The sequence below is a fragment of the Loxodonta africana genome, chromosome 9 (genome assembly GCF_030014295.1).
Source record: "Loxodonta africana isolate mLoxAfr1 chromosome 9, mLoxAfr1.hap2, whole genome shotgun sequence".
NCBI classification, from domain to species: domain Eukaryota; kingdom Metazoa; phylum Chordata; class Mammalia; order Proboscidea; family Elephantidae; genus Loxodonta; species Loxodonta africana.
Genome location: NC_087350.1, coordinates 59,224,257 through 59,296,345, shown reverse-complemented (window position 1 = coordinate 59,296,345; position 72,089 = coordinate 59,224,257). Strand labels below are relative to the sequence as shown.

The 72,089-nt window shown below is 42.0% G+C and overlaps 1 long non-coding RNA gene across 2 annotated transcripts; it reads left to right on the top strand.

The window, feature by feature from the left end:
• Window positions 1–24,159: 24,159 nt before the first annotated feature.
• LOC111749871 (uncharacterized) lies at window positions 24,160–37,141 on the top strand. 2 transcript variants are annotated; one of them, XR_010323045.1, is made up of 3 exons: window positions 24,160–25,026; window positions 26,215–26,340; window positions 33,196–37,141. It is a non-coding gene; the product is annotated as an uncharacterized LOC111749871 (long non-coding RNA). The 2 variants fall into 2 exon arrangements; XR_002785062.2 differs by lacking the exon at window positions 33,196–37,141 and having other exon boundaries at window positions 26,215–31,600.
• The last annotated feature ends 34,948 nt before the right edge of the window (window positions 37,142–72,089 follow it).

The window sequence follows — 72,089 nt, the reverse complement described above, 5'->3', positions numbered from 1 at the left end:
TGTTGAGTTGATCATGGTCTGTTTCTTTATGTGACTTGATATTGACTGTTGTCTCTGAGCCATCTATAAGTTATCGGATTAGTTTATGCTTGCTTACTGTGTCATAGCTGCTTGCTTTGTTTTGTTTTGGTATACTCCTATGGGTTGCTTGAGTGAGATAGCTTGATTATTTTTGCCTTTGGAGCTCTGGTATCCTGTCCCCAGCTGACTAGAGCTGTTATCAGGTATATCAGTCTAGGAGTCCATTCAGTTTTCTTGTATGAATTCAGCTCAGGTTTCCAGGTAGCTGATATCAAGTGTGTGGTACAGGCTCTGTCCTACAGTCTTAGAGGGACAGAGGTGATTGGCGTATATACTGGTATCTAATTGCTGCGGGGGGTCACACTCTGAACAAGGGAGAGGGCTGAGAACCAACCCCCAATTGTCTCTGAGGAAAATGCGTCTCTGTTCCCTAGAGTGTGCTGGTGGGTGGGTTCTGCAAAAGGACCATGGGCACCTAAAGTTTTTGGTCATAAGGACTGGGAGGTACCAGTTATCTTTGAAGCCCTGTCGTGGGTGGCTTGGTGACCTGAGTGGAGCTACCAAAAGTCCTTAGGTCCCTGATGTGGGTAGGTGAGGGCCTTGTTTAATAGGGAAAACAATGTCAAACGTCAAACACCCACCTCTCCACCGCACAGCTGAAATGGTTGTAGTTTGCCAGCAAGGGCCTATTCTCCCAAAATAGGCCCACACAGGTCCAGGCAGAAGGAAAAGGTGCTCAAGGTCTATGGACGATTTATGCCTGGACAGGAGCTGCTTCTGTCCTGAGCTCCCCTGGTTAATGGAGCTAGCAAATTATCTTTTCCCCCCAACTGCAAATTTTTTCCTTCCCCGAGGCCAGAAGCGTGGCTCTAGGTGCTCATCAGGGTCTATCTCAGGCCCACGGATTCAGCTGCTGAAGCTGGCTTGGGAGTGGGGGGGGGGGGGGGCGTGGGAAAATATATGCAAGTATTCCAACTTCTTTATTCTTTGATGTACTTTTTTTTCTCTTTCACTTCCTTTCTTATCTTTTAATGCTATTAACTGCACCTGCATGTGACATCTATTGCATTCCCCAAAGTTAAATGCTGTTCCTACTTTTAGTGTATTTGAAAGGCCCTGATGGCCCAGTGGTTAAGAGCTTGGCTGCTAACCAAAAGGTCGGCAGTTCAAATTCACCAGCCACTCCTTGGAAACTCTTTGGGGGCATTTCTACTCTGTCCTATAGAGTTTCTATAAGTCTTAATCAACTTGACGGCAATAGGTTAACGTATTTGTAAAATACAAACTTGGGGATTTGACTAATCTATGTTCTGATTCTAGATATAATAGTATCTTTTTTTCCTTCTCTCAGCTGTAAAATGGGGATAATAATACCTACCTTTCAGATTTGTTGGAAAGTTAATGAAAATTCTCACCTTCACTTTTTTCCTTGAAAGTTTTCTTCATTTCGCTCATTCTTTCATCTAACATTTATTGAGCAGCTGCTATGTTGTAAGGAGTCCCTGGCTGCTGCAAACAGTTAACATGCTCAGCTGCTAACCAAAAGGTTGGAAGTTTGAGTTGACCCAGAATTGCCTCAGAAGAAAGGGCCAGTGATCTACCTCAGAAAAACCAGTCATTGAACACCCTATGGAGCATAATTTTACTCTAATACGCATGAGGTCTCCATGAGTTGAAATCAAGTCTATGGCAACTAATAAACTCTGTTACAAGCACACTGCAAGGCACATGGGAATCCTGAGATAAATAACAAAGACAGATTCCTGAAGCTGTGAAGTTCAGGTTAAATTTGGCCCATAGGCATCAAGTCAATTCTGACTCATAGTGACCCTATAGGACAGAGTAGAACTGCCCCATATAGGTTCCAAGGCTGTTACCCTTAGGGAAGCAGCCTGTCACATGTTTTCCCACAGAGTGGCTGGCAGGTTTGAATTGCGGACCTTTTGATTAGCAGCTGAGTACTTAACCACTGTGCCACCAGGGCTCCTTTTGACCAAGAAGACATAATAAACATACATACAAACTGTTATACCTACATAGGGTTCTTTCTAGAGGCAATCAGGGAAGTCTTCACAGAGACGGTGCCTTTTGAGGAGGAAATTTTAAAAGAATAGCTCTGTAGGTGAACCATGGCAAAGGATGAAGGGTGAATTGTTAGCTGAGGGGGTAGCATGAGAGTAAAGGGCAAGTCTGGAAAACAGCAAGTAGAAAAGCATGACTACAGCACAGAATGGACAGAGACAATACAGCAGAAATAATTGGCATCAGGTGACCTTGGTTAAATCATTTATCAGAACTGTGCTTCCATTTTCTCATTCGTCGGATAGATAAGGATAATACATTAAATGAGTGAATACAAACAAAGTGCTTAACACACTTCAAGGCACTTAGTATTTACTCAAAAATATTAATATTTCACGTGCTTTTGTTGAGCGGTGGGAAGGATGCAATCAGAAGGGAGGCCCAGAAATTTCTTAGGATTAAGCCCATTGTTTCCTGGTGCTGGGATTTAGCAAGCCAGGGATTGAGACGTTCTCATCATGGTGTTGCTTTAAATCTGCTGTGTGAGGCTAGAGAAATTATAACTCAAACTTAAGGTGCTGTGGCTTGTTCGTTTTTTAGGAGCTTTCCGGGAATTGAGGTGACCCACCCTCCCTTTCAAGAAATAGGCAGACATCCTGGAATATTACAACACCAAGGACAGAGAATCGCTCTTGTCATGTGTTTTACTGGCTATAAAAATGCTGTCAGTTTCATAAAAGGGTTATGTAATTTCCCCTTCCCCTATTTTTATGCCAGAGAGTCAAAGAATCATGACATGGCATTTTGCTTCTCAGAGCTGACACTGTAGTTGAATAGACTCCATCACCTAGAAATTAGCAGTGATAGAATCAGCACCAAGGGAGTATTCACTGAAAGCAGAGACTTACAACCAGATGGTAAAAAGGCACAAAGGGAAGAGAGAACTGCTTCCTGCTCTCATGGAGCTGCCCCTTGATCAGTGAAAATGTGAAACACCAGAAAGTGAAACCTTCCAAAGAGCTCTGCCTGGTGAGGCATATCAACACAGCCTGCTCAGACCCTGTCTCCCCTTCCCCTCAGCTGGCCTTCCGTACATGACCTGTCTGTGCCATCCCCATGATCGGTTACAGATCGGACCTTTGTGATCCATACGGTTTTCATTGGCTGATTTTCAGAAGTAGGTCACCAGGCCTTTTTTCCTGGTCTGTCTTAGTCTGGAAGCTCTGCTGAAACCTATTCAGCATCGTAGCTCCTTGGAAGCCTCCACCGACAGATGGGTGGTGGCTACCCATGAGGTTCATTGGCCAAGAAGCAACCCCGATCTCCCGCACGGGAAGTGAGATTTCTACTACTGAACCTACTCTGCCCCTCAGGTAAATGTATAGAAATAAATACAAATATTTAAATTGAACTCAAATCAGCTTCCCTATGCATGAGAGCTAGTCCATCATTTTCACCTGGGATATGAAATAAGTGCTGAGAGCTGTGGCTTTACATGTATTTGGATGTGAAATAAAGGCTTGTCTGGAAGGGCTATTGGATTGGCATCCTGCCCTTTGCTCACCAGGAACTCCTGGCTGGCCTGGAGCAGAAATCCTTTTTTCCTGGGGTAGAAACACCATCAGTCTGTCTGGGAGAAGCCTCCCGCAGAGACCTTCCCTTTTGGTAGCCTGGCTGTTCAACCCTCAGCGAGGACCTGCTCAGGCAATCTGGGAGGTAGGAACTGCTAAATGAGTGCACACAGAGGTTCCTTCCTCTGTGAGCTCCAGGAGGGATGTGGCCTCATCTGTGTTTTTCACCAGTATCTCCCCAGTACACTGGAATACTGTGATGTAAGGCATTTACATGAAACAGGGCAATGCGTGTGAGACACTCAGCAGAACACCTGGCACATGCTACTTGTGTGGTCCTGACACGTGGCTGGCTTCAGTAACTAGCTGCGGAACCAAATGTTACATGAAGCATCAGGAAGCAGTAGGCAAGTGTTCAGGAGACAAGAGGCCTGGAATCCAATCCTGGATCTGCCATTTTCTAACTGTGTGGTCTTGTACAGATTGCTTAACACATCTATGTTCTTTTTGCCCATCTGTCAAATGGAGAAAAAAATATTACTGACCTCAAAAGTTTCTTGCAGGATTTAATGAACTTAATGCCTATCATGCCATCAGTCTTAGAGGAAGTACAGCCAGAATGCTCCTTAGAACCAAGGATGGTGAGACTTCATCTTGCCTACTTTGGGCATGTTATCAGGAGGAACCAATTGCTGGAGAAGGACATCATGCTTGGTAAAGTCAGTGGAAAAGACAGAGACCCTCAATGAGATGATTGACACAGTGGCTGCAACAATGGACTCAAACAGAGCAATGATCGTGAGGCTGGCATGGGACCAAACAACATTTTGTCCTGTTATGCATTCTGTCATTGTGACTCAGAAACAACTCCATGGCACCTAACTACAGCAATGCCTGCAAAGCATTTGCTTACAATTGTTGGCAGTTACTGTCATTCTTTTTATTGCCATAGTATCATTACTATTTCCCCTGAGCACCAGTATTAATGAAAGCTGAAGACATTTTGAATTTCTTGGAGATGGTGTCCTTCTTCAAATTCATAGGAATGCTACAGCTGGATGGAACCTTGGAATTTGTGAAGTCTAAAAAGTTAATTTTATAGTTAGTTAAGAAAGGGGAAATAACTTGCCCAAAGTCATCCAGCTAATACATGTATACCTCGTCCAGCCCCCACCCCTCATCAAGTTTATACTATTCCTCTCCACAGTTGTAATATTTTCTCATTGTTTCTATTGTATGTGTTTTATCTCCACAAGAAACTTGGTGTTCTTTCAGGGCAGCAATTAGGGGGTCAACTTATTTTTCTTACATCATCTATAACTGCTTGAAGTTTCTTGGTGTGATAGGATAAGGGACAAAGCTTTTGAGTCAGACTGGTATGGCCTTGAATATCTGCACTGAGTAGCTGTGTGACCTTGGATGTTCTCTGTCTTCCTCATCTGTGGGGTGGGGGTATTAATACTTCTTCCTTGGAGTTGGTAAGACCTGGAATTCATTAATAGATGCAATATGTAATTAAGCTCAGAGGAGCCCTGGTGGAGCAGTGGTTAAGCCTTCAGCTGGTAATGGAAGGTCAATGATTTGAACCTACTGGCTGATCCACAAGGGGAAGAAGTGGCAACCTGCTTCTGTAAACATTTACTGTCTTGGAAGCCCGATGGGGCATTTCTACTCTGTCCTGTAGGGTCGCTGTGAATCGACTCATCCACAGTGGGTATGGTTAAGCTTTCAGCAAAAACCCCTCTTCTATGTTCCCAGGAAGAAGTGTTTGATAAATAATTGGTGATTGATAAATTTTCCAGAGTAGACTGGCACAATTATCTTGTATGGATTTTCTCCTTTAAGTTCTTTGCTGCCATATTTTCTGGGACAGCTTGAGTCACAGTCACACACCCATACCACACTGATTCTGGAAACTGGAGGAGGCAACCAAGAATCCCTGTCTGATAGTCTCCTTGTCCCCCACAACCTGGATCATAGAATGAGCTTAATTGTGAGCAATGTGCCTACTCAATCAACAATCTTGACTGAGTTCATGCTACCTGCTGGACCTTGAAGGTAGATGGTGCCAAAACCCAAATAAATCATGGCCCCCATGCGCAGGAAGGTCCACGTCTAGCTGAGCAGACTGACAGGGAAGAGTAGTGTGATGGTATCTTTTCTAAAAGTGTGTGCCAAATGCTATGAGTTGTCAGGGAGCCAACTGATCATCATGGCTGCTGTTTGTGGAGTGCTTCCTCCATGTCTGGCACTCTTCCAAGTGCTTAATGTGAATTAACTTATTTACTCCTCATACCAGACTCCACTATACAGATAGGAAGCCAAGGCACAGAGCAGCACAGAACCTAGCCCAAGAACGTCACAAATCCAGAAAGTGACAGAAGCATGACTTGAACTCAGGTAGTCTGGTGCTACTCAGCCTCTTTGCTGCCTTTTGCCTACCTTTAGGAAATATAATGAATATTACACAATTTGGAAAACATTTACTGAGTGTCTGTTCTAGCTAAAGATGAACACAATGACAGACAAAGCATTATTCTTAGTTTCTAAAAGTTGACGATTTAGTTGACAGTGACGGAGGCATGTGAACTTGTTGCACTGCAGGGTGATATACACAAGGCAAAGACTGAGTAATTGAGAGCGTTTGATTTTGTGACAGACAGATCTAAATCCCTGATCTACCATACACAAACTGTGTGACCTGGGGCAGGTTACTTAACCCCTCTGTTCCTAAGTTTCACCATCTTTCCTGGTAAATGGGGAAAATGCAAATACTTGTTTCAGAGAATTATAATGGGGTAAAAATAAATAAATATAACAAATACAAAATGGTTATCGAACCATCACGTAGTAAACCCTCAATAAGTGATTCCTGTTATTATAATTGGAGTCCCTGCATGGTGCAAATTGTTAAGTGCCTGGCTACTAACCAAAAGGCTGACAGTTCAAATCTACCCTGAGGCACTGTGGAAGAAAAGCCTGGTGGTCCATTTCCACAAAATTAGACATTGAGTTGGAATTGACTTGACAGCAACTATTTTTTTTTTAATCATTATTATAATTCTTTTCAGTAATGAAAGTGTGGGCAAGTTAAAGGGAAGAGGCTGAAAAGACAATAGCGAACCAGATCCTGAAGGGCCTTCAATGTCTTGTAAGGGTGTTGGGAGGTGGAGAAGCTCTTTATAATTCCAGGAAGGGACAAGATCAGAAATGAGCTTTACATCTGTCACTCAGGGGATGGCGTGTGGAAGATCCAAGGGGAAAAGGCTGGAGGGAAGAGGCCAGTTACTTGAAGATGGAGGCTGAACTTTTAACTGTTTTGATGAATGTCAAAGAAATTCCTGAACTTACTGCAGAAGTAACTAAAAGTTCAGGAGATCTAGAAACTTTGACCTCTTTAGAATGTTCCAAAAAGTGTGGAGCGAGACCTTCAGGGGCAGAAGCACAGCCGGTTCTTACTGGGAGAAGGAAGTAACTGCGAAGTCTCCTGTGGCCTGACCCAAGAACGTGGGCCTGCTCGTTTATCTCAATAGCTCAAGCATTAGGTATATATAGAACCATGATGACAACAGGCAGAAAGTAATTTAATTTGAGCAAAGTCCCCAAGTGGAAGAGACAGGCAGCCCTTCTGAATGGAAATACCTCAGGTGCATGACTTTGTTTTTTGTTATTTTTGTATCCTCTAGCAAAGGCTCAGTCTTTTCACGACTCCAGTTGTATTTGGCCAAACACCAGGAGGAAAAGAGACATAATCTAGGCCAGCAGGTATCAAAGGGAAAAGTCTTTTCTGGAAAAAAAAGGCCTCTTAGCCCCTTAGAGGGTTTCAATGAGGAGAGTAGGATTATTGGTAATTCTCTTCCTAAGAACTGACGAATCATTCTCTCCTAGACCCCATAAACTATCCCAGAATATATTAGCCAGAGGACAGTTGGGCAGGCCTGCTTAGATTGTAATAAATGCTGGTGAGTGCTCATGTGTGTGTATGTGTGTGTGTGTCTCGCCCCTACCTCTGCCTGCATGTGACTGTTTTTTCCCCTCTTCTCTATGTAGATATGCTTCTTGCTTCCTCTGCAAGCAGCTGTTCTGTCATTGTTTTCTTTGTCTGGGGTTGAATCACATGCTTCAAGGCCTCTGAGATTTACAGACAGGACAACCTGGGTAAAATCCTGATTTTCTGCATGAATGGCTTTGAGCAAGTCATGTAACCTTGCTGACCCTCAGTGTGTTCCCAAGCAAAATGAGAATGAAGATGCTTACCTTCTCAGATTAGGCCGGGGATGGCGTTAGCTAACGGAGGTAGAGTGCCTGGCATGCAGTGTTGCTGTTAGCTGTCGTTGAGTTGGCCCTCGACCCCTGGTGATTCCATCTACAACGGAACACAAAGCTGCCTGGTCTCTGCTATCCTCATCATTGGTTGCAGATAGGACCATCGTGATCCATAGAGCTTTCACTGGCTGATTTTTGGAAGGAGATTGCCAGGCCTTTCTTCTTAGTCTGTCTTAGTCTGGAAGTTTTGCCGAATCCTGTTCAACATCTTAGCAATATGCAAGCCTCCACTGAAAGATGGGTGGTGGCTGCCCATGAGGTGACTGGGAATCGAATCTGGATCTCCTGCGTGAAGGGGAGAATGCTACCACTGAACCAGCGCTGCCCTCGGCAGATAGTAGGGGCTCTATAAAACCTAGATCCCCACTTCGTGACAGTATGGCCCCCGGCTGCCCTCCTGGCCTTAAAATCTTTCCACCATGCCATGTCTATGGGCTCCTCCCTGTAGGCAAACCCCATAACCCCAATTTCTTCTCCTATAAATCCTCTTTATCATTCAAGGCCCAGCTAAAACTCGGTCTCTTCTAGGAAGCCCACTATGACAAGGCAGTTCCCAGTGCTTACTGGCATATTAGAACCCAGTGGGATTTCCAGGCTATGAGGCCCCCTTGGATGTTCACTAAGCAATCCCAGGATGCCAGGCTGTGTGCCGATATATGGCCATCTAGACTCTGCCTGACCCTGAGAGATAAAGCTAACAGTGATGGATGGGCCTTATAGGGGAGACAGACAGGTATGGATTCAGTGCAAGTCAAAGTTCTTGTGGGAACCAGACCTGACCAAAGCTGGAATGAATGTCTCTGGAAGACAGTGACTTCCCAGGCAGTGCTCAAACTCAATTCTTAGCTGCCCCAAATGCTGGTGCAGGGGATGATGCAAGAGAAACGTCCAGAAGCGGGGTTGGGCTGGCAGTGGATATGAAATAACCTTAGCTTTGGCTTACAGCTAGAGTTGAGATTCAGTTCAGTGGTCACCAAACCTGGCTGGTCACCAAATCTCCTGGGGGAGGCAGCCTGTTAATAAATGACAAAGTTGTGGAGCCCAACCCCTAAAGACTTAACAAGACTTTTCAGAGTTAGAGTCAGGATGTGCATGTTTTTTAAAGCTCCCTGGGTGATTCTGGTAATCAACCAGATGTGAGAAGCACTAGCGAAACCCATCCAGTGTAATACACAGAAAGACAACAGTATTTTCAGTCCTCTCTCGCTCTAACAGGAGTTTGTTATTGTTGCTAGCTGGCTGCCGTGAAGTCGGCTCCTGACTCATGGCGACCCCATGCACGATGGAATCGGACCATTGTGATCCATAGCATTTCCACTAGCGGAGTTTTCCGAAGTCGATCATCAGGCCTCTCTTCTCATAATAGAAGTTGAGGCATCCCTACATGTTGCTGTCAAATTATTTCAGTGTTTGAAAGATTAATTTCAGCTATTAACCTAGAAGAGTCGGAACATATTTTCCTCTCTTAGCATCTCTAGCCTTGCTTGCACATATGTCATATAATTTTTCCAGGCCCAGTTTCTGGCTTAGTTGTGCAGGCCCCCGTTTAGTGATTGATTTCTGTGTCCCAGACACTGTATCTATCCCTTGACTGTGTTGCTTCTTTGAATCCAATCGACTTCCTTTGAGCAGCACTGTTATTTTCCTCATTTTACAGGTGAAATCATAACTCAGAGAAGTTAATTAACTGGACACATCCCACAGCTAGTGATTGGAAAAGCCAGAGGGATTTATTCCAGAACCTACTTTCATAAATATCACTGATACTCATCGGAATTTTAACATAGGTGTCTGAATATCTGTTGTCTAATCCTATGTTTAAACAGGTAGCTTCAAAGGTCATAGGTCATACTTAGCTCCTTCCCAAAGTTTGCTTTTCCCTAAGACAGTTAAAATCTTCTTTCAAAATATCCCTTGTTATTGCTTCAAGAAATCTTCTCTTTTCTACAAGTATATTTTTCTTTTGTGTTTTGGAGGGAAAGGAAAATTCATTAAAAAACATGCTGGGTTCCCTTTACTATGATACAACCTATAATATATGGGGTATAGTCACAGCTGTGTTGGTGAATGGTTAACAACCAGTTCTCCAGGATGTGGGGCAGGGGGAGTAGGTAACTTTGATTGATAGTGTTTGCTGATCCCTCTGGTGTAAATACAGGTTTCCCTGCTATCCAAAAGTAGAGTGTTCCTGTGAAACCTTTCATAAGCCAAAAACGGCAAACAGCAAGGAAACAATTACCATTAATTTACACAGGAAAAATATTTTGAGCATTCTTGGACCCAAAAAATAACCTGCCAAATCATATCAAATAACACATATAGCCTAAAATAATACTAACACGTGAAATCTAAAATAACACTGACATAGAGTAAGAGCAGGAATGGTATGATAAATACACCATCTGCATGTAAATAGTACGAATGGTGATGCAGGCAAGTTCAATGCATACACAACGTATCCATTTTGTTCACCACGATAAAATGCTGAATTACATCCAGTTTTACACCAAGCCTAACACCTTACGAGCTCTTTTAGGCTTTTCTGATACCTTAGGACAAATCTTGCTAAAGGATGCACAAAATAAATCGAGATAATTACAGGTGCTCACAGACAGTTGAGAGCTGTGGCGTCTTGATAGTGAGATGCTGAGTGTAGCTCCCGGGGAAGGAGCTTGGTAACAACACTCAATGCTCAGGGTGCCTGCTGCCTTTTTAACAGCTCCCTGAAAGACAAACACTGAACATTATTTCTGCTTTTCGTTGTTTTTCTTAAAAGCAGAAGTCCTCTTCAAGTTTCTTTCGGTTACCAAAAGCAGGTATTAATGTAGGTCTTTTCATGGCATAAAGCAAACTTTCAAAAGCGGGGGGATACCTGTACTTCTAAATGTCTAATGTCAGGCTACCAACATGATGTCACTAAACATAGAATTGAGAAGGGATGCTTACAGTCAGCTTTCAGTAGCTGGGTAATCAGATATTGTGGCATCTTTTCCTCTACCATGTACAATCTCTATTCTTGTTCATGCATAAATCATACCAATTTTCCACATTTACTTTCAGCTAAGTAGTCATGGAAGCCAACATTTATGGAGTGATCTGTGTCCCAGGCACTGGCAAACCACCTGTTTTATTCTAATATTACCACTTGTATTTGTACATCAAATAGTATGTTAGATAGAATTTCCAAGTTTATTTTGCTCTAATGACCAGTATACAGTCCACCAACTTTGATGGAGGCAGGCTGAAACATTGGGAAAGGATTAACTCCAGACTTTGGACATAGGCGCACCTCAATTCTAGTCTTGCCTTTACCACTGTTAGAGTTGTGCCTTTAGTCAAGACACTTAATCTTGCCTGGATCTGGAAAATAGCGATAAACATGCTGACAACATAGGGATGTTAGGAGGGTTATGAGAGACCATATGTAACATGCTAGACACATTACAGATGATCAATAAACGTTGGCTACTAACCCCTGATCCCTTCAGGAACTGTTTACATTGTCTCAATCCACGTTGCCTACTTTCTTGTGCTCAAGTTATCTCCACTTATTCTTTGCTCACAGCTGACATGCTTGCTTTCCTCTTTGTGTTACACGTCCCCTATTCTGAGTTGTGATTTCTCTGTATTTGCCTGGCTCTATCCTGCAATTTCATCCTTCAAGTCTTCCCATCTAAGCTTCTTGGCTTTTCCCCTTTGTGTTACTACTTTTTTTTCTCAGACTGTAACTTCCTCAGTACTGAATTCCTCCTACTGTGATGTGTGCCCCATCACTAGTGGGACTCTTAGTCTCAACTCTTTGCTTTTTCCTCCATTAATTTCCCACAATACCCCTCCCTTCTTCCCCTCTGTGGACTTCAGACAAAGCCATCTTTACTGACATGTGTTCTGTTTGCTTTTCTACACAAGAGCAGTCTTCACTCTGCTCTTTATTTGTTGCATCTTGTATATCCTGGCTTCTGCCGACCCTCCCCACAACTCCCAAGAGCTTCCACTGCCTCAACCTGAAATCCGCAGCCCTTATTTTCCCATTTTCCCCCAAAGGATGCTGTATCCCTTCTCTATCGGCCTATTATTTTTATTTCCCTTTCATTTTTCCCTGAAAATGCTCTGAGCATTTTTTCCTTTCATGATGCAAAGGGCTCAGGGGCAATTTGCATTGATTTATCTGTCTGCATCATAAGGGTAACTCTCCTTTTTGGGAGTGTGTAGCTGAGTTCTTGTCATTCACTTGTGAAAAAATGCTTCTGTCTCTGTATTGAACTTTCTTTCATGAGTCCTTACACAGAATTACAGTGTGGGAGAGTGGAAAGAACATGGACCAGGACCTTGATTCATATCCAGCTTGTCAATGCTGTGTTATCCTGAATAAGGGAATTAAGCTCCCTAGGCCACAGTCTCCCTGTCAGTAAGATGGAGGCAGCACAGTGTAGGATCTAAGACCTGACTTTGGAGACAAACAAATCAGGATCCAATCATTGGCTCATCTTAACAATCACTCACTTTCTCTCGATGGCAAGTGCTTCTTCATCTATGAAATAGTCATTGACTCTCAGAATCAGTGGGAGGATTCAGTAAGATCATACATGTCAAATACTTACTGACGACCTTGCCCATCACAAGCACTCAGTATTGGGACACTGTTCTCAAATGTGACATGGCCTCTTGTGCATATCTGATTTTGATCATGCTATTCCCTCTACCTAGATGTCCTTTGACTTGATCTCCGAAGTGTCTTTCATGACTCTTTTTATTCATCTTTTGCAAAACCTTCTCCAAACACACCATTACCCTAAACAGAATCAGTCAATCCCCATTGTGTGTTCTCAGAGGGCTTTGTCCACGATATGTTTATAGTTCTAAACATCTTATCCTGTAGCTGTCAGTTTATTTACAGGTTTCCTTCTCACACATTAGTCTAGACTATGAATTTGTAGAGAACTGTTTTTTTTTTCCTTGACTTCTCAGCACCAGACACAATATATGACAGATAGTATGTGCTCAGTACATGTTTGTTAATGAATGGACTGATGCATGAGGACAAATGGTAGGTGCTCACTATACAATTTGTGAGGAATGAATAAATGAGGGAAGAGATTCTGATTCTATAAGTTCACATTAAACCAAAAAATCCAAACCAGTTGCCATCAAGTCAATTCTGAATCATGGTGACCCAATGTGTTTCACAGTAGAACTGAGTTTTGTAGGATTTTCAATGGCTGTAGTCTCAGAAGTAGATCACCAAACCTTTCTTCCAAGATGCCACTGGGGTGGATTCGAACCACTGACCTTTCAATTAGTAGCTGAGCACTTAACCATTTGTGCCACCCAGGGTATTCCATTAGGCCATAAGGCAGGGGCATAAGAACAAGCCAGTTTGTGGGACCATGGTAGATCTGGCCAACAGGCTAGCTGACTTGTTTTTGAGGTCCTGAGTTGCTGGTCAAGGACCTTTAATATTTATGTAGATGAGGCACAGGGCTGGTTCCAAAGTGTGGACTAGGTTGGAGCATAGGTATATATATAGTGCACCTCTCCATGTATAAAAAAAATATTAAACACTTCCAGATACACTAAAACATCCTTAACACTTTACAGGGGTTGGTTTGTAGCTATGAGTTTTGCATAAGTTGGACCTTTGAACCCAGGGACAGTCTGTAGTATATTAAAGTGCTTTGAAGACTAAAAAGTGTTACACGACTACAAAGAATGAAATTAAGTTTTTTTTTTTTTTCCCAATCAAATATCATGAGCTTGATTTTGAGGAAACTGATATAAGCCAAATATGAGAATCAAAAATAAAATCTGGCAAAACGAGACACACAACCATCCCCCAAGTTATGACTCTGGCAAACGTTAGTTGTTTGTTTTTAGTCAGTCTCTTGTCTGGGCCTCAATTTCCTTATCTTATAAAATGTAATTGCCAGATCAGATGAACACTAAAGACTCTTCCAGCTCTGACAACATTCTTCTGTCTTTCCATGGAAATGACTGTCATTAGCCCCAACTTAGTAGTATCTTATGATTATAACTCTACTCACTGACAAGGTAAAGGTGGCAGGACCAGACTGGTATCTTTCGACCTAGGAGCACAGCTGGTATGTGGAGGATTCAGGAAACAGAGGGGTTCCAAGTCTAAGACCTGAGAAGATCAACATGAGATGAACTTTCTCCATCCTCACTTCTAAGGAGCATTCTGGCTGTATTTCATCCAAGACAGATTTATTCATTCTTCTGTCAGTCCATGATATATTCAATATTCTTCTCTAATACCATAATTCAAAAGCACCAATTCTTTTTTGGTTTTCCTTAATCATTGTTCAGGTTTTGCATGCATATGAGGGGACTGAAAACACTATGGATAGGGCTAGATGCACCTTAGTCTTCAAGGTGACATCTTTGCTTTTCAACACTTTAAAGAAGTCTTTTGCAGATTTACCCAGTGCAATACGTCTTTTGATTTACTAACCATTGTTCCCATGGACATTGACTATTGATCCAAGTAAAATGAAATCCTTGACAACTTCAATCTTTTCTCTGTTTATCATGATGTTGCTTATTGATCCAGTTGTGAAGGTTTTTTTTTTTTTTTCTTTATGTTGAGATGCAATTCCTACTGAAGGCTGCAGTCTTTGATCTTCATCAATAAGTGTTTCAAGTCCTCTTCATTTTCTGCAAGCAAGGTTGTGTCATCTGCATATCGCAGGTTGTTAATGTGCCTTCCTCCAATCCTGATGCCCTGTTCTTCTTCATATAGCCCAGCTTCTCAGATTATTTCCTCAGTATACAGATTGAATAAGTGTGGTGAAAGGTTGCAACCCTGACGTATACCTTTCCTGACTTTAAACCATGCAATATACCTTGTTTCCTGTTAGAACAACTGCCTTTTGGTCTATGTACAGGTTCTTCATGAGCATAACTATGTACTCAGGAGTTCCCATTCTTCACAACTCTATCCATAATTTGTCATGATACAGAGTCAAATGCCTTTGCATAGTCAATAAAACACAGGTAAAGATTTTTCTGGTATTCTCTACTTTCAGCCAAGATCCATCTGACATCAGCAGTGATATCCCTCTTTCCACAACCTCTTCTGAATCTGGCTTGAACTGGCAGTTCCCAGTTGATGTTTTGATGCAACTGCTTTTGAATGATCTTTAGGAAATTTTTACTTTTGTGTGATATTGTTCAATAATTTCCACATTCAGTTGGATCACCTTTCTTTGGAACAGGCACAAATATGGATCTCTTCTAGCTGTTGTCCAAAAAGCTGTCTTCCAAATTTCTTGACATAGAGGAGTGAGCACCTCCAGTATGGCATCTGTTTGTTGAAACATCTCAGTTGGTATTCAGTCAATTCCTGGAGCCTTGTTTTTCACCATCCCCTTCAGGGCACCTTGGACTTCTTCCTTCAATACCATCAGTCCTTGATCATATGCTACCTCCTGAAATGATTGAACACTGATCATTTCTTTTTGGTACAGTGACTCTGTGTATTCCTTCCATCTCCTTTTGATGCTTCCTGTTTTGTTCAGTATTTTCCCCGTAGAGCTCTTCAGTATTGCAACTTGAGGCTTGAACTTTTTCTTCAGTTCTTTCTACTTGAGAAATGGTTAGTGTTTTCTTCCCTTTTGGTTTTCTAATTCCAGTTCTTTTCATGTCTTTATTATACTTTACTTTGTCTTCTCGAGCTGCCCTTTGAAGTCTTCACTTCAGTTGTTTTACTTCATCATTTCTTCTGTTTGCTTTAACTACTCAATGTTCAAGAGCAAGTTTCAGAGTTTCTTCTGACATCCATTTTGGCCTTTTCTTTCTTTCCTGTCTTTTTAATGACCTTTTGCTTTTTTCAAGTATGATGTCCTTGATGTCATACAACAACTCATTAGTCTTTGGTCATTAGTATTCAATGTGTCAAATCTATTCTTGAGATGGTCTCTAAATTCAGGTGGGATATAGCTTGTATTGTGGCTTTTGTGGACTTGTTATAATTTTCTTCAGCTTCGACTTGAACTTGCGTATGAACAACTGATGGGCTGTTCTGCAGTCAGCCTTGGCCTTGTTGTGACTAATGGTATTGAGCTTTTCCATAGTCTCTTTCCACAGATGTAGTCAGTTAGATTCCTGTGTATTCCATCCTGGGAAATCCATGTGTATAATCACCATTTATGTTATTGAAAAAAAGGATTTGCAACGAATAAGTCATTAGTCTAGTAAAATTCTATCATGTGATCTTCAGAGTCATTTCTATCACCAAGGCCATATTTTCCAACTACTAATACTTCTACTTTGTTTCCAACTTTTGTATTCCAATCACCAGTAATTATCAATGCATCTTGATTGCATGTTCAATCAATCTCAGACTGTAGAAATTGGTAAAAAAATTTCAGTTTCCTCATCTTTGGCATTAGTGGTTGGTGGGTAAATTTGAATAGCAGTTGTATTAGCTGGTCTTCCTTGTAAGCATATGGATATTATCCTATCACTGATACCACTGTACTTCAGAATAGACCTTTCTGGCAATGTTCTTTTTGACAATAAATGTGACACCATTCCTCTTTAATTTGTCATTCCTGGTAGACTACATGATTGTCTGATTCAAAATGGCCAATACCAGTCCATTTCCACTCGCTAATGCCTAGGATATCGATCTTTATGCATTCCATTTCATTTTTGACAACCTCCAATTTTCCTTGATTCATACTTTATACACTCCACGTTCTGATTATTAATGGATGTTTGCAGCTATTTCTTTTCATTTTGAGTCCTGCCACATCAGCATATGAAGGTCCCAAAAGCTTGACTACATTCGTGTAACTAAGGTCGACTCTACTTTGAGGAGGTAGCTCTTTCCTAGTCATATTTTGAGTGCCTTCCAACCTGAAAGATTCATCTTCCAGCACTGCATCAATGTTCTGCTGCTATTCATAAGTTTTTCACTGGCCATTTTTTTTTCAAAAGTAGACTGCTAGGTCCTTTTTCCTAGTCTGTCTTAGTCTGGAAGCTTTGTTAAAACCTGTCCGTCATGGATAACCCTGTTGGTATTTGAAATAGTGGTGGCATAGCTTCTGGCATCAGAGCAACACCCAAGCCATCATAGTACAACGAACTGACAGACCCATGGGGATATAAATATACATATCTCTATATATACATATATACACATATACATATATATGTGTGTATATATTCATATATAGGTATAGAATCACAGTTTATGATTGCATCGATATAAAGATTAATATAATCCCAGCTGGATTACTTTTTTTTTTTTCAGATTTTAAAAGCAATTAAAATTTTTGTGGCCCTCTAACTTGTGGGCCATAAGCACTGTACCTACTATGCCTAATTCAAAAAAAAAAAAAAAAAAATTCATAATTAGCCCAGGTAAATTCTAAAAGTGGTAGTACATTTTACTCAAAGGGCATATAGATTACCAGCCGACTGAAACTTGACTCCTGTTTACAAAAGAGTTTCTCAGCCTTGGCACTATTGGCATTTTGAGCTGGATAACTTTTTGTTGAGGGGGGCTGTCCTGTGCATTGTAGGATTTTTGGCAGCATTCCTAGCCTATATATGTGTGTGCGTGTGTGTATGTTGTTGTTAGATGCCGTTGAGTTGTTTCCTACTCCTATTGACTATATGCACTACAGAACAAAACACTGCCCAGTCCTGTGCCATGCTCACAATCATTGTTATGCTTGAGAGCATTGTTGTAGCCATTGTGTCAATCCATCTCGTCAAGTCTTCCTCTTCTTCACTGACCCTATACTTTACCAAGCGTGATGTCCCTCTCCAGAGATTGATCTCTGCTGATAACATGTCCAAAGTATATAAGATGTGGTCTCGCTATCCTTGCTTCTACGAGCATTCTGGCTGTACTTTTTCCAAGATATATTTGTTGTTCTTTTGGCAGTCCATGGTATATCCAATATTCTTCACCAACACTACAATTCAAAGGTGTCAATTCTTCAGTCTTCCTTATTCATTGCCCAGCTTTCACATGAATGTGATGTGATTGAAAATACCATGGGTTGAGTCAAGTGCACCTTAGTCTTCAAGGTTACATCCTTGTTTTTCAACACTTTAAAGAGATATTTTGCAGCAGATTTGCCCAAACCAATGCATCTTTTGATTTCTTGACTGCTGCTCCAATGGATGCTGACGGTGGATCCAAGTAAAAATGAAATCCTTGACAACTTCAGTCTTTTCTCTTTTTATCGTGATGTTGCTTATTGGTCCAGTTGTGAGGATTTTTGTTTTCTTTATGTTGAAGTGTAATCCATATTGAAGGCTGTGGCATTTGATCTTCATCATTAAGCACTTCAAGTGCTCTTCACTTTCAGCAAGCAAGGTTGTGTCATCTGCAAAATGCAGGTTGTTAATGAGTCTTCCTCCGATTCTGATGTCCTGTTCTTCTTCATATAGTCCAGCTTCTCAGATTATCGTCTCAGCATACAGATTGAAATTCAAGCCTCGAGTTGCAGTAGTGAAGGATTCCATGGGGAAAATATTAAATGACAAAGGAAGCATCAAAAGAAGGTGTAAGGGATACACAGGGTCATTATACCAAAAAAAAAAAAAAAATATTGGTTGATGTCCAACCCTCTTAAGAGGAAGCATATGATCAGGAACCAATGGTACTGAAGGAAGAAGTCCAAGCTGCACTGAAGACATTGGTGAAAAACAAGGCTCCAGGAATTGATGGAATAGCAATTGAAATGTTTCTACGAACGGAGGCAACGCTGGAAGCGCTCACTCATGTATGCCAAGAAATTTGGAAGACAGTTACCTGGTCAACTGACTAGAAGAGATCCATATTTATGCCTATTCCCAAGAAAGGTGATCCAACCAGATGCAGAAATTATCGAACAATATCATTAATATCACATACAAGTAAATTTTTGCTGAAGATCATTCAAAAACAGCTGCAGCAGTATATTGACAGGGAACTGCCAGAAATTCAGGCCGGTTTCAGAAGAGGACGTGGAACGAACGATATCATTGCTGATGTCAGATGGATCCTGGCTGAAGCAGAGAATACCAGAAGGATGTTTGCCTGTGTTTTATTGACTATGCAAAGGCATTTGACTATGTGGATCATAACAAATTATGGATAACATTGCAAAGAACAGGAATTCCTGAACACTTAATTGTGCTCATGAGGAACCTGTGCATAGATCAAGAGGCAGTTGTTTGAACAGAACAAGGGGATGATGGGTGATTTAAAGTCAGAAAAGGTGTGCGTCATCTGTGTGCGTGTGTATATATGTGTGTGTGTGTGTATATATATATGTATAGTTCCTGAGTGGTACAAATGCTTAAGTGGTGGGCTATTAGCTTAAAGGTTGGCAGTTTGAACCCACATACAGGTGCCTCAGAAGAAATGCCTGGCAACCTGCTTCTGAAAGTCACAGCCATGAAAACCCTATGGAATGCAGTTCTACTCTGCAACACATGGGGTCACCATATATCGAAATCGACTCAACAGCAACTGGTTTATATATCTACATAGAGAGAGAGACAGAGATAGACCGACACAAACACACATACACACACACAGATGATTTTCCATAGCCTTATCACTTTTTTTTTATCACCTTCTAACATACTATAAAATTTAATTATTTACTGTGTTTATCATGTATTGTCAGAGATCTTTTTTTTTTTTAATCTGTTTTGTTCATGAATGTATCCCACACCTGGTACCTAGTAAACCTAAAAACCAAACCCATTGCCATTGAGTCAATTCTGACTCATATCGACTCTATAGGACAAGGTAGAACTGCCCCACAGAGTTTCCAAAGAGCACCTGGTGGGTTTGAACTGCTGACCTCTTGGTTAGCAGCTGTAGCACTTAACCACTATGCTACCAGAGTTTCCTGGCACATAGTAGGTGCTCAATAATATGTGTCACATTGCATTGAATTCGATTCAGTCCGATTGACATAACCCCCCTCTGTCTTTGAACGGGCCTCTTAGGAGCCTCATGATTCCTCTGACCCCAGATCTGCATCTGTGTCTCCCTTGCTGCGTGACCATCCCTTCTACTGTGGAGTTTTGTGTCTTTCTGAAGTGCTCCCATTCTCTCCTAACCATGTTTCTGTTTGTTCGCGCCCTGATCCCTTTTTGTCCCTGGCCTGCCTGGAGCAGCACCTGGATGCCCTGGTTTTGAAATAGCTGATTTATCACTTCTTACAGCAGTTCTGTCCATGAAAATGAAGGATTCAAAAGAGGCTTGAAAAAGCAAGAGCTTGCCGTTCCTGCCAGTACAAAGAACGACCGTGAGAACAGAGGAGCCCCTTTTGATCTTTGTGTATGGAATTATTTACTATTGGAGCTGCTGAATAGAAGGCACAAGCTCTGGGGTTATTATGTCCTCCTCTCAACGTCGGCTGGGGAGAGACAGCTAAGGAGGCTTTGCAACTGGGGCAGGCATGTGGGGACACCAGGAGCCCACATCTTGCCGGAAAGACAACCCCCACTGACCCAGTTTCAGCACAACTTCGCCTGACACAGCACTGCAATCCGCAACTTTAATAACTTGGTGACATACAAAGCAGTTTTGATGCAAAGTAGAGCTGACAGAGTAGCAGAGGGAAGGCTCTGCTTCTCACTGAGCTGTGTGGGGAATCCACTCAAGGTGACCGTGACCTTCGTAGCCCCGCCGACTGTCTGCGCCTTCTCTTGCAAACAAGGAAGGCTGGTTTTTGCAGGAGGGAAGACGTGGGGGTGGCAGGGAGTAAGTGGAACCAATTTGGAAGGACGGGTTGAAACCGCCTGTCTCTTCTACTTTGATGCTATGCCCCTAATATTCTTCGCTTCATCATCCCTGCTGTCCCTGCCATAAGTCAGGTCTCTATCACCCGGGCTGTTTTAACAGCTATACAACATTCTCGAGCCTTGTGCCCACCCATTCTATGTTGTGCACAATCAATAGAGTAATCTTCAAAAACAAATCAAGTGACCACTGATCACATCCCACATCAAATCCTTCCACGGCTCCCCACTCATCCCAAAAAACTGTTAATGCAAAACAAAGTTTTCTATGCTCCGTCTGTGAGCTAAACTTTTAGTATCTCTCATTCAGTCCTGCATATTCCCTATCACTTCTTGCCACCACCACTCCATTTCCCAAACTTCAGTTTTCTCTTTGTAATTTAGTGGAAATATGCCATGCTTTTCATTCCCTGATGTCTTGATGTATCTGGTCATTCAGTGTTCACTTGAATACTCCCTGTAGTGGGGAACTCACTACCTAACAAGACAGCTTTTTCTAATATTGAAAAACTTTAGAACTCTGCAAGTCTTTCCTTATGAAACAAACTCTGCTCCATAACTCTCATTTGTTGTTCCTGGGCCTGCCCTCTGGAGCCTCCCAAAATGTGGTCTGTTCCAGGACACTCTTCTGAGAACAGAGCTCGGTGAAACACATCTTTTGAGCTTCTTTTTATTTGTGCCGAAGTTGTGAGCTCCTTTGCGCATTTTTCATATAAGGTTTCTCCTGTCCCAGCTGGCTCCATCTTCCCTTTTTTGCACCCACCTCATACATTCAAGATTCCCCTTAGAATCGATAAGGGAAAGGTCATATACTGTGCATTTGAAGATAATAACATTTAGCAACAATAATAACAACAATTGGCAACTGTTCTTGGTATATGGAAATGGATGTTTTGCCCTAGGTTGTGCAATTTAAATTATTTGTTATAGTATTTAGTATTTATTCATTTTATATATATTTATATATATATGTATAAACCCACTGCCATCGAGTCAATTCTGGCTCATATATATGTGTGTGTGTATATATATATATATATATATATATATATATATATATATATATATATATATATACACACACACACACAGAGAACAATGTGGGTACAAAAAGTAAAACACCAGCCCTGTCTTCCAGTGTTTCCTGGTCTGGAACAGGGGCTAGGTCGAAGGTATAACCATGCAATCACCGATTACAAATCAGTGTGATTAGCCCTATGATGGGATCTATGCAGGTATTGAAGAGGGGCCCCTACCCCAATACGGGAAGACTATAGTGAGGCAATAGGAGCCCTGGTAGCTCAGTGGCTGCGAGCTCGGCTGCCAACCTAAAGGTCGGCAGTTTGAATCCACCAGCCGCTCTTTGGAAACCTTGTGGCACAGCTCTACTCTGTCCTATAGGGTTGCTCTGAGTCGGAATCGACTAGGAAACATTTTTTTTTTTTTTTTTGGATATAGGGCGGCAAAGAGATCAAGAAAAGCACTGTGGAGGAATCGCAGTCTATAGAAACTTGGAGGATAACAGGGGTTAGCCGGGTGAAGGGAGTAGACAAGGACGTTTCAGGTAGCGGGAGCCGCAGGGGCAAAGGCACAGAGGTAAGAGAGCGTGGAGAGTTCAGTGGCCGCGAAGATTCTTACGATTCCCTACCAGGGCGGGGTATATTAAGAGGTCGATTGCGCATTCAGACTGCAGTTCAAATGGAGTTCCAGAAGAGAGAGATTACTGGGGCTTGAAATTGTCAGGGAAATCTCTCTGGAGGTGGAGGGTCCTGAGGTGGGGCTAGAAGGAAGAGCAAATTATGGAGAGGAGAGAAGGGAGAGGGATATCTATATGCAAATATGTCCACACACATACGTCTGCTTCATATGCATTTAAACCTTAAATTGACTTTCACTTGCCTTCCACTTTGGTTTCTATGGTAACCCTGGCCACTTATTTTTCTTTTAACCTCCTGTTCATTGTTTCAGGATGAGGTGGGCTGCGTGAGGGTTAACCAGTCAGAGGGACACAGGAGATTTTAAAGCAATTATTTGGGTTTTTTTTTTTTTTTTTTAAAGAAAACTGCCAAGTTTGCAATTTAACGCAAAGTGTCTCTGGTATATTTGCCCTGAAGGATGCTGTAGGGAAAAGCAGAAGCCAGAATCCTTTCGTCCCCTCCTCCCTGACTTCTATTATTACCGTGCACTTACTGCTAATACAGCATCTAAACTTGCAATCTTGGTAACTATGGCAATAAAATGGGTGAGATTCCCCTCCATTATGACTTGAATTGTTAGGACTTTGCAAAGAGCACGTGCGTTTGCACAGGGAAGGAGGAGGACGCTCTGGGGAAAACAGTTATTTCAACTCCCTGTGGGGAGCTGGAAACCGTTGTCTATCAGTCATCAGTCCACATCCACACAGAGAATTATCACCGTCCCTGAGTCAGAGGATGCAGTCACAGTACCTACTGGTTACATGTTCATCCAGAGCTAGCAAAACTCTCCTGTGCATGGACTGCAGGGCCAGGAGCCCAGGGCTGCACAGAGTTTACAAGAGATGGCACCAAGAGGGGAGATAAGAAGAGCTAACCCACATGCTGGTAAACTTTCTAAAAGGGCCAAGTAGTAAATATTTTAGGCTTGGCTAACCACACAGTCTATGTTGCAACTACTCAATTCATTCGTTATGACACAAAAAGCAGCAGTCTGTAAATAAATGGGTGGGCTGTGTTCCCATACAATTTTATTTAGGGACACGAACATTTGAATTGCATATAATTTTCACATGTCAGGAAATAGTATTGTTCTTTGAAGTCTTACCCCAACCATATAAAGAACCATTCTTAGATAACAGGCTGTACAAAAACATGTGCTGAGCTGGATTTGGCCCATGAATTATAATTTGCAATTCCTTATTTAATCTATGCCACCAACCATGCATGGCACACTGACGAATTTATTATTGTTACCTGTTTTAATTCATCATTATTATTGTTGTTGTTGTTAGTTGCCGTTGAGTAGAGTCCAACTCACAGTGATCCCTTGTGTGCAGAGTAGAACTGCTCTATGGGGTTTTCAAGGCTGTGAACTTACAGAAGCAGATTGCCAAGCCTATCTTCTGAGGTGCCTCTGGGTGGATTTGGACTGCCAACCTTTCAGCTAGTAATTGTTTGCATCACCCAGAAATTCCTATTATTATTACCCTAAGTAGCAATATTAAATACTACCATTGACTCTAATTTTTATCACTTATTATGTGTCAAATACTGTATTAAGTTTTATACACATATACACACACACCTTCTTTTCTGCAAATAACATAGCCAGGTAAATAATGTGCCCAAACATACAATGTGCATAGCATGCCTAATAATGCATGAAGGGGTTGTGCAGTTGGCAAAAAAAATGTATAATGTGTGTTATCTGTGTAAAAAGTGGTATATATGTATACATATATGCATATTTACATTAAGTACTATATATTTCATTATATATATATATATATATATATATATATATGATCTTAATCATAACCAAAATCTAAAAACATTTGAAACCCATATCCAGGGTCCCTCTGACACAAACCCAGTAAGCAGCTTACCAACATGCCAGCTTCAGACCTGGGACAGTGTCTGCACCCACCAGGCCCTGTCAGGCCCTACACTCAGAGGGCTGGACTGGCAAACCTAACAGAGATACACCTGTGAGGACAGGACCCAGGATTTTCAAGAGCTGTCACATTGCAATGACCCAAGTGTCCACAAGCATTCATTGGGAATGGCCTTATATCCAGTCTGGCTCCCAAGCCTCCAGATAGTCCCTGTTGGACCTAATTTCCAACCCACTCTTTGTTTGGACTGGAGGCCTGGTGATGCAGTGGTTAAGAGTTCAGCTGCTAAATAAAGTTCAGCAGTTCGAATCCACCAGACACTCTTTGGAAATCCTGTGGGGCAGTTGACTCTGTCCTATAGGGTCACTATGAGTCGGAATTGACTCAATGACAACGGGTTTGGTTTGTTTTTTTGCTTAGACTCTGTAACACCACATTCACATTTACAATCTCCTGAATCTCACTGTACCCCAAGAAGAATTTTTAGCTTTCTAGCCTGCCTCCACCTACCCTTCCTGCCTTTGCTTCCTCCATGCCTTTGCTCTCCTGTCTCAGTGCAGACAGCTCATCCCCACAGCGCATAGATTTCTTCATTGGTCTGTTATTCTTGTCCCCCAGCTCCAGGTCCTTTGCGGAGTGTTCTGGGAACTTGAGATGCTGAGTATGGAGAGAAAAATGCTCCAGGGAGAGGGTCACTATCTTCTAATCTCCAAGAAGGTAGGAGATTTTAATTATCCAGGATAGTCCTGAGAGGAAAAACTAGGAACCTGGAGTGGAATTAGAAAATGGAAGGTTCCTGTCTTATAAATATTATACTAGGTCCCTAAGTACAACTTCTGCCACAGGCAGCCTTGATGTGGTAGAGAGAGGACTGAACTGGGGGTCTGGGGTTCGTATTCAGGACTCTAGTTCTTTCAATTTTAATAGTTGGACCCAACAGTCTTATAGTCCTTGAACAAAATGACTCTATGGCTTCAAGAAGTGTAAAGCTTGCCACAGGAAGGTTCCTAGATGGCACAAATGTTTTGTGCTCAACTGCTAACCTAAAAGTTGTTAGTTCAAACCCACCCAGCGGTACTGCTAAAGAAAAGGTCTAGAAATCTGCTTCCATTAAGATTATAGCCAAAACCCTATGGAGCAGCTCTACTCTGTAACACATGGGGTCACCATGAGTTGGAATCGACTCAATAGCAACTAAGAACAACAACAAAGTTGGCCAACAGCTGGCCTTGCTTCTCTTCATAGGTTGTATGACCTTGGGAAACTCAGGCTTCCTTCTCTGGGCCTTCCTTGTCTCATCTGTGCCCTCAGAGCTGTAATCCTCTCCAGCTCCAGAGACCACCAAGGTTGCAGCCCTTTCTGCTCTGCTCCTGAGGAACAGCCACATCTGTTTTTGGATCTATTACTTTGCAAGCTTTTAAGGGATTTTTATTCCCCTCTCAGTCCCTAGGAAATTATAGCAGCTCTTTCTTTGGAAAGAACATTAGCCAGGCCCTGTGCTAAGCAAATGCATTCCCGTCTCCCTATCTGATTTCCCTTTTTCTCATTTGTCAGCAAAGGAGAAACCTCCCAGCTATTAATCAAACTCCTGGCTGTGGATGGCTTTAATTGCAGAAACCATTGCTGTATGAGGGATGCTCAACTTTCCCAAAGAAAACTGGCTGCCTAGTGCAGAAAAAAAACAATTAATTACCTGCTCCTCCTGTCCCCAACAGAGATGCAGATGAACTAACAATATTGCTGCTGGCACCAACTTCTCCCTTCCCAAGGTGGAGGGAAGCTAATGCAAACTCAGACAGCATTCGAAGAAGTAGAATGCCCAAATAGAAGTTTAGCTGTGAGGCTCTGGTGGGACCAAAGTTTTGCCTCTGTTTTTTTTTTTTTTTTTGGTATCTTTATTCTAAGATGGATACTGACAACCTCTAGTCCTTATTGATGAGAGGGATCGGAGATGTCGACATGCCTGAAAATCGTGTTCTCTGAGGAAGGATCACACCTGGAAATGTTAAATCCAGAGAAAATAAGTTTAAGGTATGGGAAGAAGTGCAACTTAGGAAAAAAAAAAAAAAAAAAAGGGCTAAAAGGGGTTACCATTATTTTGAGAGTCCCAGTGGACAGAACTAGAATTGTGCATGGAATTTACATTATCCTATAAGAAGGAATCTTTGGGCCTTGGATCTGTATGCTTATGGAAAGGGACGTAGTCCAAACATAGTCAGTTTCTTGTCTCTGGAGATGCTCAGAATACAGTGAGGATGTTGTAAGAGAATCTTTGCATTGAATGGGAAGTTGACTAAGATAATCTAAATACTCTTGGAGAGGCTCTTATTTTACTTGTATCTTTGGCTTGCTTCAAAGCCTAACACTATGGACAACGTATAGGGACTAAAGGGAGGGAGGAGGACTGAGCCCAAGATTGGAGTCTGTTTGAAGTAAGGTAATGTGTTTGAGCTAATGCTGGGACACTTTTACTTGTATATTTATTTTCCGATCTTCAAATGCCACAAGGATATGACAGTCCCTCGGGAATTTGCTGGTACAAACCACATCCTTTTTTTTTTTTCCTTCATTTAATGCCTAGCAGAGGCCCAACACAGGGGAAGTGCTTAAGAAATGTTGAAAAACATTTTTGATTGAGTCAAATTTAAACTTGCACTTCCGGTATGATTCCTGGGAGGCAGTATTGTACCATTATGAAGAGTATGAACCCAAGTAAGGCTGCCTTGTGCCTGGAGCTTAGCTCTTCATTTACTTGAGGAATGAACTTGGGCAAGTGGCATAAACTCTCAGTTCTCTCAGTTCCCTTATCTGTAAAAAAGAAATTGCCTCATGGCATTGGTCTCAGGATACAATGAGTTATACGTTCAAAAGGTTTGTATCAGCATTTGACACATAATAAAACAAAAACGAAATCTAACACTGTTGATTCTGACTCATAGCGGCCCTGTAGGAGAGAGTAGAACTGCCCCCATGGGGTTTCCAAGGCTGTAATCTTTACAGAAGCAGGCTGCCACATCTTTCTCCCATGCATCAGCTGGCGAGTGTGAACTGCTGACCTTTAGGCTGGCAGCTGAGAGCTTTAACCACTGCGCCACTAGGGTTCCATGACACATAATAGCAGATATTTATCCAGCACTTAAAACGTGCCAGCACTGTTGTGTATATCGTGCATGTATTTAATACTCACAACAACTCAAGTGTTGGCTATGACACTGACAGAGAGGTTAAGCAATGTGCCCAAAGTCACAAGAAGAGGAGATTGTAACACCAGGTGTCTAACTAAACCAATGCTCTTGACCACACTGATTTCCACTTGATAACCATCGGCCGTCATTTGTATTATCATCATTCCAACCGGTTGTTGTTGTTAGGTACCATGGAGTTGGTTTGGACTCAGAGCTACCCTTATGTACAACAGAAGGAAACGCTGCCTCGTCCTGGACCAGTCTCACAATTGTTGTTATGTTTGAGGCCATTGTTGCAGCCACTGTGTCAATCCATCTTGTAGAAGGTCTTCCTCTTTTTTGCTGACCCTTTACTTCACCGAGCATGATGTCCTTCTCCAGGGATTGGTGCCTCCTGATAAAATGTCCAAAGTACACAAGACAAAGTCTCGCCATCCTTGCTTCCAAGGAGCACTCTGGCTGTACTTTTTCTAAGACAGGCTTGTACCTCCCAGTGAAGGCTAGTTTCCATTCTTTCCTCTCCTTTCTACCTCTGCTATGTATATGAATATACATACTAATTCTCCACTGGGCAATGAGTCCCCAGAGCGCTGGGACATTATTTGATTTCTTTTGTCTTTTTGGATAGATTCTTGCATGGACTTTGCACTTGACGGATGCTGTTCACATGTTGGCAGAGTGGATGAATAGCATAATGATGTCATTTGTTTAAAGCAACCATGTTATCTGGACAGTTGGTCTGTGGTTCTGCATTGAGGCTCTAATCTCTTCAGAGTACCAGATTGGAATCCTACATAAACCAATCTTTTTCCTTTATCTTTATTTGATTTGTTGGTTTATTTCTTCATCTATTTAGTTATTTATTTGCAGGCAGAATGGTGTGTCCTGAGAAACACAGGGCTGTGTTTGCATCCAGGCCTCAGCACTACAGGCGTGTTAACTCAGGTTAGTTACCAAATGCTCAGAACTTTGGTTTCCCCTCTGTGATGTAAGCAGAGTAACGCCTATTTTTGAGGATTCACAATGGCGAAGTGAGTTAGCTGGGAAGCCTTCTTTGGTGGTAGATGATTTTCACACGTAGTTGCAAACCACAAAACTACCAAAGTGGAAGTATGTGGCTTATGTCAGTGACTTCCCCTGTCAATCCCCTGGTTTCAGTTTACCTCAGTTCCTGGTAAGCCCAAGGTTCCCATTGTTCACAGAATTTTTCTCGCTGTAGTTGAAATGTTGAAATGTAGTAGGTCCAGTATGGGGAGGGGAGAGAATCTTAATGTCTTCATCGTTGCCTTTTCAACAGCTGGAGCTATTTTTTTCATTACCTTTTTTTTTCTTCCCTTTGCTTGAGGTTTTTTTTTTTTTTTTTACTCTTGGTTTTATCAGGTTTTCTCAACAGCTTCAAATGTTTAACTTTGAAGTAAGTGAACTTAAAAGAAGAACTGAAAACTCATTCCGATGGCCCGAAGTCCCCTGGGCAGCCTTGCCACAGTAACCACTTTACGTGGAACTCATTAGTGCAAGCTGTTCTCATCAGCGCCCGGAGGACGGTGACGCCAGCGCTCCCCGCTTTGAGCCTGGTGCCAGAGTCCAGCGCCTTCGCGGGGCAGCGAGGGCTTGGGGGCCCTGGCGCCGCATCTCGCGGTCAGGGCGACGCCGCGCACAGAGTCTGGGCAGCCCCTGGGGGACCAGGCTCCGGGCGCCGCTTATTGTGCAGCCGGCGCCAACCAGCAAATTACATCTGAGCCGCCTTTGAAGCCACCGGCCGCTTTCAAAATGGGACTTTGAAAGCCGGGCTCCCCTGACTCTGAGCTGGGGAACGGAACTGGGCGTTTCAGGGAGGACTGGTTGACGCACACGTGCCTACCTCTGTGGCTCTCGGCCGGCATTAATAGCGAGAATAAAAGGAAGACTTTGTCTGGTGGGTGTTCGTGTGCAGGGTTCCATCCCTTTATTGACAAAGGAAACGTTTGGACTCCTGGAGTTCTGACTGGCCATTGGGGAAGGAATGGAGCTCTTTGAAGTGAGAGCACTGAACGTTTTTCCTTGGGCTATGTATGTGTGTATTTTCTCCTCCCTCTCAAGCTCTGGTGGTATCCTTTTGCTTAAGGATCCAGTTGAGGGAGAGGGGAGGACCCTCAAGACACATGTAGAGTTAAATTGGATGGTTGAAACCCTATTTGGGGTTTGTGAATCCTATTTCTATTTTCTGGAGTCCCTAATGGTGCAAAGGTTAACATACTCGCTGCTAACTGAAAAGTTGGTGGTTGATTCCACCCAGAGTTGCAGTGGAAGAAAGGCTTGGTGATTGACTACCAAAAAATCAGATATTTAAAACCCTATGGAGCACAAATCTACCCTGACACAAATGGGGCACCATGAGTCAGAATGGGCTGGAGGGCAATTTTTTTTTTATTTCTATTAGAGAGGAAGTAGCTCTGGTGGTGCGGTGGTTAAGTGCTCAGCTGTTAACTGAAAGGTCAGAGGTTCAAACCCACCTGCTGCTCTGTGGGAGAAAGATGTGGCAGCCTAATTCCTTAAAGATTAAAGCCGTGGAGACCCTGTGAGGCAGTTCTACTCTGTCCTACTGGGTCACTGTGAGTCGGAATCGACTTGATGGCAATCAGTTAGGTTTGGCATTAGTCAGAGAAGGGAGAGAGTAGCTAGCTACCACAAACAAAACAAAACAAAACAAAACTTGTTGCCTTTGAGTGGATTCAGACTCATAGGCTCCAAGAGGACAGAACAGAATTGCCTCATAGGGTTTCCAGGGAGTGGGTGGTAGATTTGAACTGCTGACCTTTTGGTTAGCAGCCAAGCTCTTGATGACTGGGCCACCAGGGTTCCTAGCTGCCATAACAGCCCCTTTTTCCTGCTTTTGCCCCCGCCTTTTGGCACCTGATTGAATGAGCCTCTTTGCACACAACGGGAAAACAAGTGGGAAGATACAGTTGCTAGAACTCAGGCTCTGAAACCAGACAGGCTGGGTCAGAATTTTCTGCAAATCACTTAACGTTGTGAATGTGTCCAACAGACAATAGATATTCAGGCTTTTCCCGCAACCAGGCATCACCAGGTGGTCCTTTGCCTTTTTATTTCTGGCCTTCTCTAACTCCTATTTATGTCAGTCTTTCATTGCACAAAGGTAGAGTTCATAACAGTTCACAGAGCTCCAGTGCTTTCCTTATCAGCAGCTCTTATTTGTTGTGTCCTCCCTTAGTATAACCGCCTTCATACCCTTATACCTACTTTTCCAAACTCAGCTTCTTCTAAGTCACCCCCTTCATATGCTGTGTGCCATCAAGTTAATTCCGACTCATAGTGATCCTATAGGACAGGGTAGAACTGCCCCATTGGGTTCCAATGCTGTGATCTTTACAGAAGCAGGTCGCTACATCTTTCTCCCATAGAGTGGCTGGTGAGTTTGAACTGCCTACCTTTTGGTTAGCAGCTGAGCAGTTAACCACTGCACCACCAGGGCTCCTTTCCCTTCATAGAGGGCACCTTGTTCTTCTGTTTTAGCAGCATGGTTCTGCCCTTCATATGTCTGAAGCCAATCAGCATATCATACTGGGTTACAAAGGAAATATGCACTCTGCCCTAGAACACTACCGTATTTGGAAGGACCATAACTTCTGAGTTTCATAGCAAGGTTATCAATGAGTCAGTGTCAGCCTACAAAAGCATATTGAAATGAACTTTTCCAGAAAGGACATATGGATTCAGTGCAACAGTCCTTGAGGCAGGTCTTGTTATCTGTTTCTTATTCATAAGGAACTAGGATTTAAGGATCTCTATGAATTCCAAGTGGGACCATCGGTGGTTCAATTGCAAAAGTGTTGCCTTCCATGTGGGAGACCCGGGTTCGATTCCCAGCCAATGCACCTCAAGCAAACCCACCACTCATCTGTCACTGGAGGCTTACATGTTTCTGTAATGCTGAACAGGTTTCAGTGGCGCTTCCAGACTAAGATGGACTAGGGAAAAAAGGTTGGTTGTCGACTTCCGGAGATCAGCCAGTGAAAACTCTATGGATTGCAGAAGGATGGTGCAGGCCCAGGCGGCATTTTATTCCATTGTGCAGTGTGGTCCCTACAAGTTGGAGGCTGACTTGACAGCAGCTAAGAACAATACAACATGAATTCCCAAGGGAACGTAGAAAGTGATGGAGCCAAAACACAACAAAATGTAGGCTTTCTGACGCCAACTGGGTGCTCTTTCCATAATACCACATAGCCCTTCCTCTCTTCCAGGTTAGAACGCTGTCTCTTAATTCCTTACCTTAAACTTGGGTATCCTGAAGCCTTATCGGGCTATGACAGGCAGGCCTGGGCAGACAGCCCACTCAGTACCCTGTGAATAGTACAGTTTCAATTTTCAGATGCAGACCGTGTTGTGCACCAAAACCTTATTCCCTTTAGCAGGAGGAAACTGCTAATTACAGACGCTCATGGGCTATGTGTTCCAAAATGATCCAGTGCGTGTTTTTGTGTCTGGTCCAGCCCAGCAGAGAAAAGCTAAATTGTGTTGGAAAGCCTTACAAGGGGAACTTTAATTGAGGCATAAAAGCGTGTGCTTTTGATCTTCCTGGGACCTGCGGTTCTCCCATTACCTGCATCATGTTCCTATGACATAGGTTGGAGTGCAGCCTGCCAGGAGACCTGGGCCAAAGGCACCAAGCAGGATGTCATAACTGACACCTGCCCCTTCCTTCCATGAGCACTGAAAGCTCTATCTGTGTATATTTATCTGTCAGATGCATTTGAGGTGGCCCCAGCCCTGATCACCACAGCGATCTTCCCGTCCTATAACACAGGCCTGGGTCCTCAGCTTTCAGATACATCTGTCAGCTTTTCTATCCTCCTCTTCTAGAACTCCTCTCTTGTCTCTCATATTGTCCCGACCTCTAGCCTTGATTGTATGACTCACCGAGAACAGCTGAATTTCAATGTTTTGCAGTATGCCTCACTTAATTTCTCCTTCACTCATTTATTCATGTCTTTCTTTAAGCATTCACTAATTTCATTGCTCCATTTTCAGTCCTTACTTATTGGGCCAAAGGGGAATAAATGTGTAGGAAGTTGGCTAGAATCATTGTAGAAATATATGGAGTCCTGTGAACACGTGCCTGTTTGTGTTAGTGAAAATGGCTGGATGGGGCTCATGAGGGCCTCCAATCTGTGAAACCTCACAGTTTCCACAGAAAATGCTTGTCCAGGGGTTGTTTGACAGTCCAAGGTTGTAAATAATGAGCAAGTGAACTTAGTGTAGATGTTTGGGACTGAAATAAATGCCTGGGTTCAAATTTCAGTGTTGCCACTTAGCAACATTATGATTTGAGGCAAGATGCTTAACTGTCCTGGGCCTCAGTGTCCTTATTTATAAAAGGGAGGCACTAAATACTTATTTTAGGTGGTCGTCATGGAAAAAGAAGCAATGTCTGTAAAGTGTCTAGCTCAGGGCCAGGTACACTGTTAGCGTGGTAGCATGGTTGACATGAGGTTTTTTTTTTTTTTTTTTTATTGCTCCTGCTTCTGTTCCTCTTTTGTGATAAGAAAGATGGGTTCATATCCACCAAAGTAGCCTGGCTGGTGAGCCCTTGTGTTCTCTGGGGAATCACAGGTACCCTGATACACTGAGACAAAGCCTAGAAAGTGGACCTTCCTTGAGGAAAACTTAGCTGAAAATAAAACTCTTGGTGCTCTAGATTTTTCCTTCATTACCTCCTGGAGGGAGCTGGAAGCCCATGTGCACAGGACACCAGGACTGACATCTGGAAGAGTGGGAGAAACAGGTGAGGGAGTGTACATGATGGCAGCACTGTGTAATCAAATCAGCCATGTCTTAATTTCCCTGCCTCCAGTGTGGGATGCATCCCCCTGTTTAAAACATTCATTCATTCATTCATTCATTTACCTGTTCATTTGTAACATTTATGTTTGATCTGCTGAGCTCTGAGCAGAGTACGGGAGGGCCCAGACAGGCCTGTCCTGTGTTCCTCTTCACTGATGCTGCATTTTTAAGGTAGTTTTCAAGCATTATTATTATTACCTTTTTTTTCACTCGCTGCTGCTCTCTTCTGTTTAGATGACATCCTGGTAGGAAATCCACTCTGTAAATCAGATAAGGGGGAATGTTCTAGTTGAAGTCAGAGTCTGGTTCATGGAGCCTACCCGTTCAGCCTTCCCCAACTGTGCCTTCCCATCCTATGTAGCCCCTGCAGGCGTCCTGAGGAATCCCCTTTAGTTTAGGAACTGAAGAATGAAGACATTATAAGGCTGTCGACAGTGGAAAAACCTGTTTCATGAAAGAGTGGAATCGTAACCATTCGTACCAATATGCTCCATAGCCAGGACTGATCAAACACACAAATAAGTCAATTTTGATGAAAGGAGGAATATGACACAGTTCAGGAGTATGCACCTCTTTGAATTCCAAGTTAACGTAGAAAATGAAGCCAGAACACAAGAAAATGTGGGTTTTCTGACCCAAAGTGAGTGCTCTTGGGCATAGGAAAGGCATGGATAAAGCTGCTTTCACACTTTTTTATCACTTTGACTTATTAGCCATTTCCATGTCATTAGGAAAGCAGTATCATTGGCTTTAGCATTCCAGTTTGATGGTCTAGGAAACTGAAGCTCAGAGTAGTCACTGAGCTGAGAAGTGGCCAAGCTGAAATTTTAATTCAGGTCTTCTGCCCTTTTTCTATAAGCCGCACAGTGCTTCCCATGCCTTCCCCTCCACCTCCACGAGCATTGTATCAGCTACACCTCTTCTCCAGGCAAGGGGTAGATGCATGACCCAGAGAATGTGCTCCCTGCTTTTCAAATAGCCTCTTCCCCTTCCCTTCCTGCTCGTTATCCCCTTATCTTCACCTGTGGCTGACAGATAGTATGCGCTTCAGGGAGATAAATGACCCCTCGGATTTCTGACAGGGATGCCTCATCTTGGGAGAAATGCTTACAATATCCTTCCTAGATCCAATCAGACAGGAAGATCCAGAGATCATCACCTTCCCCTTCCTCAGCCTTCAAGGGTGAGGCTGAAAACGGCAGAGCTGAGTGTGGTCGAGGGAAGGTTCCAGAGCCAGAAAGGAATCAACTCCTACGCCATCTACAACTAGGTGAATCACCTCCTAAGCCGTCTATAACTTGGTGTCAGAGGTGTGGGCAGATTTATTATCTGAGATCACTCTCCTTACCTCCCCCTTGTAACTCATCTTTCAAGTGAGAAACGAGTTCATGCCAGGAGAAGATGAGGAGAGAAGGTCTGCAAGCTCTCCAAGGAGAGTGAAAAGACTTGGTGAGGTGGGGCTTCTTGTTTGGCTTTGGAAATGCTTGGAGACCCCCAAAGGAATGGAAGTCACTGATAATGGAATCATTCCTTGTCATTTGAGCTTTACAGGATTAAAAAAAAAAAAAATGCTTTCTTGTGTATTATCTCGTTTGATCCTCGTAATAGCCCCATAAGTTAGGGAAGACAGAGATAATCAAAGCCCATTTTACAGAGCAGGAAACTGAAGCTCAAAGTGACTAGGTGACCAAAGATTACACAACTGTGAAGCAGCACTGACAAAATTTAAATTCAGATCTTCTGACACAAATGCAGGAATATTACTATACTCATGGGTGCTCAGTTTTATGAGAATATTTATCTCTGCAGTGATGACATTCAATTTTACCAGGGATGGAGTTTTGAGGTCAAGTTTCTTGCAGACCATTTAGGTAAAAATTTAATAAAACATGACATATAGCATTTTGTAAGGAATTAGAAAGGTCCATTGCTTTTCGAACAGAGTAAAGGAATACTGTGTGGTTTTAAATTAGAAAAGGTATAAGTCAGGATTGTATCCTTTCACTGTACTTATTCAATCTGTATGCTAAGCAAATAATCTGAAAAGCTGAACTATATGAAGAATGCATCATCAGGACTGGAGGGAGACTCGTTAACACCCTGCAATATGAATATGACAACCTTGCTTGCTGAAAGTAAAGAGGACTTGAAGGACTTACTGATGAAGATCAAAGACTACAGCCTTCAGTATGAATTACACTTCAACATAAATAAAACAAAAATCCCCACAACTGGCCAATAAGCAACATCATGATGAATGGAGAAAGGATTGATATTGTCAAGGATTTCATTTTACTTGGATCCACAATCTACACCCGTGGAAGCAGCAGTCAAGAAATCAAAGGATGTATTACATTGGGCAAATCTGCTGCAAAAGACCTCTTTAAAGTGTTAAAAAACCAAAGATCGCTTTGAGGACTAAGGTGTGTCTGATCCAAGCCGTGGTATTTTCAATCACCTCATATGCGTTTGAAAGTTGGACAAAATATAAGGAAGTCGGAAGAAGAATTGATGCATTTGAATTATAGTGTTTGTGAAGAGTATTGAATATACCATGGACTGCTATAAGAATGAACAAATATATCTTGGAATAAGTACAGCCAGAATACAGCCATAATGCTTCTTAGAAGTGAGGATGGCAAGACTTCACCTCACTTACCTTGAACAAGTTATCAGAAGGGACCAGTCCCTGGAGGAGGACATCATGCTTGGTAAAGTTGAGGGCCAGTGGAAAAGAGGAAGACCCTCAACAAGATGGTTTGACACAGTGGCTGCAACAGGGAGCTCAAACCTTGCAACAATTGTGAGTATGGTGCAAGGGCAGGTAACTTTTTATTCTGTTGTATTTAGGGTCTTACTGAGTTGGAACTGGCTCGATGGCATCTTACAGCAACAACACTGTCAAATTAGCAACCCCACCTTCAACATTTTGCCTCAGTTTAAGACAGGAAATAACAGTTCTCTTCTAATAATATCCAGACACATGCATTTTGAAAAAGACTTGATCACACTTCCACAGAGTAAAACTTCAAACTTTGATGAAACTCTATCAGTCAAAATTTCCTGGGCATTAGTTTTTCATATAACAATTTTATGAAAGAGAAAAGGAATTCAATAAATTGGTGCATGAGTTGGGATAGAGGAAGAATACATGAGGAAGACAAAATGGTTTAAAATCGTGAGAAACGGCACTGGCCAGCCTCAAATCCCATTTTCCACACCATTTTTCAGGAGGGAGCTCTGTTGATACAGTGTTGTTGAGTTCTGTGCTCCTCTTCTGTGCAATCCCACATTTATGCATCAATATCAGATTAATCTCAAAGCAGAGCTCTGGGCACATCACTAATGTTCCTGCTTGGACACTCTCAATGGCTCCCCATTGCCTGCTGGATAAAGTCAAAGCATCTTAGCCAACTATCTCAGGCACTTAACACCATGGCCCTAATTAACCTTTCCAAATTTCTCTCTTAGAACTGGCATTCTTTATCATGGTAAACTACTCTGCTCATTTATCCTGCTCTTAACTGACTTTGCAACTCCATATCCCCAGATCCCTGAATCCTAGCTGACTCCTGCTTTTGCCTCCTCCTCTCTCTACACATCTCGGGCTGCTGGAACCTCACATGCAGCCTCAGCCCCAACCTATGAGACACATCACAAAGTAAGGACATACAGATCAGTGATCAGGGGACTCAGCACGCAACTAGCCTGTATGCTTGTTCCCTTAGAATTTAGCCATCAGGCTCCTGCTTTGTTTCTAAGACCCTCATCTTGGGCCCCAGGTATCAGCCTTGGGTACCTGTCTACATTACCTGCCAAGATTAATATTACTGCAGGACTGAAACCTTGCTTGTTGCCTCAGGGTCCTGTCTTCTCTTTTCAGGAGATCAGATTACTTTTCTGGAACACTGGACTGATGACTGGTTGGCAGCAATTGCCTACTGGATCTCCCAATATTGGCTACTTCTTAAAAACTTGAATATTCTACTGCTGTAGTCCCTGATCGTGCAGTGGTTAAGAGCTCAGCTGCTAACCAAAAGGTTGGCAGTTGGAATCCACCACTGCTCCTTAGAAACTCTGTGGGGCTGTTTTACTTTGTCCCATAGAGTAACTATGAGAGCTGCAACAGGGTTTTTATAGTGCCTGGGTGGTGCAAACTTTTAACACACTTAACTACTAACTGAAAGGTTGAAGGTTCAAGTCCACTCAGAGGTTCCTTGGAAGAAAGGCCTGACAATCTACTTCTGAAAAAATCAGTCATTTAAAACCCTTTGGGGCACAGTTCTACTCTGACACACGTGGGGTTGCCACGAGTTGGAGTCGACAGCAACCGCTTTTATTTTCTAATAGCTATTCAGGACACTATATCTCTCCGTGTTGACTCTCTGATGTTGACCAGTTGTCTTCTCCCCTCTCCTTGTTGGCTGCTAACTCACACTCCAGATTCAGTGTTCCACCTTCTGGGTTGCCAAATGCCGTCTCTTCCTAGAAACCTTCCATGATCTTCTTTATTTCAGCTGCTTTTCCTTCCAAGGTGCTTCCTTGGCAGGACTACAATCTTGCAATATAGTCATATACAGTGTTGAGCTGGTAAATGCTTAACAACTGGCTCTTAAAAAAAAGAGCCTTGAGTGTGTAGTGTTGACCAATTCCCATTTTGTAAATAACCCACCATGGTGGATTTCAAACTACTGCCCTAAAAAAAAAAAAAAAATGTACAAGTGGCTCTCTCCAGCCAATGTGAACTGGCCCCAGCACACTCTGTTCACATGTGTCCTTGAATCATCTCTCCTGCTATCCCTTACTCTCTATTACAAAAAAAAAAACAGCCGCACGGAACTCTCACTTTGAACGTGACATACTGTCTCACATTTCTGTGCATTTATAAATCTTATTTCTTGGCCAGCCACATTTTTCTTTTCCATTGCCCCAAGTCCTTACCCTTTATGTATCGAACTAATATTAATTCTTCTTCCATTTAAATATCACTTATATCTCAGCTTAAATATCATTCCCACCAGATATTCTTCCCTTCTCCCTCAAGACTGAGTTAGGTAATCCTCCGGTTGCCACGCCACTTCACATTGTTGAACTTTTTATTGTGTTTGTTGTACGACCATCTCTCCACTGGACTGCAGGCTCTAAGAGGCAGGTATCATGCTTGTTTAAAACCCACTGCCGTTGAGTCAATTTCGACTCATAGTGACCCTAGAGGACGGAATAGAGCTGCCCCATAGAGTTTCCAAGGAGCGCCTGGTGGATTTGAACTGCCTACCTTTTTGTTAGCAGCCGTAGCACTTTTAACCACTACTTCACCAGGGTTTCCCATGCTTATTTAGTTCCCCATAATGTCTCTAGCCCTGAGTTCCTTGACTGACACACTGTAAGCTCCAGTGCATGCCTGTTCACTATCTTAGACTCCCTTACTGGATGATAAGCTTTTATCAGTGTGTTTCCTCTGAGAAATGGGTATGCATTTTCTGTTGGACATCAAGCAACCAGTTTTGTTTTCCTCTTTGCTTTGGCAGACAGGATGCTCAAAACTGGCTTTGCTGCTTAAATTTAATAACTTTTATATGCTAGACACTGCATATCTTAGTTCCAGTATTTTTTCACTTTGGTCTGGATCGTCTGTTTTGCCTATGTTTGTAGTTTCCAATTTCAGCACAGGCATTTTTGAATTCTGCCTCCAATTCACTGGGTTACAAAGTAGGATATAAACAAGCACATATTTCTTCAGTGCAATCTGTTGATTTCATCACTGAGCGTAAACCTTCTCTCTTCCCCAAAGCAGAACCTCACACCATTTCTTACAATGGAATGAAGCTGAATGGACAGGTTGGGACATAGGTTTTGAAACGATAGAGACCTGTGTCAGAAACCCAGTTTGTTACCAGTTGGCAATGTGGCAAGTTAATTGGCCTCTCTAATTTGAAGTATTTTATCTGTTATGTGGAGGTGACAATTTATGCCTCACAGGGTGGTTATAGAGATTAAATTAAATAATGTATGTAAAGTGCTTAGCAAAGTTCCTAGCACTGGGTAAGTACTCAATAAATGACAAGTATAATTACAAACAAAGCTACCGAAGAGTCATGACAAGATCAGAGAATCAGGGGTTTGGAAAAAGCCAGTTTATTTGCAGCAACCTCTTCTATCTTCTCCTATCCTTCCGGTACTTCCCTTCTCCCCACCCGTCTCTAAACTTCACGAAACATACCAATGTTTAGTCTCTGATTTGCTTAGAGTATATCATTAATTTCCCCAGGGATAATGTCTGGTTGAACTCCCCCCTGGTTTCATTTGCTGGAAGAGAAACTTTAATTCAGCACACTGAATAAAAAGCAATTTGGTACATTTAATCAATTTATTGCCACCTCAGTTTGCTCAATTTGTGCAGAAAAGGAGAGGTAAAGACATTGAAAGCAAGCCATAGTATGCTTAAGATTGTACAAGTCTCAAACACAGGCTTATTTCTTGGCGGATTTTTGCTGAGATCTTATACCTCTATTTGTGTGAATCCTGTCTGGCATCTGTGGCTTCCACTTACTCACCCAGAACACTGTGTCAGCCTCTTGGGGGCTCTAGGAGATGACGCAGATAAGCCCATTATTTGGCTTTTCCTGTGGAGAATTTTGAGTGAATTTGATAAAGTTGTTCTGGTCTTCTCAGATTTTAGCATCAAAGTTGGTATGTGTTTACCCTCAGCATCATTTATCAAGCTTATTGAGGGATAACTCAGTATGAAATGTTCTCATCCACATACCTCATTCACAGTTGACATGCACCAGTTTTCTATTAAGAGTCTCTGGTGGTGCAATGGTTAAGCACTCAGCTGCTAACTGAAAAGTTGGAGATTTGAACTCACTCAGTGGCTTTGTATGAGAAAGACCTGGCAATCTACTCCTGCAAAGATTACAACCTAGAAAACCCTGTGGCACAGTTCTACTCTGTCACATGGTTGCTATGGGTTGAAGTAGACTTGTTGGCACCTAACAACACCAGTCTTCTATTCCAGACAAATTGATTTCCCTACAGTCCTTTAAGATGCCTTGGCTCCCCACATTAACTTGCCTTCTATCCTGCTCCAAGAACAAATTCAAGAGTTTTGATTTCAATCCACATTCAACTAGTAATAATAAATCACTATTTGTTCATTCTTTAAGTGAATGCTTATTAAACATTTACTATGTGCCAGGCACAGTGTTTAATGCTGGATATACAACAATCAGTAAAATGACACAGCCCTTGGCCTCAGGGGGTTTATGTCCTAGTAGGTGAGACAGGCAGTAACAAGAAACTCAAACAAAAGAGTAAGGTACCTACTATTTATGGAATACCCATTATACATTAGAAATATTGCAAGTTGTCTTAATCCTCAAAAAGGCTTGAAAAGTAGGTAATTTCCTTTTAATAGAAAGAAATTGAATTTTACTGAAGTCCTGTATCCTGGAATTTGTCCAATGTCTATCAGTTGTAATGGCAAAATTGGAATTAGATATCATGTCTGTATGTCTTTAAAGGAATTGCTTTTTCCACTGTGCTACTTTACGCACTGGAAAGCTGTATGTATACATATTTATACATGTATATACAATATATGCATATATATATACATATAACTGTTGCTGTCGAGTCAATTCCAACTCCAAGTGACTTATATGGCAAAGTAGAACTTCCCCATAAAGCTTCTAAGGCTGTAATCTTTACTGGAGTAGATTGCCACACCTTTCTCCCATGGAACAGATGGTGGGTTCAAATCATCGGCCTTTGGTTAGCAGCCAAGTGCTTAAGCACTGTACCACCAGGGCTCCATATATGTACATGTATATATATTCTATAGCTGTGACAATCACTTGACTTATGAAGTCTTTGCCTATAAGGTTTCAGATCCCAGACACACACAAAGAAGAAAGGAGTCACAAATAGGGGCTGTAAGTTTGCAATACATAGGAGGCATGAATGGAACACCATTATTCAATGGTGGAAGGAGAGCCAGCCAGCCTCAGGGATGGCCTGGGGTCAGACACTAAGTCAAATTCCTTAGTTAAGTCTAGGCAAGGGTGGGGACCAGACTCTGAGGATCTTCCCAATGCCTGGTTAAACCTTGGTAAGAAGGCAGCGGACAGGGATTAGGGAGAGTGCTTGGTGGTTCTAGAAGAATGAGTGTGAATGACATCCTCTAGTCATAAAATCTATTTTGAAGTTCTAAGATGAGCCTCCTCTTACAACATCCTGTTCCTGCCATGCCCTTCTCTTACCTCTTTGTTTCCTTTAAAGATGCAATGCTCTTGAGTGGGCATCTAGCCAGCATTTAGATTGCTGGACCAGTCTCTTGAGCCAGGTAAGGCTGTTAAAGTTTTCTTGGAATAGATCACTCACCTAAGAGTCCAGGGACCATAGTAACACCAGTCATTGCCATCTTAGTCGGTGACCTTAAGCAAATCACTCTTTTTTTCCTCTGAATTTCACGTCTTCATTTTAATAACGTGTGGATATGAATATGGAATCTATGAAGGGAGACACAAGCGACTGCTAACAGCAGCTGACTCTGGGGAGGGCACCTGAGGTTCTTGGGGGAGGGAAACATTTTCTTTTTATAGCATTTTAAATGGTTTGCATTCTTAGCAAGTTCATCTATGTAATTATGTATTTCTTCTCTGTGTGTGTATGTTTATAAAATTTGATCAAATCATAATTACCACCTATTACATTCCTGACCCTTACTGTAGTATACTGGATTGTCACTCACAGGGTTTACCTCTGCAGTAAGCAGTGGTCTCTCAGAAGGCAAGAATGGAGTCTTGGTCATCTTTGTCTCCTGGAGCCTAACACAAGATCTGGCACATAGTAAGTTTTAAGTAAATTTTGTTAATTAGTTTTTAAATATATATATTAAAAAAATCTTTAGAAAGAAATATTAGACAAGAATCTCCCAAGGTAGGCCTTACCAAGGAGACTTTGCTTCACCAAGCCTGGGGTAAGGCTCGGGAATCTGCATATTAAGCATGTACCCCAAGGGGATTCTTATAATTAGGCAAGTTGTTAATCTCTGACCATCTTGCTCTTTAGTCTGGGATGGGTCTGGGAGGTCAGAGTAAGTGTAACAGGCCAGAAGCAGTAATGGTCCTTTTGGTTCCCAGGATGGGATCTGTTTATGACTTCTGACCTTTGCTGTGAATCATGACAAGGGCTTCCAGGTGTTTGTAGCCAAAGATCAAGGCAAACCTCAGGGGTGTATCCTGTCCCTGGAGAAGGCAAGGAGCAAGAGTGGAAGGTGAAGCCTTTAAGGAATTTCTGAATAACCAGCCTTCCCCTCGGGTGCAGTGCAGAAAACAGTGCTGTGGGGGGTTACTTCCTCCTAGGAGCCAGGCTGTCTGCTTCCAGGCCTTTTTCTGTGACATCTGCTCTAGCAGCCAGGAGCTGGGTCACAGGCTTCCTTCCTTCATCTCTTGCTTCTGTGCAGTGTGGTCCAGAGGCAATGAGGAACAGGAAAGAGGGGAGAGAGAATGTTGTGTATATGGAGTTTAAGTGATGTCTTCAGGGTTTGGAAAAATATAATTCTGTTCGAACAGTTTGCTGGCAGTTTTGCAACTCATCCCCCTGAATTAGGGACCAAATGAAGTCATTAGGCCCTAATCAAAAGCAGCTAATCAGGAGTCAGCGGGAGATCTACCAATTAATCGCGGCTGGAACCCAACGAGCTGAAGTACCCAAGGCTGGTTGGATGAAAGTAATGAAATTAAGTATCGGTGCCAAGTAATGCTGCACAACTCTTTAAATGGGTTATGGGCTGCTCACTCCTTCCTGCCGTATGAGAAACAGAGGCTCAGTGCCAAGTCATGGGTGAGTTGGAAAGCGGCTTTGACACTTGCCCTGAGCTTTCTCTGAGGTCAAGATGTGTGTAAGGCAGCGACTATATGATAAAGATGATGCAGGTTGACTTTTGTAGGTGTAATGTTTTTAGCTGCCATCAAGTCAACCCCTGACTCATGGCAACCCCATGTACTATGGGATCAGACCGTTTTGATCCATAGGGCTTTCACTGGCTCATTTTTTAGTAGTAGTAGCCTTTATTCTTACTTTATCTTAGTTTGGAAGCTCCGCTGAAATTTGTTCAGCATTATAGCAACATGCAAGGTAGTGCATGACCAGTACTGGCCGGGAATCAAACCTGCGTCTCTCACGTGAAAGGTGAGGATTCGACCACTGAACCACCACTCCCCACCTTATAGGTATAATACTGTGGTGGAAATACGACTTTCATAGCACTTAACTAACTTAGATTCTTTGCTGATGTATTTTTCTTTCTTTGCAGCTAAACTGTGAAGACAGGTTTTATCAGACTTGTCTCTTTTCCCACACCCGACACAGCTCCTGCCACATGCTAAATAAATAATCATAAAATGATTTAATTAATTCAGAGGCATTTGAACCAAGGTTTCTCTCGCTCCAAAGCTGGCAGACTGTTGCCCATGCCACGCAGGCAGAAGGGCATAATTGCACTCGTTTAATCAACGTAAGAGTTGTTAACTGCTGGTGGTGTCCGCTTCAGAACTGTTCACATACTTTGAATTACAGCTTTAGGGAATCTTATAGGCTGTCAAGTCCAATCTTAGTCCTCTAATTTCACAGGCCAGGCCAGAGGGTGACAGCAACTTGCCCCTGGTCCCCCAGAAAATTTGTGGCAGAAGTAAGAGCAGAACCAAGGTCCTGACTCTGAGTTCAATCACTTTCCTTACACCTGGCCCTCTGCTTTCATTACTAACAGCCATCCTTTCTAAGTGGAATTTCTTCGTCCTTTGAGATTTCCAGAGCTATTAGTCTGTCTAGATTGGGATCAATGCAAGGTTTGCAGGAGGATTTCTGGAGTCTGTCCTGGTGGCCAGAGCCGTGAGCCTAGGCCATGGGGACTCAGGAGCCATCTTGGGCAGAGGGGATCATCCTCACTGGGAGACCTGTATTAAAAAGAGGAAAGGCCTTGTTTGTGTCTGAGGAGATTTCTGTAGGGAGATGTTGCTGAGTGTGGGCTGGGCTCTAAGATACAATAGGGTAAGTGTTTGCGGGAGGAGAGGGCTGTGGTCAGTGTGTGTGTGTGTGTATAGATGTGAGTGTGTGATTATACACAGGTACATTTTATTTATTACGCAGCTTACATGTGGTTTTGTATTTAAAATTTAGTACTTGAACTTGCCTGTGGGAATGCATATGTGTGAGGGAGTTCATTTGAGTGTGACTATTTATATGTGTCCATGAGGTATGGATGGCTTCTAAGAGATGGCATTTGTGTAAAGAATATTATGGGTTATTGTGTATTGGTATGCATGCTTATGTGTATTTTATTTTCCTTGCACTCTGTTTTCCTAGATTGCTCTCTTGCACGTTTGTAGGTCTGAGAACCTGTTAGTGTCTGTGCCAATGGGTGTGTGCTCTTGGTCCCCAGGAGAAGGATTTGAAAGTATGTATTTAGAATTTGAGGACATATGTGTGTACTGGTGAATGTGTGTGTTCATTCTGCAGTGGTTGAAACTTTGTGTTTTCTTGCGGGAGAAGGAGGTTGAGTGTTTTGTACGTGTTTGCATATGTTTATATGTGTCTGTGAATGGTATGTTTTGTTGGGGGATGTACCTAGTGTGTTTGAAAGTTAAGGTGACCATATAATTTCTCATTCAAATGGGATACACTTAAACATGAATTTTTGGAGTGTGTACGTGTGTGTGTTCAATAATTATACAAGGACAACAGGAGAAATCCGTAGCTGCCACAGGTAATCCAGGATGTATTGACATCAGCGTGTGTGTGGAGGGAGGGAAAGCATGTCTGTGAATGGACTTTGGTATGTATTTAATTTTGTGTATGTTATTAGTGTCAGAAATTCATAAAAAGGCTATGCAAAGAGGTGGAGCCATAAATTATTTAGGCCTTTCTTAGGTTGTAGGCTCACAACAGAGGCATTATAGAATTAACAGGAAGAGCAGGTCAGCCCCAAAGAGATGTGTGTGTATTTTTTTTTTTAAACCAGATCAATGAACTGAGAAAAGAGGCCATACATATCTTGTGGTGACAGAAACCCACATGGTTTAGAAAAATGAACACAGTCAGTAAGGAGAAGAAATGTGAACTACATTGCGCTGGGAAGTGTCTTTCATGTTCAACATGAGCTTTGCCATGTCCTCTTTATGCCTCCTGCCTTGTTCCCCATGAGTAACTCCGGCTTCTGATGGCCAAGATAGCTGAGACCTTTCATCCTCTCACCGTAACAGTTTAGAAAAATAACTCAGTGTGACCTCCATTGCATAAGAGGCAGAAAGAAGCTGGGGAGAGTCAGCTGCTTCGTTTTGGGTGATGCAGAAAAGAGAGTTCTGGCCTGCTCCTGGTATTCTCACCGCTTTTCAGAGAGTAAAAGTGCTTTTCACTCTCTGGTTTATAAGAGCATCCCCAGCGGTTGGGAAATTCACTTGCGTTATTTCTCACTGGCTTTGTGGGAGTGAAGTAAAGAGGTTGGCAATGTCACTTCTCCTTCTCCTCCAGCACGTTGGTACACTCATTACTCAGTGACCTCATGCCCTACCAACCACTCCTTCTCCGTGTATACTCTACATGCTCATCTCAGAGGAGTACGTACTATTGCTTCTCAATGTTATTATAATAATAATAGTACTAGTACTGTGGCAAGTTTGATGGCTATAAATTCTTTGCCCATTAAAAGGTGAAGTCTAAATGCCTTCTTTTGAATCTGGGCTGGCCTTAGTGACTTATTTGACCAATAAAATCTGTCAGAAGTGACTTTCTTAGACTTCTGAGGCTATGTCTTAAGAAGCACGTGGCTTCTGCCCAGGCCTCTTCTCCCTCTGAGAAATCGTCCACAATTCTATGACAAGCCCAAGTCATATAGATAGACCCCTCTGGGCTATGTAGACATCTGGTCAATAGCCAGAGCCAAATACCCAGCTGACGGCTAGCGTCCTTTCCCTACACAAATACCGTCTTCGCACAGGTGCCAGACAAGTGAGTGAAGAAGCCAACTTGGATGTGAATGTTCCAGGCCTCATCATCTCAGCCAATGCCATGTGAATCAGAAACAAACCTCCAGGTGAACATTTCCTGAATTCTTGACTCACAAAATAAAATGATCGTTTAACAACACTAAATTTTGAAGTGGTTTCTTCCATAACAAGTCTATTCCAACTCATGGTGACCCTATGTGTTTCAGAGTAGAACAACCCTTTGTAGGGTTTTCATGGCTATGACCTTTTGGAAGCAGATCACCAGGCCTTTCTTCCAAGGTGTCCCTGGGTGGGTTCAAACTGCCTACCTTTTGATTAGTAGCCCAATGCATAAACATTTGTGCCACCCAGGGACTCCCATTTTCTTCCATAGAAAAACTAAACCTAACCCATTGCCTTGGAGTCGATTCCGACTCATAGCCACCCTATAGGACAGAGTAGAACTGCCCCAGAGGGTTTTTTTTTTTTTTCCGTAGGGATACATAATTAGAATAACAGTACTAGTAATAGCTACCATATACTGAAGAATTGCTATTTTATACAGAATGTTCTTAGGGCTTTACATTATTTCATCATATCTTCACAATTACGTGAGGAGGTCGGAACCCCTATTATTCCCATTATACAGATTAGGAAGCTGGCCTGGGTCACACAGTGAGTAATTGACAGAGATGCATTCAGACCAGGACGTTTGCTTAACCGCCTCACTCCCTTATAGCTGTGTGCCTTCGTTCATAATAATGAGGATGCTTAGAAACACACTCTTGGTTTTGCTTGAAGTAACTTTTCTATTAATCCCCGCCCCTTTACTAAAGCTGACAAATTCCTTCTGGGCCTTCCTGGCCTAGCTCTGTGGAAGCTCCTCTGACATGGAAAACCTCTAACCACACCCACTTTGTGCACAAGTTCAGGTAGATGTATCACAGTTGACACATGGTACTACTCCCACTTGTACTAGCTGTGTAAACACAAGCAGGTTGCTCAACTTCTCTGAGGTTCAGTTCTCTCATCTGTAAAATGGAGTTAAAATACCTGCTTCACAGATTTGTTGTGAAGATTAAGGAGGGTGTGAGAGATGCTAAAATATTTCATATATGTTGTTGTTGTAAGTTTGTTGAGTTGGTTCCAACTCATAGTGACCCTGTGAACGACAGAACAAAACATTTCCAAGTCCTGCTCCATCCTCACAGTCCTTGCTATGTTTGAGCCTGTTGTTGCAGCCACTGTGTCAGTCCACCTCCTTGAGGACCTTCCTCGCTTTCACCGGCCCCCTACTTTACCAAGCATGACGTCCTTCTCCAAGAACTGGTTCCTCCTGATAACATGTCCAAATACATGAGACAAAGTCTTGCCATCCTCTCTTCTAAGGAGCATTCTGGCTGTATTTCTTCCAGGAGAGATTTGTTTGTTCTTCTGGCAGTCCATAGTATATTCAATAATCTTCACCAACACCATAATTAAAATGCAGCAATTCTTCTTCAGTCTTCCTTATTCACTGTCCAGCTTTTGCATGCATATGAAGTGATTGAAATTTCAATTAATTTCATATATGGAGGACCACAATGCACACACTAACTATTATTAAAAGCTGAGTTGCAGACCTAAAGGGTTAATTCCATAGTCAATTACCTTCTGCTGTGTGTGACTCTGGATAGACAGAGATGCCTAAGGCACCACTCATGCCTTCAAGGAGTTCATAGCTCAGTGGAACAGAGACAAGTAAAAGAGCCAATATATTAATAAGATTCATGGCAGGGTAGAGGGGAGCACAGAGTCTTGGAGCCTCAGAGCAGAGGCTCTTAATCCCTTTGGGGGTGAGAAGCGTGTCGTGAGAGATTTCCTGGAGGAAATGAGTTTTGGAGGATGGGAAGGTATTAGTAAGGTAAAGAAAAAGAGGAGTCAGACATTTCAGGTCAGAACAAACTTGAGCCAAATGTGAAGGAATCCAGGAGTAGGGTGTGTGGGGGAGAACCCCAAGTAACATTGTATGTTTGCAGCATAACAGGGTTCAAGTAGGGGTGGCCTGGACTAGGGAAGACACGAGAGGCATTTAAGGAGAACATTGAATTCCAAGCTAAAGACTTTATCCCAAGGTCAGTGAGACTCTGTTAAAGGGCTGACAGCAGAAAAGTGATGAATCAAGTCTACCTTTAGGACAATTACTTTGGGGGTTGCACTGGAAGAGGCAAGACTGGAAGCAGAGGGATCAAAATGGAGGTTCGGACAATATTCTAACAAAGGGTGATGGTAATGTGCTCCAGGGCCACTGGAGTAGATACTGGAAAAACATCAAAGCAAAATAATGGGGAAAGTTGGTGACTGGGTGTGTGGATTTGCAAAGGGGCTTTGGTGGCTCAGTGGGTAAGTTCTTGGCTGCTAACTGAAAGGTCAGCTCCACAGGAGAAAGATGTGCCAGTCTGCTTCCATAAAGATTACAGCATTGAAAGTCCTATGGGGCAGATCTACTCTGTCCTATAGAGTGGCCATGAGTCGGAATCTGCTCAACGGCAACAGTTTTGGTATTTTTGGCTTGATTGGGTTGGCAACCTTGTTTCTGACTTGAGTGACTGAGTTTATGGTGGCAGCCAACACTGAAACAGAACTAAGAAAGCCCAAAAGGAGGGGCAGTATCTTTTCCAGCTGGTGAAGGGTTACAAAGCAGGGAGTGCAATGAGTCATGTGGCCTCAGCTGTGTGGGTCACAGGCACCTAGGAGCAGTGCACCAAGCAGGTCATTACAGGCATATCAACATCTGTGATGAAAACTGAACTCTAATTGTGCCAGACCCATTCTAGCATAATAAGTGTGGTTTTTAACATAATGCACTGTTGGAGTGAAGTTGTCAGAAAAGCAGGGGGCGGGGGAGGTAATCTATGAGACTTCAAAGAAGAGAAGATTGAAGCCATTTAATGTGGCTTGAAATGAGTCATTTGTCAGCAATGCCAACGGGCTGTCAGCTCCACGGGGAGAGTTGACTGGGCACCCTGGGGGGGAGGACTGGAGAAGGTGTCAACCTGTACTCACCGGAGGCCATATGTGGGGTAAGAAGTGTCAGTCACATCTCATCCCTGTCCTGACCTGGGTCAGAGGGAAACCAAGGTCACAACAGAGAGTTTAACTTTGTAACCAAGGAACCTTGTAACCTGCCTCTGTCAGGAGAAAACTAATGTGCTCAGCATTCTCAAAGACAGTTCAGAGCTTCAATTCCCAAGGAGATTTGCACTTGGAAAGAACATGAGAGGGCAAAACTTAGGAGAAAGAAATGAAGAGACAAGAGTGGATTTGTGGCACAAGGGAAAAGAAACTTCTGAGCAAGGACCTGCCTAAGGTCACTGAAAGGGTACCACACAGATTAACACTCCTTTGCCCTACCTAATTGGGAAGTCTTTGGGGGAATCTCTGAGTTTGAACAGCTTGGAAGCCATTCAAATGAGCAACAACCTTCCCTGGATGCAGGAATCCCTGTTTTTAAATCCATTGCTTTACCTGACAGCAACCAACCCCGATTATGCCACTGTCTATCACTTGAAAACTTGGGCACTTACTTGCAGAGGGCATCTCCTAAGTGGTCTTCTTGCTTCCATTTCTGTGTTCTAACTCATTTTGCTCACTGCAGCAATAGGGATCATTTTAAACTTAAGTTGAATATTCTCTTTTTTTTCCTGCTCATCATGGCCTTCTGGGCTGCGTGACCTGGCCTCTACCTACTTATAAGTTTTCGTCTCAAGCTCCTTTGTTCTCCACACTCCAGATGCATTTGCCCTCCTTGAGTGCCTTGAACACATCAAGCTTTTGCCATTCTTGGGGCCTTGGCCCAGGTTCGTTTCTCTTCCTACGAAGCTCTCACTCACATTTCCTTAATTGGTTAGTCTCTACTCACCCTGCAGCTCAGCTTAAATATTGCTTCTTCTGAGAAATGCTTCCCGATTCTCAAACTAAGTCCTCCTCTCTCCCCACACATACAGACTGTTTGGGCTCATAAAATTTTGTTCTTTCCTTTTGTCATTTTTACGGTTATTTTCTTGTTTACTTTACGATATTCCATTATGATTCTTAACTCCACAAGGGCAAAAATAATGTGTGTCTTGTCTGCCACTGCATCTACAGCACCTAAAGTAGTTCCTAACATATTATATTTATAGGATAAATGACACCAAAACCATAGGCAACACAAGAAAAAAAATAGGTAAGTTGAACTTAATCAAAAATAAAAACTTTTGTGTATCAAAGGACACTATCAAGGGAGTGAAATGACAGCCCACATAATGGAAGAAAGTAGTTGCAAACCATATGTTGATAAGTACTTAATACCCAGACTGTATCAAGAACTCCTATCATTCAACAACAACAACAAAAAGACAAACTACCCTATTTAAAAAATGGGCAGGGACTTGAGTAGACATTCCTCCAGAGAAGATACACAAACGGCCAAGAAGCACATGAAAAGCTGCTTAACATCACCGTCGTCAGGTGAATGAGAAGTGGACGAATGAGTGAATAGGTAAGTAAATAAATGTTCTGGCGAGCAAAAACAAAAAACAAAACAAAAGAAAAATTGGGACTCAATGTACCAGGTAACATTATAGAAGTACCAAGTGATTTGTGTAGGCAAAAAGAAGGCAGGAAATCAAGGAGTTTTAAAGTAACTTTCTTGCTGTTTTAAGCTCTGGGTCTCATTCATACTTTCTGTGCCAGTGTAAATTTTTTTTTTTTTTAGTTTTCATTATTATTGTCTTATTATCAGTATCTTTATAAATCCAACCTTTATTTGTTTTGGGGGGTTGGAAAGATTATTTATAAACTGACAGATACGTTTTAATACATACATACATTAAAAAAAAACACATGTTCATAAAAAAATGCATGATGTTGGCATTTTGTCATTTTTGGTAATAACTCGCCTTGTGGAAGGTTCTGGATCATCATTCATTGGGATTAATCCTGGGAATGAGGATTGCATTTCTAGTCAAAAATTAGTGAGAATTTCATGTATGGTCTTTTTACGTGCTGTAACGTTGTAAGTAGTACACGTTACTAACGATAAGGTATATAAAAACAATAAATAAAACAGTTTTATGTGCAGTTCTTCATAACCCAAATACATAGTAAGTACAGGACTATCTGTATTTCATATAAGTGGAATGACACAATATTTGTCCTTTTGTGTCTGACTTATTTCATTTAGCATTATGCTTTAAACGTTCATCCTTGTTATAGCATATATCAGAACTTTATTCCTTTTTATGGTTAAATAATATTCCATTGGGTTCCAATTTCTCCACATCTTCTCCAACACTTGTTAATTTCCTTTATTATTATTACTATAGCCATCTTAGTGGGTGTGAAGTGGTATTTGATATGCATTTCCCCGATGGGTTTTTATTTGCATTTCCCTGATGACTAACGTTGTTAAGCATCTTTTCTTTATTATTTGCATATCTTCTTTGGAGAAATGTCTATTCAAGTCCTTCCTATTTTTTTAAATAGGGTCGTTTGTCTTGTTGTTGGATGATAGGGGTTCTTGATATAGTCTGGGTATTAAGTACTTTTCAATATATGATTTGCAAGTATTTTCTTCCATTATGTGGGCTGTCATTTCACTCTTGATAGTATTCTTTGATGCACAAAAGTTCTTAATTTTGATTAAGTTCAATTTTTTTCTTCTTTTGTTGCCTAAGCTTTTGGTGTCATATCTAAGAAAGTATTACCAAATCCAAGAATTTGTAGATTTGTCCCTGCCTTAGTTATCTAGCGCACCTATAACAGAAATAACACAAATGGATGCCTTTAACAAACTGAAATTTATTCTTTCACAGTTAAGGAGGCTGTCATTATTGTTATTAGGTGCCGTCTAGTCATTTCTGACTCATAACGAACCTATGAACAACAGAACGAAACACTGCCCGGTCCTGTACAATCCTCACAATTGTTGTTATGTTTAAGCCCATTTTGAGTGTCTTCCAACCTGAGGGGCTCATCTTCTGGCATTATATCAGAAAATGTTCTACTGCTATTCATAAGGTTTTCATCAGGCTTTTTCTTTTTTTTCAGAAGTAGACTGTCAGGTCCTTCTTCCTAGTCTGTCTTAGTGTGGAACCTTTGCTGAAACCTTCCCACAAAGGGTGACCCTGCTGGTATTTGAAATACTGGTGGCAAAGCTTCCGGTATCACAGCAACACGCCAGCCACCACACTACAACAAACTCACAGATACTTGGTGGCTGATAGATGCGTGGTGGAGGCTAGAAGTCCAAATTCAGGGTGCTGGCTCCAGGGGAAGTTTTTCTCTCTCTGTTGGCTCAGGGGGAAGGTCTGTGTCATCATTCTTCCCCAGGTGTAGGAGCTTCTCAGTGCAGAGACCCTGGGTTCAAAAAACACACTCCACTCCTGGCTCTTCTTTCATGGTGGTAATGAGGTCCCTGTGCTGAGAAGCTCCTAGATCGGGGGAAGATTGATGACAAATACCTTCCCCCACAACTGACAGAGAGAGGAAGCATTCCCCTGAAACTGGTGCCCTGAATTCAGGCTTCTAGGTTCCTTAACTGTGAGAGAATAAACTTCTGTTTGTTAAAGCCATCACTTGTGGTATTTCTGTTATAGCAGCACTAGATGACTAAGACAGAATTCGGTATCAGGATTGAGGTGCTGCTCTAACAGATACCTAAAATGTAGACATGGTTTTGAAGCTGCCAATGGGTAGTGGCTGGAAGAGTTTTAAAGTGCCGAATAGTAAAAGCCTAGATAACCTTGAAGAGACTATTGGTGGAATTATGGACATGAAAGACAATTCTGGTGAGGGCTCAGAAAGAAGTGAAGATAACTATAACACCAGAGATGGTGTAGACAGTGAAAAGCAGCAACAAAGAAGTGGCGGCAGCAGAACCAGGACACCGATGCAAGACAGTGCAGGAACCAGCCCATGGAGCAGGAGAGTAGACAGCCTTCAGGCCAAGGTTTATTGGTAGAGTGGGGTGCCTCCAGGCACTTATTGGTACAGCTAAAGAGCTTTGTAATGCCTCCCCGAGCAGGGCAGAGGCCAGGCCAGCCCAAGAAGCCTGAGGGGCCAAGGGGCTGAGAGGCCAAGGAACAAGGAAGCAGAAGCTGAAGAGACAAGGAGCATGGGAAACTTCTGTCTAAAATATTGGGGCCACAACCTCTGGGGTCTCAAAGGGTGGAACCAAGGTCTGCTGGGTCTCGAAGAGTGGCACCACAGCCTCTTAAGTTTCAAAGAGTCAAATCTTTACCAATTCAGCTCCAGAATGTGGGGCTGTGGTTCACGAGTGCCAGGGGGATGGGGTTGGATAAGTTGCCCAAAGTGAGGGGCCTGGGCTGTGATGCCCAAGGGGCAGAAGAAAAGGGCCTGCTGGGCTAAAGGGGTAGGGTTGCCACTCAGACGGACTAGGAAAATAAATGGGGTCACCCAAATCCAAGGGAGCAGAGTTTCTGTCCCAGCAGGCCTGGAAGGCAGAGCTGAAGCTCAGGGCCGAGGAACCTCCACCCAGAATCCAGAGAGTGTGGTCAACACTCAGGGCCATCACCTAGATGGTCTCAGAGAACAGAGTATTGAGACTAATGTGAGACTAATGTAATGTAGCCTTGAGAGCTAATGTAAACTTTTCTACTGGGTATTTGACTTGCTTAGAGCCCACTGGAAACCCTGGTGGCGTAGTGGTTAAGTGCTATGGCTGCTAACCAAAGAGTTGGCAGTGCAAATCCTCCAGGTGCTCCTTGGAAACTCTATGGGGCAGTTCTACTCTGTCCTATAGGGTTTCTATGAGTTGGAATCTACTTGATGGCACTGGGTTTGGTTTGGTTTTTTGGTTAGTGCCCATTATTCCTTTTTTCCCTCCAATTTCTCTCATTTGTAATGGGAAAGTCTACTTTGTGCCTATTTCACCACTGTATTTTGGAATCAGATAACTAAGACATTCCCTCTGTTTTCTTCTAAGAGTTTTATAAATTAATCCATTTTGAGTTAATTTTGGTACATGGCATAAGGTAAAGGCACAGCTTCTATCTTTTGCATATGGATATCCAGTTTTTCCAGCATCGTTTGTTGAAGAGACTATTTTTTTCTCCAGTGAATGGTCTTGGCACCCTGTTGAAAATCAGTTGACAATATATGTGAGGGTTTACTGTTAGGTTCTCAATTCTGTTCCATTGGTCTATATCCTTAAGCCACTACTGCACTGTTTTGTAATAAGTTTTTAAATTGGAGACTGAGAGTAATCCAGTTTTATTCTTCTTTTTCAATATTGTTTTAAAATGACATGATTTTTTTTCTATTTCTGGAAACAAAACAAAACAACATTGAGATTTTGGTAGGGATAGTATTGAATCAGCAGGTCTCTTTGTACAGTATTGCTCACCAAGGTACTTTTGAGGAACTGAATTTGCAGAATAAGTGCTGTTAGACCAGTGGTTCTCACACTCTAACATGCATCAAAATCTTCTGGGTGGTTTATAAAAACAAAGATTACTGAGCCCTGAGCCCTGTTCCCAGAGCTAAGCCCTGGTAGTGCAGCAGTTAAAAGCTCAGCTGGTAACCAAAAAGTCAACAGTTTGAATCCACCAGTTGGTCCTTGGAAACCCTATGGGGCAGTTGTACTGTGTCCTATAGAGTTGCTATGAGTCAGAATCGACTCAACAGCAATGGGTTTGGATTGGGTTTTATCCCCAGTGTTTCTGATTTAGTAGGTTTGGGATGGTACCTGAAAATTTGCATTCTGACAAGTTCTCAGGCAATGCTGTTACTGCTGGTGCAAGACTACACTTTCAGAACCACTGCATTGGACGATAAACTCCGGCCCAAGGACAGAGCTTTTTGCATTCACCATGGTTATCTATAGATTATGTTATATTGGAGAAAATAGTTAAGTGCTCGACTACTAACTGAAAGGTTGGCAGTTAGAACTCACCCAGAGGCACCTCAGAAGACAGGCTTAGACATCTGTTTCTAAAAGGTCACAGCCTTGAGAACCCTATGCAGCAGTTCTACTTTGAGACACACGGGGTTACCATGAGTTGGCAACTGGCAACAAGAACATAAAAGCATATATACTGTAACATAGTACGTGCTCAAGACATATTTGTTGAGTAAATGAAAAAATCTTGGTGGGCACTGGTGCTTGTTTATCTGGTTCTGTCCCTAGGGCCACTGCATTTTAGATGATCAACACCATTTCAAGGCCCAGGCTTACCAATTACTTGACCTTCTCCATGTAGCTTTCATGTTTTAGTCCTTCTGTTATGGATGCCCAACATCACAGGGAGACATATTCTATCTTTATTTATTCAGTGTCTACTAAGGCCCTGATGATTCTGATAAGTCTCTTCAAGTTACAGTGTTAATGAATGATAGCTGACCAGCATGTTACTGCTCTAAAGAGAAACTACTCTAAAGTTTGAACAGTTGTATCCAAAGAAGATTAATTAATAGTGCTGGTCATTCTGGCCGTGTAATAAGAATTTGCTGGCTGAAATAAGCCTTTGCACATATTATTAAAAATATTTCATTTAACAAACCATATAGTATTGCAAAGATTAAGGGTAAGCAATGATAAGAATATCGCTTAAGAGTAAAAATTGCTTCTCTGTACTTCAGAAGCATCTACATGTATGTAATTAAGTGGTGTGCTTATTAAAATAGTTTCTAATGTATCCTAGAAGGATTTTTATTCAGCAATATTTTGATATGGTATGTAGACTTGTCACTTGCATCTGAAAAAAACAAATGCATGCATCGTTGTTGTTGGTTCCCACTGAGTTTATTCTGACTCATGGTGGCCCCATCTGTGCAGAATAGAACTGCTCCATAGTTTTCAAGGCTCTGATCTTTTATAAATAGATCACCAGACCTGTCTTCCAAGGCACCTGTTTGGGTTCAAATCACCAACTTTTTGGCTAGTAGTCAAGCACTTAACTATTTGTGCCACCCAGGGATTCCCTAAATGCATACACACATATGTAAAAACCTAGGTCAATAACCATGTACGTGCATATCTTTTTTTCTTTATGAAATGCAGAAATTCCAATTTTTAACTAAAGAAACCTTACTTGACTTAATTTAGCCCATATGAATTAACTTTTAATCTACAAAATGCTATATATTGCAAAATGCATTATCTGTTCTTATACATACTAGATTATATGTCATTTGCTTTACATTCATTAAAAATGAGTGTTAACTAAAAATTCTAAATGAATGACTTCTGCTAGAGCAAGATGGAGGCTGCCGGGGAAGTGAAGTGAGCTTTTTGTTTTGTTTTGATTTGACTGTGAAGCCTCATAATCCCTGAGCAATACCAGGTCGATTTAATTCAGTCGTTTCCATGCTTTCCTGTAGATCTATCCTAAATCTCTAGCTGAACAATGTTAGGAAGTGATGAAATGTTCTACCCTGTACCACACACACACACACACACACACACACACACACACATCTCAGTTTCAGCACTGATACTCTCATCTACAGCCTTGGTTCTACTTGGGAAAATCATATGTTTTCTTTCCTCTTGAACCAGATAGGTGCTTTTGACAGTAGGGAAGGAGGAAGAGAACCAGTGTCCCCAACACATGCTGCATGTCAGGGGCTCTTTCTATATCAGAAATGATCCCCACTCCAACTCTGGGAGTGAAATTATATGTTTGAGGTCACACACCCAGAAAACAGCAAAGAACAGCTTCAGACACAGGTCTGTCTGTCACCAAACACTATGAAGTATATTTGGCAGGGGCAGTGCCCACAACAGAAACACTTACGGCAGCTACATGCCAGCCTTGGAGATATAAACAAGAGAGGAGTCAGAAACAGTCTTGCAAGCATTTCCCTCCATCCATGTAACTCCAAGAAGAGTGTAGAGCATCTTTTTCTCTAGTACATTTCAAGGTTAGTTTTTTTTTTTTTTTTTAAATCACTTTGCTAATACTTCTCAGTAGGCCTCCTTCCCACACCTTTCTTTTTGTTTTATCTCATTTTGAGAACCAAGTACAGTCCCCTCATGAATGAATTCTATTCTCATTCCACCACTGGAAGTAACCTTTCTTCATTCAGTTCTTCTACAGTCCTGAGCCTTTTGTCTAGCATTTAATACTTTGCAACTCAACTTATAAACTGTTTATTGTCCAGGGATCCTAGGGTTGATGAAAGAGATGTAGGAGGCTGAGGTTTTGGATCAAATCCATGACATTAATTTATAAATCTCTGATTTTATTTCTAAAATGAGAAAGGGCAAAAACCAAAAAAACAGTAAGATTAACTGGTATTTCCGACCAATTCTCTTTGAAGTTTGATTTCCCCCTCTGTAACATGGGAATAAAAATACTTTGCATGCCTCTCTCACAGGGCAAATGTGAAGATCAAATATGATAACATAAAGGACAGCTCTTTTTAAACTAACTCCAAAGTGTGAAACACACAAAGGGTTGTTATCATTATTATTACTGTTATGATAACAACAAAGGCAGAGTCAAAATATTATGAATCTGTGAGAAAAAGCATCATGAGAAATTTTTTTTTCTCTTTAAGATAAAACTCTTAGAAGACTGATCACAACTATCGTGTATGCTTTCCTTGCCTTGTTTATTCTGAATTCCTAATAAAGTTCAAGTTATTTGTATGCTTTAATATTTTAGAATCAGTGGAGATTTTAACACATGTCAGCCTATTTTTAATAGGCTTTCTAGGCAGTAAAGGCTTAAAAAAAAAAAATCAGTGGGGTGGGGAAAAGGTGGTTTAAACTATTCAAGAAATAAGCCATTATTCAAGAGTTCATAAAATCTGTTTAGCTGCATCCATTGCTTGCCAAGAATACACAAGTCATTCTTATTTATATTCATTTCTTCATATCTCTGTAAATCTGCATTTATTAAAATGCCATTTAAAAATGAACATAGTCTAAACCCCTCTAAACTTTCCCAATATAGGGAATTTAAAAAGTCAGCAGATTGTAGTGGTTCTTAATTTTCCCACCTGTAAAATTAGGAAGTTGGACTAGGTCAGGAGTAGAAAGAACATGGCGGGGGTGGCCCAACAGTTTACAAGTTCTGGCCCATGACAGACATCACTAATGGATTACAGCACTTTCCGCGAGAGCTAGGAAGTAGTTTCAGATTCACACTTCCCTCATTCCCAGCGATAATCATCAATAAATTTGGGCTTTGCCATTGTTGAATTAGATGATGTTTAAGATTTCATTGTTTAGCTTTGACATTTCCAAAGTCTCTAATTCCAATGAGTTTACCTAACTTCTCAAATTCATTTTGTTGGAAAAGGATCTGTTCCTATTCTCTGGAAGGTGATGACAAATTTCAGCATTTCAGCTGGCATTTCTCACTCAGTTGTCTGTCTTCTCTGTTCACCATTCTGTGAATGGCACCGGTGTCTCTCAGTAGGAGATGCCAAGTAAATGAAGCTGCCCAGCAGGAACCCTGCTTGGCAACTCTAACAAGGCTTGAAGAATTGGTTTCCTCATTAGAAACAACAAAAGTTTCCAACCTGGTGAATGTACTAGTTCTGGGCCTGGTTTTGACGGGGTGCTGTACCTGAACAAAATATCGAAGCATGAGGAATAGAAATGAAGTGTAAATACTTGATAATGATGGGATCACACATTCACCTTGACTGTAAGAGATAAAAATTCTATTCCCTTCTAATGTGTTGTCTGAGTTTATATAATTCAGTCCTGGGGACAGGAGGACTTCATCTCCTGGATTCAGATTGCCGTTTAATGAGCTCCAACTACATGTGAAAGAAGCTCTGGGGGCACAGTGTTAAGTGCTCAGCTGCTAACTGAAAGGTCAACAGTTCAAACCCACCAGCAGCTCTGTGAAAGAAAGACGTGGCAGTCTGCTTTGGAAGCCCTATGGGGCGGTTCTACTCTATTCTAAAGGATCTCTATGAGTTGGAATCTACTCAACAGCAACGGGTCAACAGGAATCATGTGCACAGGTTCTTGGTGCTTATTGTTTTATTTAAATCACGATAATAATTGTCAACCTGTATTAAACCTTTCCTATGCCAGGGACTGGTCTAAGTATTTCATTTGTTTATTAAGTGAACACATTCGCTCCTCACAAGAGCTGTATAGACTAGTATTGTTGTTAGCTGCCATAAAGTTGGCCGCGGCTCATGGTGACCCTATGCACAATGGGATCAGACCGATTTTCCCTGGCAGATTTTTCAGAAGTAGAACTCCAGGCCTTTTTTCAAGTCTGTTTTAATCTGGAAGCTCACTGAAATCTGTTCAGCCTCACAGCAACACATAAGCCTCCGCTAACAGATGGGTGGCGGCTGGGCTTGTGGTGCATTGGCCAAGAATTGAACCTGTGTCTCCCACATGGAAGGCAAGAATTCTGCAAAGTAGGTATTACTAACATTTTCTCTAACAATTTAGGAAATAGAGGCAAAGAGAGGCTAAGTAACTTGTCCAGAGTTGTATAGTGGTAAATGGTATAGCTTACATTTGAACCCAGGAAGTCTAGACCCAGAGTCCCAGCTTTCACCATGGTATTATACTTCCTCATAATATTCCAAAGAGTTGGTTGTTATTTTTCTCTGACGAATAAACCAAACTTTAGAGAGTTTAGTTATTTACCCACTGGCTTCTAGCCTGTAAGTGGCACAGAGTTGGACAGCAGCGTAGGGCCAGCACTTTTCATCTGTCATCTCATTTAATCCTTGCAATAATCCCGTGATAAAGATGCTAGTATCTCCCCTGTTTAACAGATGAAGAAACAGAAGTTCTAGGGGATTATAACTTACGTGAGATCACACAGTAAGTAAATTGTAGAACCAGGCATTGAACCTGGTAGCCTAGTTCTGAGTGTGCATACAATACCAGTTCTCAAGGAGCTCACAACCAGATTGAAGGGAGGAACATTGCGAACATTAAAAAAAAAAAAAAAGTCTTCCTGGGGCAATGCTAAAAGAGGGTGAGGGGCTCAGAGAAAGATCAGAGTTGTGGGGGGGGCCTAGTTTCAAGGATGAGGTAGAATATCCACTTACTCATTAAGAATAAGTGGAGGGTAAGTTAAAAGGCCTTCAAAGACAAGGGAACTTTCAGCATCTAAGTGAGGATGTGTTTGGATGTATGTGAGACATGTTTGAAGATGAGTAGTAAGGAGACAGGCACCCTCCCAGGGTCGAATTGCCTAATAAGAAAGGTACAAATGGGCTGATCTGTGCTTATTTACTACTCTGTAGCGAACAATTTGAAACCCATGTGAAATTGTTCACTACAGATTAGTAAGTAAGCACAGGTCAGCCCATGCACACCTTGTTTGCTAGGTAATCTGTTCCTGTCAGAGATTACAAATTTGAAAAGAGGCCTTGATCCTGTAGGAGGGTGCTATGTGGCTGGGAGAGAGATAGATGCCAGCCATACCTAGAAGCAGAATCTGTGATGTGGTGAAAAAATGTGAAATTGTTCACTACAGATGATCTGGTAAGCAAGGTAAGCGTTATGCTTACTTTGCCTATTGGATAATCCATCCCTGTCAAGACCTAACATGTTAATCCTCTAAGAGGCACTAATAATTGGCTAGTGATGGAAAATTGGATGAAGATTTATTGTTCAGTATGTGCTTCATCAAATGCAATGAATATGTTCCTTAATTGAGATCTCAGAGGGAAAGATCCTAGAGTTTAGTTTCCCTAATTTATTCTCTCTCTCTTTCTTCTTTCTCACTCTATCTGCCTCTCTGCCAAACCTCACAGTATTCTTGGGCTCTTTTTTCAGCTATTAACAAAATTCTGGTCTTTGAGCTGGTCTTTTAAAAATTGTGATCCTTAGTTTATTTTCACTGCATTTCAGCTTTTCATGTCTTGGCAGTAAGTAGCTCTCAAATTCATTCCTGCCAACCCCACCCCTCTGCCTCTGCTTTGCCGTAATTGGATTTATGCTGCTCCTCTGCCTTTCACATATATATATTTATAAATAAATTGTGAACATATATAAGCTACACACATGCATTCATTGCTCCCTCTTTCTAGTTCTGGGGTTTGGGGGTTGTTGGGTTTTGTTTCCCAATCACAAACAATGTTTCCATTCCAGCGCCATCCTCTAGAGAAGATATATAAAATTTGACTCATGAGGAGAGAGAGCAAGACAGGGAAAAAATCCAGGAGACGAAAGTAATATGGGGAGAAAATGAAAGAGATTTAGTGCAGCTATCAACCGACTGTTGTGCTGTCTTTAAGAGTCTGTTGAAACAACATAATAAAAGGTAATAAAGGTTGGATTTATAGCCTACCTGGTGGAGATGGCTGCCTGTTTGTATCTTGCCTGCTCCTAGCCCACCCTGGGTCTTTGTCTTGGGGGTGGGATCTTTTTTCCGAAAGGGATTGTCCTCTTCCCACCCCCAACCCCCAAACTTAGGAGACATCAGGTCACCCTGAGAGCATCCAAGTCAGGTTGACGGGTGAGTTAAATGTCCCTCTAAATCCTTCCCCTTCCCTTATTTGTCCTGGGATTTACTTATCCATTTTAAAAGATCTGTCTGATTCAGTTTGCCTAGGAAAGCCCTCAGTGATTCACTAAAATAACCAAAAGGACCTTTGAACTTTAAAAATGGTCATGCCAGTCCCCTGGGTATTCAGTTTTGTTTCCCCTTCAAGTTCAAATGAATCTCAATAAATTCCTAAACAGTGCTAATCGTCTCTGAGAAGAAGGTGGCACCCAATTCCAAGCTAGAATGGGAGGAAAGCAGTGGCATATGTCCACAAAACAGTTCTGGACTATGTTCCAGGAGGCAGTGTGACAGGCATTAGGTCCCTGAACCTATAGAGCTCTCTGACCACTGGTGGGCCATCAGAAGATTGAAGTTTGTTCATTCTTTCCATTATTTGTTCATTCATTCATCAAACATTTGTTCAGCATTCACTTCGCGTCAGGCTTTGTGCTATTGACTAGAAATGCAGGATTAAGGTACATAATGGCGGAGTATCTCTGGGCTCAGGAGGTACAAAAGGGAGGTAGGGGCCAAGTTGACTGTAAGAGTCTTGGAAGGCCTCCAAGTAGAACTGGCCATTGATTCTGCCACAAGAATTTGTTTAAATAAGGAGCTCTGGTGGCACAGTGGTTAAGTGCTCCACCACTAACCCAAAGGTCAGTGATTTGAACCCACCAGCAGCTCTGCTGTAGAAAGACGTGGCAGTCTGCTTCCATAAAGATTTAAAAAACAAAACACAAACAAAAAAAAACCAAACCATTGCCATCCAGTCAATTCCAACTCATTGCAACCCTATAAAATAAAATAGGACAGAGTAAAACTCTCCCGTATGGTTTCCAAAGGGTGCCTGGTGGATTTGAACTGCTGACATTTTGGTTAGCAGTCGTAGCTCTATGCCACCAGGGTTTCCAAAAAGCTTTCTCTAACCAGGAATTGAAGTCGAGTGGCGGCAGTGAGCATTGAATCTTAGCCACTAGACCATTAGGGAACTGCCCATAAATACTGCTTTGGAAATCCTATGAGGGCGGTTCTACTGTGTTTTAAAGGGTTGCTGTGAGTCAGAATCAACATGACAGCAATGGGTTTTGTGTGTGTGTGTGTGTGTGTGTGTGTGTGTAATTTTCTGGAATGTATGAATAAATTACTAAGTTAAAAGAATAGAAAGGAGTCATGGGTTCAGGTACCAGATCTACGACTCACTGTGAGATCTTGGGTAAGTATCCTCCTCTCCTTGGGCCTCAATTTTCTCGTGTAGAAATGAACCCTGAGATTTTTGCCTGTTTGTAAGTTCTCTGCCATCTCTGACATTCTAGGTTATATTAAAGAGAGTAAAGGGAATATAAACTTCTTTTTTTTCAGGTTTCGGTTCTTGGTGGCAGTTCTGAGACATCCCTCTTGCCTCCCTAGAAAATAAACCACAATTTCTTCATACTGTATGTTTTTTCACTGCTTCTTTCTAAACTTAATCTTGTTAGGTGGCTCTGTGAAGCTCCAAATGTTTGTAAGATACAAGTACAGTCACCACTCCTTGCTCCCCACCCTGAATAGTGGTTGAGGTCAACAAGGAAACTAGGGTGGGGGGTGGGGAGTGGAAATGCAGTCATTGTGGGGATGAAAGAGGAGGTGCACCAGCAGTAAAGCCCTTAACCCCTAGAAGAAAGACCTCATTACTAGAGCAAGAGTTGCCATAATAGGCAGAATAAATCCCCATAAAGTCAGGGCTAATGGTGTCTGCTGGAGACCTCCTCATGCCATAAACACGGAGGGGTTGCCCAGCCAAGGCTGCACTAATTGTCAGACCCAATCAGAGGGGCCAGTGAGCATGAAATGAAGGATTAGTTTAGGGTGGTGAATGCCAGCCTCTCGGGATACCCTGGCTCTGACTCCTGGCTGGCTAGAGCTCCTCAGTGTGAGGGCTGGGCAAGGTAAGGACAGCCAAGAGGAAGGGTGAATGCTCTCACAGAGGTGTCCATAGCCTGGATCCTGGGGCCAGTGAGTGACCCCTGACCCCCAAGTCACCTTGAAATACTGGCATCCTTCTCCCAGGGACCTATTTCTTTATCCCCCTCTGTTTCTTTCAATTGTCTTTTCCCTTCCCATTCTTTTTATTTTCTTTTCTCTTTTTTGTTTCCCTTCTTGTCTTTTCTTTTTCCCTTCTCCTTTTTCTTTCCACATGCAAGCCTCATCATTCTCTCCTCCTTTTTTCTTACACTTCTGATCTTTTTATTCTCTTCCTTCCTACCCCTTCTCAACCTCCCTCTGTACTCTCACTTCTTTGTTCCCTGTTTTCCTTCCCTTCATTCTCCTTCCTCCTGTTCTCTCATCATTTTCCTACTCGTCACCCTTTTCTCTCTTCTACTCTTATTTCTTTTTCTTATTTTTATAGGTTCCTCTTTTTCCTGGCTTCTTTCTTCTCATCTTCCTTTTGTCATCTCTCTCTGTTCTCTTTCTGTAGTTTACTTCTTCTCTTCTTTCCCTCCGCTTATCCGAGCTTGGCTTCAAGTAACCTGGGGGTTTACTCAACCGGAGAACTGAGCCCCCTGCTCAATCATCATCTGCAACACACCTTTGTGATTTAATTCTCACAACAACCTTCTGAAGAAGATATATATGTTTTTTCCAAATATGGAAATTAAAGTCATAAATGCTAAGTGATGGGCCAGACTCACATGGATGCTGAGTAGAGGAGCTCGAATTGAATCCCAGATCTGCCTGAATCCAAATTCCCCACAGAGTTTAGAAAGAGTGTGGGTAGCAAGAGAACCAATCTTAGCTCACTGGCAATGTTAGAGGGTGAGATGTTACAGTTTAAAGATTAAGGGGAAATGTAGCAGCAAGCTTATCAGTTCCCCTTTCTCCTCCTGAGGAACTGATTTATTTAATAAACATTGAGTGACCATCATATGCAAGCATTATTCTTGGAGCTGAGGATAGAGAACCAAATGACTCATGGGGGCGAGAGGCAACAAACTAATAATGAAGTAAATGCATAGTGTAATACGCTATGATATAGGTGCCAGTGGTTCTGGGAACTGTTGGGAATGGGGTTGGTGAGAGAGAGAACTGTAAATCATTATAATGGGGTACTTATAAAATCTTTGTGAAGTTCTCTTCCTCTGTGAGTTAGGCTTGAACGTGACTTGTACCTGAACCTTTCACCATGGGGTACAGCACTGATTAACAATCTAAGATAAACAAAGTGAAATTTTTAAGCTAAATTGTTCTTTGAGATAATGTTGGTTATCCAGAGACCCAAACAACCACAGCTGCAGAGCCCTGGTTGCTAGCTGTGAACACACCCTGCCTCATCCGGGCGTTCAGCTGGTCTTCTGTCTCCCAAACTGAGCTCTTTTTTCCTTCTTTTTCTTCTCCTTCCCCTCCCCCTCCCTCCTATCCCTCTTCCTCTTCCTCTTCTTCTTCTCCTCATTTTTTCTTTCAGCCCTTGTCTTCTATGTCTACCTGTGGCTGAGCTATTTCACAAGCTCAGTTGCCTGTGTAATGGGCAGTAGCCATCTGAGGACCTTGCAATCTGAGCAAACAATGCCCAATTTTAGTCACAAGAACTTTTCAAAAGGATAATTAACCATGTCCCTTTTTTTATGGACAGAAAATGGCCCTAGAGAAGCTAAAGAAACTGGATGATGGCTCCCTCTGGGACTTTAGTCACACTTTTACCCCATGTTCAGAGCACCCTTTGCTGCAACACACAAATCTTACCCTTCCTTCAAAGCCCACTTCAAATATTACCTTTTCTGTGAAGCCTTCCTTAATTACATAATGATCTGTCCATCTTCTGAAATCTCAACAAAATCTGCCAAACTCAGACTGGCCTGTATTCATACTCCTGCTTCCACTACAGACAGCTGTATAACTTATACCTTGAATGTTTGTTGCAGATTATCACAGCGGCATCTCTCATTCCACAGACTCTTCTGAAATCTGGCCTTTCTACTTCCCCATGAAGAACTGGAGTCTAATTTATCTCCCCTTTAAACTGTGCTTGCCTTAGAAACATTCTCGTAACCAATAGAATATGGTGGAAGTATCATTTCATTTCTCCTGATGCTAGGTAGGTCAGGAGAACCCAGCTGCCATGCTGTGAGAAGCCCAAGCTACATGGGGAGGACATGTGTAGATGCCTCTGTAGACAGTCCCAGATGAACCCAGCTTTCAAGTCATCCTAGCTCAAACTCTAGACTTATGGGTGAAAAAAAATCTCTTGATGATGCCAGCCTCCAGCCATTCAAGCCTTGCTCACTACACTAGATATTATGGAGCAAAGACAAGCTGCACTATGTCCTAATTCCTGACCCACAGAATCCATAAGCATAATGAAATGGTTGTCTTACACCACTACATTTGGGATATTCTGTTATGCTACATTTCAATTTTTGAAACAACAAAATGGGGTGTTGAAAAATTAATGAGATACTATATAAGAGGTACCTTTTAGTGTCTGACATAAAGAAGGTATTTAATGAATATCATTTTCCCCATCTCCTAACTACAGAAGGCTTATCTGTCTACATGTCTTATAATTTACTGGAATTTTTGCTCTTCCAAGGCAGTGGTTGAATCATATTTAAATTTTAAACCCTGTATGATGTATTGTGTATATATTATGTGTTTATAAAATATTTGCTGAATAAACAGATAAATGAATAAATAGGAAGAGCACTAGATGTGGAGTAAGGAACTTAGTTGTTAGCTGTGCGATCTTGGCTAGATATCCCTCTGTCTTCATTATGTGTAAAATGGTCATGCCTGGACTGAAAGAAGGAATACTGTGGCCAGGGTGAGGATGAGGCAACTGACCTCAAATTCTTGAAAAGCTGTCTTAAGGAAGAAAGGCAGAATTCTCTGTTCGACCCTCAAATGGTACAGTCAGAGTCCCTGAGGGAATATATATATAAACCTCCCCCCCCACACACATATATATACATACACACACAAGACAATGAAGAACTCTCTAAAGAATCAGAAGTATCCAAAGATGGAGAAGATGCCTCCTGAGCTAGTTAATGCCCTGTCCCTGGAGGTGTTTGTCTGGGAAACTAAATGACATCAGTTCTGCTTTATAGAGATTCAAGCACTGGGCTAGGCAGATTCCATCCCTGATATTCTTAATTCTACCACTGGGAAGTTTCTTTCAGCTCCGAGGATCTTCCAAATTTGGAACAAATATTTTGACCCTGTGGTCTCTGTGATTTCTAGGTCTAGGTCAGTGGCCTGGAATGGTGTGGATGGAGAGCTGGCAAGCACAGCCGCCTGGAGTGTGAGCCTCTTGGGGATGGATAGTCCTACTTGTTTGTCTCAGTGATGTGGGGAGAGCGAATAGGGCAGGAAAGTGGAGGAAGGAGTATTGATCCCAGGCTGAATTTTAAGTGCACTAACAGAGATGATTACAGTGACATGATTAATGGTCTGTAGGAGCTCACTAGGGGAGCTCTAAGTGTAGAGAACTGGAAAAACCTCTGGGAAGTTTAGAGTACAGAAACCCTGATCTAGGGGGACCTCAGAGCTCAAAAGTTGGGTTTGCAACTCTTCAAAGGGCATCAATATTTATCAGGTGAGAATGAGTTACGCTGCATTAACACGCAATCTCCAAATGTCTTAGTACTAACACTACAGAGGTTTATTTCTCACTTCTGCTAAGTTCATGACTTTCTTCCGGGCAGCAGCTAATATCCCAGCTGTTTTGGTTTTGTGACTCCATTTTCTTAACATAAGGCTGTAACAGGGGAAGAAAGTGCCCCAAGGTCTTGCACCAGCAGGTAAATGCTTTACGGCCCCAAATGATACATGTACTTCTGTTCGTGGCTCATTGGCTAAAATTAGTCACATAACCCTTCCTAACTATAAGGTGCCAGGACACTAGTCAGTCTGTGTGTCTAGAAGGAGGAGAGATTCATATATATGTGAACACCAATCATCTCTACTGTAGGAGGAAAGTGAATCAGAAATGAGAGAAAACTCACAAAGTATTTGAGGGGCTAGGATGGAAGGAAAGTAAGTGATCTCACTACATCTCTGTTTCTTCAGCTCTCAAAGAATGTCAATCACACCTACTGCACTAAGGGCATCACGAAGATTAAGTGAGAAAATGTACGTGATTATTTTAACCCTAATCTTTTGTCCATGGAAAGACTTATGAAAAATGGAAGTATTACTTTATAATTGGTGATTGTATTATTATGAAATCATAAAATGCTATATTTTATGGCATATAAAAGACTAGTATAGCTTTATCTTCGGTAGAAGAATCTCTATTACTGTAGCAGATCCTAAGTATGACTGAGTGTCAGGCTCTGCTGGGAAGCTACGGATGTGGTCGATCTGAGTCAGAAGGAGTGGGCAGGTATTTGGGTGCACTGAATTTTTTATATGAGCCACAAAGAAGGTACCAGATAAGAAGTTGACAGGATGGCTGGAAATTTTCAAAATGCACAGGTCAATTGCAAGAAGTCTCAAGCTACTTTTGGGAAACTGTAAGCTAAAAATAGTCACGGTTTCCTGGCTGCAGCTTATTTTGATGTTTTTTGTGACCTATCTGTTTTTTGCCATCTGTTTTTGCCAAAGTGTTTTGTTCCTCCTTTGGCCGTGCATATCTGCAGCATTTAGAGCTGCCTCAAAACCCCTTGCCTTTATTCATTGATGATTTAATTCACATAGTCATTTATTCCCTCATTTGCTTATTCATCCATTTATCTTTCCCTTTCTTTCCATCAAGTCATCTAGACTTTTATTCAAATAATGAATATTTATTGAGGACCAACTTTCCTCCAGGCACTGTGTTAGACATTAGAGGTTCAATTAAAAAAAAAAAAAAGTTAGCAGTATAGTTAGGAATATAGACAAACATGTAATTACAAAACCAAGTGCTGCGTGCAGTGGGAGTACAGAAGTGTGTCTCAACCAGCCTGAGAATGGGCCAGTAAAAGAAGGCTTCTTGGAGGAGGTGATAGTCAAGTTAAGGAAGGTGGGAAGGGCATCCCAGGTAAATGGGAGAGCATATGAAAAGGAAGCCAAGTGTAGGGGAGCATGGGATGTTTACGGATCTGCAAGACATTCTAGGGACTCTTGTTGAACATGTATCCGATGAATGGAGGCAGTTGAGCAGCTCAGGGGCCATTGGTGAACTATTTAATCTCTACCTTAAACATAGGTTGCAAGGATTAAATGTAACGGTTTAGGTGAAGAGTCTAACAGAATGCCTGACACACAATACGTCAGTAACAAACTAGTTGCCATCTAGTCGATTCCAACTCATGGCAACCTCGTGTGTGTCGGAGGAGAGCTGTGCTTTATATGGTTTTCCATGGCAGATTTTTTAGAAGTAGATCATCAGGCCTTTCTTCTAAGGTGCCTTTGGGTGAACTTGAACCTCCAACCATTCAGTTAGCAGTCAAGAGCATTATCCATTTGCATCACTCAGGGACACCCGACGTAATTAAAAAATAAAAATATAGTTGCACTTACGTCGATTCCGACTCATAGAGACCATATATAGGACAGAGTAGAACTGCTCCACAGGGTTTCCAAAGACCGGCTGGTGGATCTGAACTGCTGACATTTTGGTTGGCAGCCAAACGCTTAACCACTGGCCACCAGGACCACAAAATAGGCACTAGAAAAATGTTATTTCTCAGCTCTCATTTCTTCCCATTATTTGCTTTCCCAGTTTGATTGTGCCTAGCAGAATGTATCTGTTCGATAAAGTTCCCTTGAATTTCATTCAGTTACTTACCGCTCGGTTCCAGTTTTAACTTTCCTTCTTTTCCTACCAGGACGCTGAGGGCCTCAAACAGGATAGCCTCTTCTCAAAGTCTCCCAAGCCCTCTCTGCTTGGGGAAAGAGCTTGTACTGTGTCTCCTTTGCAGTCTGTTTCTATGTCTCCGGGGAATCTCATCTCATGCAAATCCTGCAATTAGAGGCTCCCACCCCCTCCACTAGAGCTACATCTGCCTTCCAAGATATGCACCCATTTGATTGTGAAGAGATAATCACGGGGGTTTGCCACAGCCCACAGCTTGGTGAAGACAGAGATTCCCAGTAAATTGGTTTCAAGAGCAGGGATCCCCTTCTTGCATCACACCACAGCTTCCTGTCTGCCTGCCTGCGCACAAGGACTCAAGGCTCAAAATCTTGTTTGTTCATTAGTTAATCAAAAGCCATGTACACTAGGCAAGAAATAAAAATACCCCCCCTTTTTTTTGGATAGATGTAGAAGGTGTGGTTCAGAGAGGTAAAGCTTTTGACTTATGCCATGGTCGTAGTACAGCTAAGTTTAGCACAACCACTGGATTCTCCTGCTACCTGCTTTTATTGTCTCCACAGGGCAAAGCAAAAGAAAGCAAAGCACAGGATTTTTCTCTTGGGATTATCTGGTTTTGGTGTGTGTGTGTGTGTGTGTGTGTGTGCGTGCGTGCATATGGGAGTGCACACATGCATGGTATACATATAATATTAATTCAAACCAGATATTCAAATTAACTTTTTAAAAATATTACAGATACGTGCACAGTGTAAGAAATATATAAAATATGAAAAAGTATGAAAAAGATCCTGAAGTCACTCACTATATCACCATCCAGAAATTATTTTTGGTTGATTAATATAGTGTGTGTATATATATTTTTTATGTATATATATATATATATTTTTTTTTACAAAATCAGGATTATACTACACACATAGACCCACAGTTCTTGTTTCACTTAACTTTCTACCATAAACGTTTCCCCCAGGTCATTAAGTATTCACTATTTAATAACCTCTTTCCTGTGTGCCTCAGTTAACCCATCCGTGAAATACCGTTGATAGTGGCCCTTCTACCAAGTATACAGCACCATTTTGAGGCTCATAGGAAGTTGCAGTGATGGGTTCACATGGGAACATAAGATTGCCCGGTGCTGGGTTGATTGCCACATTGACAACGATTCCTATTGCTGTTTTCCGTCCGCACAAGCACAGAAACCTTCCGGGAGGTAGGTTTCTACCTTTTTCTCCAGGCAGCGCTTACCAGGGCGGCACAGTTCACAGGAAGCACCTCTGCTCCAGTTGTCTTCCTGTATTGTCTGTCTTGATGAAAAATGACCAGTTATTATTTCCTACCTTTGGTTCTGGAAGGTGCAAAAGAAATCAGGAGCCAGATAAAATAGCTGCTGTTATTGTAACAGCCTTTTCGTTGATGGATTTAAGTGTGAGGCGTTTGCTATCGATTGGCAGCATCGGTCCCGGGGAGGCTGGGCTGTGGGGAAAGCTGTGATAACGGTGGGTGCGGCATCACCGGGGCCGTAACGTGCCGAGTGGTTTCCATGAAGCTGGTGGTAAGAGTGTGTTTGGACTACTGAGGCATCTTACTTTGTAGGTTAAGAGTACGCCTACAAAAGGTATTTTTAAAGGCGCAACCGTGTAAAACAAGTGCTGCTTTCATAGTGGATTGCATTCGTGTTTGAGAGATTTATAATTTTCATTCGTGATTTGATATTCAGTTGGCTCCTAATTCTTTACCTTGCAATATTTTTGGTCTTCCTTCTCTGCAGATCAATGTTTAAATGCAACAAGTGAACCAACGATGAAATATATTTTATGTTTTAAATGAGTCATGTAATATAATAGTTTTTTTTTTTTTTTTTTTTTAATATAACAGGGAAACCCTGGTGATGTAGTGGTTAGGAGCCACGTCTGCTAACCAAAAGGTGAGCAGTTCAAATCCATCAGGTGCTCCTTGGAAACTCTATGGGGCAGTTCTACTCTGTCCTATAGGGTCGCTATGAGTTAGAATCGACTTGACGGCAATGGGTTTGGTTTGGTAATATAATAGAACACATTTTAATATTAGTTTCTCTTTCTTTCTGTCTTTAAACTTTTCTTCTCTGTTCTCCCTTTCATGCTTGAATTTTCCCCCACTCTTTCTCCCTTCAGAAAACAACAAAACTGAAACTTAAAACAACTCCATGATAGGCATTGCGGAAAATGAAAAGTTGACTAAAACACTTCTTTGCTCTCAGAGAAACCCAATGACATAGAATTTACAGTCATATGCACATTTTCATAACAGAAAGAGCAGAACAAATTGGGAGAAAGTCAAGAAAGTACTGAATAGTAGATGGAATGACAGAACTTTAATATGTTACAACTCAAAGAGACCCTAGTACAGCCTAGGGTGAGTCTTCCATTGTCACATATATGGAGCAACTTGGGTCCAGGGAAGTAAAGAGCCTAAGCCTAGATCTTCTCAGGACCAGGCCCTTGCTTTTGATTTCCTTCCCTGAGGCTTTTGAGTCTGA